This window comes from Triticum urartu, chromosome 6 (assembly GCF_003073215.2).
Source record: "Triticum urartu cultivar G1812 chromosome 6, Tu2.1, whole genome shotgun sequence".
NCBI classification, from domain to species: Eukaryota; Viridiplantae; Streptophyta; class Magnoliopsida; order Poales; family Poaceae; genus Triticum; species Triticum urartu.
Window position 1 is genome coordinate 427497303 of NC_053027.1, and position 60948 is coordinate 427558250.

Consider the following 60948-nt stretch of genomic DNA (forward strand, 5'->3'; position numbering starts at 1 on the left):
GCTGAAGGGGCAGGTGGTTCCATCCAGGTAGTGGTGGGCCTGGGTTCCCAATGGCCCCCGACTGTTACTTTGTGGCGGAGCGACGGGGCAGGTTGAGACCACCTAGGTGAGAGGTGGGCCTGGCCCTGGTCGGCGTTCGCGGTTACTTCAAAATAACACGCTTAACGAGATCTGGGTATTTGATCTGTGTCTTGCTACTGGCCTATACGCACTAACCAACCACGCGGGAACAGTTATGGGCACTCGGCGTCGTGGTATCAGCCGAAGCCTTCGTGACGTCAGCGACTGAGCGGCGCGCGCCGGGTTGGACTGGAACGCCTGCTCTTGTATAAGGGAGGCTAGGTCTGCTCACCGGCCGCGTTCGCAATGTGCAAGTGTGCAATGGGCGATGGGCCCAGACCCCTGCGCCATAGGATTTAGACCGGCGTGCTGACCTCTCTGTTGTGCCTAGGTAGGGCTGCGACGTGTTGATCTTCCGAGGCCGGGCATGACCCAGGAAAGTGTGTCTGGACAAAGGGGATCGAGCGTGTTGGGAAATGTGGTGCACCCCTGCAGGGAAGTTAATCTATTCGAATAGCCATGATCTTCGGTAACAGGACGACTTGGAGTTATACCTCGACCTTATGACAACTAGAACCGGATACTTAATAAAACACACCCTTCCAAGTGCTATATACAATCGGTGATCGCTCTCTCACAGGGCGACGAGGGGAGGATCATCGGTTAGGATTATGCTACACGATGCTACTTGGTGAACTTACCTTCTACTCTCTTCTTCTGCTGCAAGATGGAGGTTGCCAGAAGCGTAGTCTTCGATAGGACTAGCTATCCCCCTCTTATTCCAGCATTCTGCAGTTCAGTCCACACATGATGTCGCTTTTCCTTTTGATACCAGTGCATACATATGTAGTGTAGCTCCTTTCTTGCGAGTACTTTGGATGAGTACTCACGGTTGCTTTGCTCCCCCTTTTTCCCCTTCCTATACCCGATTGCTGCGACCAGACGATGGAGTCCAGGAGCCAGACGCCACCGTTGACGACGACTCCTACTACTCTGGAGGTGCCTACTACTACGTGCAGGCCGTTGACGACGACCAAGAGTAGTTTAGGAGGATCCCAGGCAGGAGGCCTACGCCTCTTTTGATATGTATCCCAGTTTGTGCTAGCCTTCTTAAGGCAAACTTGTTTAACTTATGTCTGTACTCAGATATTGTTGCTTCCGCTGACTCTTCTATGATCGAGCTCTTGTATTCGAGCCCTCGAGGCCCTGGCTTGTAATATGATGCTTGTATGACTTAATTTTTTTTATTTGTAGAGTTGTGTTGTGATATCTTCCCATGAGTCCCTGATCTTGATTGTACACGTTTGCGTGTATGATTAGTGTACGATTGAATCGGGGGCGTCATAGTTCTCAACTCCATATATTATTTCCCAATGATCTATGGTTATCCTATGATGTTTGAGTAGATCCGTTTTGTCCTGTGGGTTAATCGTGATCTTGGTTGGTATGATTCTATATTTTATTTATGGTGATGTCCTACCGTGCCCTCCATTCTCGCGCAAACGTGAGGGGCCCCGTTGTAGGGTGTTGCAATATGTTCATGGTTTGCTTACAGTGGATTGCGAGAGTGACAGAAACTTAAACCCGAGTAGGTGGGGTATGACATATGGGAATAAAGAGGACTTGATACTTAATGCTATGGTTGGGTTTCACGACCCTAATGATCTTTAGTAGTTGCGGATGCTTGCTAGAGTTCCAATCATAAGTGCATATGATCCAAGTAGAGAAAGTATGTTAGCTCATGCCTCTCCCTCATATAAAGTTACAAGAATGATTACCGGTACTTGTTATCGATTGCCTAGGGACAAATAACTTTCTTGTTGACACAAACCCTTTTACAAAACACCTAACTTTTATTATCTTGCAAAGTACTTCTAGTTTAGTTCTTGCAAAGTAGTTCTATCATCACTCCTACAAACTATTTTCATACTTGTTTCCGGTAAAGCAAACGTCAAGTGTGCGTAGAGTTGTATCGGTGGTCGATAGAACTTGAGGGAATATTTGTTCTGCCTTTAACTCCTCGTTGGGTTCGACACTATTATTTATCGAAGAAGGCTACAAACGATCCCCTATACTTGTGGGTTATCATGGTCATACACCCAATGTGAATGGTTTGTTGAATCTCGATCGTGGTGATACACATATTCATAATATTGATGCCAAAAGATGCAAAGTTGATAATGATAGTGCAACATATTTGTGGCACTGTCGTTTAGGTCATATTGGTGTAAAGCGCATGAAGAAACTCCATGTGGATGGACTTTTGGAATCACTTGATTATGAATCATTTGATGCTTGCGAACCATGCCTCACAGGCAAGATGACTAAAACTCCATTCTCCCGAACAATGGAGCGAGCCACTGACTTATTGAAAATAATACATACCGATGTATGCGGTCTGATGAGTGTTGAGGCTCGTGGTGGGTATCGTTATTTTTTGACCTTCACCGATGATTTGAGCAGATATGGGTATATCTACTTAATGAAGCACAAGTCTGAAACATTTGAAAAGTTCAAAGAATTTTAGAGTGAAGTGGAGAATCATTGTGACAAGAAAATAAAGTTTCTATGATCTTATCGCGAAGGCGAATATTTGAGTTATGAGTTTGGCCTTCATTTAATACAATGTGGAATAGTTTCACAACTCACGCCACCTGGAACACCACAGCGTAATAGTGTGTCCGAACATCGTAATTGTACTTTATTAGATATGGTGCGATCTATGATGTCTCTTACCGATTTACCACTATCGTTTTGGGGTTATGCATTAGAGACATCTACATTCACGTTAAATAGGGCACCATCTAAATCCATTGAGATGACACCGTATGAACTATGGTTTGGCAAGAAACCTAAGCTATCATTTCTTAAAGTTTGGGGTTGCGATGCTCATGTGAAAAAGCTTCAGCCTGATAAGCTCAAACCCAAATCGGAGAAGTGCGTCTTCATAAGATACCCAAAAGAAACTGTTGGGTACACCTTCTATCACAAATCCGAAGGCAAGATCTTTGTTGCCAATAATGGATCCTTTCTAGAGAAGGAGTTTCTCTCGAAAGAAGTGAGTGGGAGGAAAGTAGAACTTGATGAGGTAAATGTACCTTCTCTCAAATTGGAAAGTTGCTCATCACAGAAAAACCATTTTCGTGATGCCTACACCAACAAGAGAGGAAGCTAATGATAATGATCATGAAACTTCAGATCAAGTTACTACCGAACCTCGTAGGTCAACCAGAGCACGCTCCGCACCAGAGTGGTACGGTAATCCTATTCTAGAACTCATGTTACTAGACCATGACAAACCTACGAACTATGAGGAAGCGATGATGAGCCCAGATTCCGCAAAATGGCTTGAGGCCATGAAATCTGAGATAGGATCCATGTATGAGAACAAAGTATAGACTTTGGTTGACTTGCCCGATGATCGTCAAGCCATAGAGAATAAATGGACCTTCGAGAGGAAGACTGACGCTGATGGTAATGTTACTGTCCACAAAGCTCGACTTGTTGCAAAAAGGTTTTCGACAAGTTCAAGGAGTTGACTACGATGAGACTTTCTCACCCTTAGTGATGCTTAAGTCCATCCGAATCATGTTAGCATTTGTCACATTATGAAATCTGGCAAATGGATATCAAAACTGCATTCCTTAAATGGATATCTCAAAGAAGAGTTGTATATGATGCAACCAGTAGGTTTTGTCAATCCTAAAGGTGCTAACAAAATGTGCAAGCTCCAGTGATCCATCTATGGACTGGTGCAAGCATCTCGGAGTTGGAATATATGCTTTGATGAGTTGATCAAAGCATATAGTTTTATACAGACTTGCGGTGAAGCCTATATTTATAAGAAAGTGAGTGGGAGCACTACAACCTTTCTGATAAGTATATGTGGATGACATATTGTTGATCGGAAATTATGTAGAATTTTCTGGAAAGCATAAAGGAATGTTTGAAAGGAGTTTTACAAAGAAAGACCTTGGTGAATCTGCTTACATATTGTGCATCACTATATATAGAGATGGATCAAGACACATGATAGGATTTTTTTTAATAAGTACATACCTTGACAAGATTTTGAAGTAGTTCAAAATGGAACAGTCAAAGAAGGAGTTCTTGCTTGTGTTGCAGGGTGTGAAATTGAGTAAGACTCAAAACTCGACCATGGCAGAAAATAGAAAGAGAATGAAAGTCATTCCCTATGCCTCAGTCATAGGTTCTATAAAGTATGTTATGCTGTGTACCAGACCTATTGTGTACCTTGCCATGAGTTTGGCAAGGGGGTATGATAGTGATCTAGGAGTGGATCACTGGACAACGGTCAAAGTCATCCTTAGTTACCTCAGAGGACTAAGGAAATATTTCTCGGTTATGGAGGTGATAAAGAGTTCATCGTAGAGAGTTACGTCAAGCTTTTACACCGATCCAGATGACTGTGAGTCTCAATCTGGATACATATTGAAAGTGGGAGCAATTAGCTAGAGTAGCTCCATGCAAAGCATTGTAGACATAGAAATTTGCAAAATACATACGGATCTGAATGTGTCAGACCCGTTGACTAAACATCTCTCACAAGCAAAACATGATCACACCTTAGTACTCTTTGGGTGTTAATCACATGGCGATGTGAACTAGATTACTAACTCTAGTAAACCCTTTGGGTGTTGGTCACATGGCGATGTGAACTATGGGTGTTAACCACATGGTGATGTGAACTATTGGTGTTAAATCACATGGCGATGTGAACTAGATTATTGACTCTAGTGCAAGTGGGAGACTAAAGGAAATATGCCCTAGAGGCAATAATAAAGTTGTTATTTTATATTTCCTTATATCATGATAAATGTTTATTATCCATGCTAGAATTTTATTGACCGAAAACTTGATACATGTGTGGATACATAGACAAAACACCGTGTCCCTAGTAAGCCTCTACTAGACTAGCTCGTTAATCAAAGATGGTTAAGTTTCCTAACCATAGACATGTGTTGTCATTTGATGAACAGGATCACATCATTAGGAGAATGATGTGATGGACAAGATCCATCCGTTGGCTTAGCATGTTGATCGTTCAGTTTTATTGCTATTGCTTTCTTCATGACTTATACATATTCCTTTGACTATGAGATTATGCAACTCCCGGATACCGGAGGAATACCTTGTGTGCTATCAAACGTCACAACGTAACTGGGTGATTATAAAGATGCTCTACAGGTATCTCCGAAGGTGTTTGTTGGGTTGGCATAGATCGAGATTAGGATTTTTCACTCCGAGTATCGGAGAGGTATCTCTGGGCCCTCTAGGTAATGCACATCATAATAAGCCTTGCAAGCAATGTGACTAATGAGTTAGTTGCGGGATGATGCATTACGGAACAAGTAAAGAGACTTGCCGGTAACGAGATTGAACTAGGTATGAAGATACCGACAATCGAATCTCAGGCAAGTAACATACCGATGACAAAGGGGATAACATATGTTGTCATTGCAGTTTGACCGATAAAGATCTTCGTAGAATATGTAGGAACCAATATGAGCATCCAGGTTCAACTGTTGGTTATTGACCAGAGATGTGTCTCGGTCATGTCTACATAGTTCTCGAACCCGTAGGGTCCGCACGCTTAACATTCGATGACGATTTGTATTATGAGTTATGTGTTTTGGTGACCGAAGATTGTTCGGAGTCCCGGATGACACAGACATGATGAGGAGTCTTGAAATGGTCGAGAGGTAAAGATTGATATATTGGACGAAGGTATTCGGACACCGGAATGGTTTCAAGGCGTTTCGGATATTTATCGAAGAACCGAGGGGTTACTGGACCCCCCCCCCTAGGAAATATTGGGCCTACATGGGCCATAGGGGAGAGGGAGGCAACCCACAAGGGGTGGTCGCGCCCCCCTCCCGTAGGGAGTCTTAATTGGACTAGGGGAGGGGGCGCCCCCCTTTCCTTCTCCTCTTCCCTCTCCCTTTCCTCTTTCCCCCTCCATGAGAAGGAAAAAAAGAGGGGGGGCGAATCCTACTAGGAGTGGAGTCCTAGTAGGACCCCCCCCCTTGGCGCGCCCCTGGTGGCCGGCCTCCTCCTCTCCCTCCTTTATATACGTGGGCAGGGCACCCCTTGGAGACACACCCATTGTTCCAAGCCGTGTGCGACGTCTCTATCCACGGTTTACTTAGTGCTTAGGCGAAGCCCTGCGTGGATCACATCACCATCACTGTCACCACGCCGTCGTGCTGACGAAATTCTCCCTCGACCCTCTACTGGATCAAGAGTTCGAGGGACGTCATCGAGCTGAACGTGTGCTGAACTCGGAGGTGTCGTACGTTTGGTACTAGATCGGTTGGATCGTGAAGACGTTCAACTACATCAACCACGTTAACCTAACGCTTCCGCTTTCGGTCTACGAGGGTACGTGGACACACTCTCCCCCTCTCGTTGCTATGCACCTCCTAGGAGTTTTTTTTGAAATTGCATGATACGTTCCCCAACAGAAGTATCTCGAGTTTTACCGATGATGTTGAGTTCAACATACTGTAGTGCCGACATAACCACGAGCTTACATATCTGGTGCTTTCCATATATCACGTGATGTGTTATGAGTACCCGTCTTAACGGTATCATCGGTGTCTGTTTTCAGTCAGGTTGAAAGAATACTTAGGAAAGAAGAACCAGTCTCACCCCACATGTTTAGTTGATGAGTTGTGTCCGTTCCAGAAGGCGAGTCTCATGTGCAGGCACAACCCGACCAGCTTATAAACGGGCCTCCATGTGTCGGGCCGTGCAAGGCCCATTTATTGGGTGGGGTAACCTGTTGGCCACAAATTCCGACAAGGAGACCTCTTGTATGACATCTGTGGGTGTCAATATGCCTGCAAGCATGGCAAAATGAGTCGGCCCACCCTGGCACAATTTTTTCTCTCTTTGGTTTTCTACCTAGTTTTCTTCCAAAAAAGCGATTGTTGATTTTATGGAGCTAAATATTTGATAACCTATTTAAAAGATAAAAATATTTTACAAAATTCAGTATGTGTTTATATAAAAAGGTTCAGTGTATATATAAAAAGTTCACCGTATATTTCAAAATGTTTAGTGTGTATTAAAAAATGTCATCATATAATTAAAAAGTTCATCATATACTGAAAATGTTCAATGCATATAAAAATGTTAATTGTATATAAAAAGGTTCAGTGTGTATTTGATAATGTTTACTGTGTACTAATGAAATTTCAGTGTGTATTTGAGAAAGAAACGATAAAAAATAAGGAAAAACAAATATGAAAAGGAAAAAGGTAAAATCCAAAGAAAACACACAGAAAAATAACAAATGAAAACCAGCTTCTGGTCACGAACGAAAAAACATAACGAAGCCAGAACGCAGATCATACGCGCCGAATGGGCCGGCACATTTCGCCTCTGGCTTCAGCGAAGCGGCAGGCGTCATATAGGATCCACCACCCACGAGTAGAGCTGCTCGGACTCCCAAGGAAGTTTGCTGCTGTACCACGGTCAACACACGCCACCTGCGCCCCCGCTTCGCCGCGCAGCGCACACCAATCTGCCCACGCGCCGCCCGGCCTCTCCTCTCTCTTCTTCCTACGCGCGCCGAGAGAAGATGGGGAAGCGATGGATCCCGCTCGAGGCCAACCCCGACGTCATGAACCAGGTGAGCACGGCCTCCTCCCCCCTCCCCCCACCCCCGGTGCTAGGGTTTTGCTTCCTTTTCGTCTCGGGCGCGCTCTCGCTCACAGACGACGCTTCCGCCGCGTGTTGGCGCCGATGCCTGCAGTTCATCTGGGGACTGGGAGTCACCGAGGGGGAGGCGCAGTTCTGCGACGTCTACGGCCTCGACGACGAGCTGCTCGCCATGGTGCCCCAGCCCGTCCTCGCCGTCATCTTCCTCTACCCGCTCACCTCCCTGGTAAAATTCCCCGTGATCTCCCTCGAGAGGCCTTCTTCGCTTTCGATTATGCGATGCGGAATTGTGATGGGTTTGTTGCTTTCCGGGGCGAGCAGGATGAGAAGGTGGAGGAATACGATGCTTCTGCCACCTCGACGGCAGGGGGCAAGGTACGGCCGTGTTGTTCTGTTTACTTTTTGTTCCTCCGTAGCGCACCTTCTGTGTTCGACTGAATGCTTCAGCAACGTTGTGCTCCTTTAACCCTAGATCGGTGCCTAGGTAGAGAAGGTCTAATTTAACTGTCTTGCTAGCATACCTTCCAACTTTGAGGTAGGGTCTTTTGTTAACCAGGTGTTTTTCACAGAAAGCGGGGACATTATATTTTTGCTTTTTTTGGTTAAATATCTCTGTGGGGTTATTATACCTCTGCTGTCTGAAATAGAGTCTTGGTTCCGCGGTGCGAATGTTTCTTGTACAATGTCGTGTTACAACAACATCATGACAATGCCTTCTTCTTTTATGTTGTACTGTTGCAGAGGTCCAGAAAAATGTTGATCTTGGTAATTATTGTTTCTATTTTACCAAACAGTTGTTGTTTATGATTTTTTTTCCTTGTTGAGTTGTGATCTTTCCCTCTACCCACAGTCTGGCACATTATTCTGTTGTTGATATTACAGGTATAAGTGTATGACAATGAAATCTGTAATCTGAAATCTGGATCATGTGTGCTCAACCAAAGCATAAGTGGCCTGCTTTAGAGATTATTTTGGGTGGAACTGAGTGCTTAGTTTTTGTTACGGGTTGAATTATAAATTCTTTGAGTGCAACCATACGGACTATTGTTCTGAGTCGTATAATGTATATGTTGACTTTACAATTTAATCAAGCCATTATCCTAGTTATTCTGCAATCACATAAATTATAGGCATTTTAGGTTGAAAACACTTTGTTTGCCATACTCGAGTTAGATGTGCTACAAGCCTACAACAGATTAGGATAAGGATATTATTCTTTTGAGCCTGTGTGCATTGTGCCTTACTAATATTTGGTAACTTGCCAACTTACCACATATACGAAGTGTGGCATGACATTTATCCAAGCTACAATGATTGCTATGTTGGTCACCTGTGTGTACTGTCGCTTAGTTTTGCACCATAGCCTTCAGAGAGAGAATGCATAATCAAACACAACAGATCTTGGCCATGTTTGGCATTGTTGTGGATTACCATTATCTTTTTGTCTTGCTTTGTGGTTTTACTTATTTTAGTGTCTGTTTGACCCTCTTTTGTCTGCTTTTGTGGCTAATTTTCTACAACGGATTGTTAAATAAGCACAACACATAACAGTTCAGCAACAACAAATCAAGCCTTTATTCTGCCAATCATATTTCACGTCACCGGAGGCTTTTTGATACCCTGTCTATATTGCATTTTTCAGCGTGTTATTCAGTAAACAATGTTTCACCCTTGATTCCTCTTTATAGGGTCTTGCCTGTATTATTTTCTTGATCTATCCTGCATGTTGAGAGTGCCAGTAAACAGTAGATAGATCCAAATTCTCTTTTATTTCACTTGTGCATGATGTCAAACTGCACATTAGTTTGCAGGTCACTGGAACTTGAGCACATGTTCAAATATTGAGATCTGTTATGGCGGGAAAAATATTATCAAGTGGTGGGGTGTATGCAGATAAGGTTTACCTTTCTAATCCAATAACTTTAACTTGGTATGTAGGATTCAAGCAAGAAGGTGTACTTTACAAAACAGACTGTTGGCAACGCTTGTGGAACAGTTGGTGTTATTCATGCAATAGGGAATGCTGCATCCGACATCAAGCTGGGTAATTGTTGCGACTTTTCATTACACTTAGATAATGCGCTGCATTCTATGGGCTACTATTGCACAGAAGGAAAGCTGCCAGTTAGCAACAATCCAATAGACAGAAAAACTTTAATCAAGTTATGCTTTCTCAGTGATTCAATATTTTTTCAAGTATTCCCAAACAATATGGCAAGCATCCAACACTCTGCTTGGTTTGGTCATAATATAAATTAGTTGCACCTGGTTTTTGAACTTCAAAGCATCCCCTGTTTTGCTGCTTTTACTAAAATGGGCAAAAGGTTACATAGGATGTAGTGAAAGTGGCTTGACTGTGTTGAGAATTGAGAGTAGATGATCAGCAAATGTAAAAGAAGAAATAGTACTCCCTCCGATCCATATTACTTGTCGCTCAAACGGATGTATCTAGCACTGAAATATGTCTAGATACATCAATTTCAGCGACAAGTAATATCGATCGGAGGGAGTAATGAGTTTTATGACTATTTCACATGATTTTCAGCATATACCCAACTCAATAGTTCATATCCTGATCTAACTTTCTAGCACATTAAACGCATCTGCTAATATATATGCATTTCACAAGATTTATTGACTCCTTTCTTCTTTGCAGTTGAGGGATCTTATTTTGATAGGTTTTATAAACAAACAGCTGACATGGATCCAGTTCAGGTTAGTATCTGGAAATAGATAAATTCATTGATATCTCCGTAATGAACTTATGTATTATCCTCATGCACAACATGTTTGCTATCTTTAGCGTGCTGTCTTTCTTGAGGAGGATGATGAGATGGAGGGTGCTCATTTTGTTGCTGCTACTGCTGGTGACACTGACGTAACCACTCTCATCCCATTCTTATTGATTGTCCACTAAATATACTCGGCTTTGCAAGGAATAACCAATTACATTATGATAGTACCACACTTCAGTTATGGAAAAATAAGTTTAAATGGGCCTTTAGGGCGATTTGCCTTGTCCAAAATAGTGATGGTAGGAAATACAACCATATCAAAGCTATCCTCAAATTTGAGGTTGGAATGTGCGCCTTTTACCAATTGTCTTCCTTGTGCAGGTAAACGTTGAGGTGAATGAACATTTTGTCTGTTTCTCCTGTGTTGATGGTAGGTAGCACACTAGCCTACTTTAATACTAAAATATTATTGGCAGTAGTTATCTGTTGGCTAACAAATATGTAATTTGTTTTGGCATGCAACAGGTGAACTTTATGAGCTTGATGGACGAAAATCAAAACCGATATCTCATGGCCCTTCATCACCTGAGACCTTGCTGCAGGTCAAATATTCGTCCCCATCTTCTATTTTATACTTATATGACATAAAAGAGTGCTTATATTATTGGACTGACAAATCTGATTTCAGATTTTTAGCATTTCCGATATTGGTTTGCTTTTTCTATTGTCCTGTTAGCAGTTTGTTTTATCAAAAAGTTTGTCACTGTTTTCTTATTTCTAAATGGAAGTTGTAAATTATATCTGCACATTGGTACATCCTAAATTAGTAAAATATGCTCAGTATTGAACTTGGTTTTCAGCAAACATTTCCTCATCTTTTCTGATGCCTTCATTCTATAGTAGTTTTAATTTCTGGATTTGGTTGATTCCCTCTATATTTGAACTTAATAACCGTGGATTTTTTTTAAAATCTGTTCTCAGGATGCTGCAAAAGTCATCAAGGCCAGAATTGCGACGAACCCTAACTCGTTGAACTTCAACGTCATGGTTCTTTCAAAACAGTGAATCGGTGATGTAAGGTGGAATGGATAGGCTTGGTCTTTTCCATTCTCATGGGCTGGTGCCTGATAGTCAGCATAGCCCGTCGGAAAAACAGAGACTTGTTGCCTAAAAGTAAACTGTGCTCTTTGTGCAAAAGTTATGTCTTTGTCTTCTGGCTTTTGTATCAGAAATAAAAAAGGAGTATTAGTTGCTGGATTGAAAAATGTCTACTATATACTTTTGGTGCCTTTTATCGTTCTTATTCCTATCAAACCGACGGCAGCTTTAGACGCAAGATGAGGGAATGCATTTCTATTCAAATACACAATTTATAGTTATGCCATAAAATCCAGCTGAAACAGTCATGAAAAAGAAGTCACAACTCGGTTATCTCTGTTTTGCTCTCGCATTTCTTTCATATTTCAAAACCCTACAAGAACTAAAATCTTATACAGTGTGTAGAAAGGAAATATCTCCAAAACAAACGTAGTATGTACTGTATGCGACTACTGCACGTCGCTGCCGTGTCTGCACACCGCGTCGAGAGCGGTGGCAAGCGACGCCGAGAAGGTGGCCATGGCCTGGAACACCGCCGGCAGCGTCCTCTGCACGCCGGCGACCGCCGAGGACCTGGTGGCGTCGATGGCCATGGCGTGCCTCTTCATCTCGCCCTCGAGCTTCCTCCGGCACGCGTCGATCTCCTCCTTGCGCTGCACCACCTCGTTGTGCGCGTGGTGCACCTGCCGCATGTCGTGCTCCATCCAGTGCCGCCCCCGGTTCCACAGCGCGAGCCCCGCCGGCGCGTACGAGTCGTAGTGGCTCTTCTCCACCTGCCGCAGCATCCGGGACTTGCGGTCCAGCTCGCGGGTGCACTGCGCCACCCGGCGCGCCGCCCGGAGCTCGTCGCCCTGGTGCGCGTACAGCGCGTGGGTGGCACCGGCGAAGTTCTTGATGGACTTGAGCACCTCGGCGCAGTGCACGCCGTCCAGCGCCTGCCTCCACCGGTCGACGAAGGCGGCGAGCTCCACGGCGACGGGGGAGGCCGGGGCGCCGTCCGCGGACGGCGCCAACGTCAGCTTGAGCCAGCCGTGCAGGGCGGCGACGTAGTCGCGCTGGTGCTTGGCCAGGTGGCCCAGCGCGGCGCACCAGGCCGACATGGCGGCCTCCAGCGCCCGCGTCGCCCCGTGCTGGATCTCCGTGGTCGCGTCCATGGACGTCCGGCCGCTGAGCCCGCGCAGCTGCTGCGCTATCAGGCACTGCGCCTCGTGGTGCTGGCGCATGGCCTTCCACATGTCGCGCGTGGCGTGGCAGAGCCCCAGCACCTGGCGCGCGAGGTGGGTGTCCCGGAGCTCGGAGATGGCTTCGGAGCCGGCGTGCGCGGCCTCGGACGCCGTGGCGAGCTGCGCGCGCGCCCTGTCCCACGCGCCCTTGAGCTTCTGGATGTCCACGTTGATCTTCCTGCTGTACTCCTGGTCCCGGAGCGCCGCCAGCTTCTTGTCGTGGCGGACCTGCAGCCGCTCCCTCGCCTTCACCTCCTTGTACAGCTTCTTCTCCCAGACCATGAGCTGCTGCAGTGTGGAGCTATGCCGCTTGCCGATCCGGTCGTGCATGCCGTCGACCCCGTCGTGCGAAACTGACGGCGACGACGACGACGACATGCAGCAAAGCACGCCAAAGAAGCTGCTCGCTCCACCTGCAGAATATTTCACATGCACTCTGTTAAATGTCAGCTTCGAATGTCTCACACGTGCGACGCTGGCAAGTGGAGGTTTGCGAGACACTCAGGCAGCAGGGTGGTTCACCACTGTACTCGGCGTTGCCGGCCTCGAGGAGTTTCGACACCGGGTCGCCGGCGGCGGTAGCCCTGAGGAAGTACTCCTCCAGCCCCGCGGCGACCTCCGCGAGGCTCCGGTGCCTCACGGCCACCCGCAGGTCCTCCCCGCCAACGACGCCGCCCTCCGTCCGCGCGGCGGCGGGAGGCGCCTCGGCAGCGGCAGCGGCAGCGCCGTCCTGCTGCGCCGGCTGGATGGAGCGGAGGAGCGGCGGCGGCGTGGAGGGGGCGGGCGCCGGGCGGTGCACGAGCACGGCGGGAGGGGTGTGGTCGGACACCGGGAGCGGCTCGCCGAGCGCGAAGTGGGTGAGCGCGGACGCCACGAGGCCGAGCGAGCCGAGGTAGCCGGCGTGCGAGGCCGCGAGCTGGCGCCGCGCCCGCACCGCCTCCCGCATGAGCCGGCGCCGCTCCCTGCACCGCCTCGTGTGCTCCCGCGCCGCCGCGCGGGCCGCGTCCCCCTGCTGGCGCGACCACGCCATCCCCATTGCCCGCGTTCGCTTCGCGAGCAGGAGCTGCCGTGGAGGGGTGGATGGAGGAGGAGGCTCTCGATCGACGGGAGTGGGAGTGAGAGTGAGCCTGGCTATGAGCGGCGAGCACACACTGGAGAGGATGCGGAGCTCGGGAAGTTGAGCTAAGCTAAGTAAGGATCGCGATATATAGGTGTGGTATTGTGTGCTAGTAGAAGGCTTCCTTGAGGGACGTGATTGATTATCGGTCGGTGTCGATCGGCGGGGCGGCGCGTTGTTGTTTATGAACGATCAGTCAGTCAGCATAAGAAAGGCGAAAGGCAAAGCTGGGGGAAGAATGATACTGCTAAGGAAAGTGGTAGGAGAAAAAGGAGCGCGCGTTTCGCTTGTTCGGATGGATGTATTTCGGGGGTTTGGTTGGTACACCAGAAGCTCGCGGCCACGTACTATACCGCTGCTGCTTAATTATTTGGCGCGCTTTGGAGAGCAGGGTGAGTGAGTGTATGCAGACACGCACTATCTATCTCCCGGTCTTCGTTTTGCTGATTCAGTGTCGGTTCGGGAGCGCGAGTGCTGTGTACGTAGACGGACCAAATGCGCGCGCTTCACGTAACTTTAGATAGATAGATAGATAGATACAATCAATACCTCCCCTAGGCCTTCGGTCTAGGGTTTTCCTCCTCCTAGGCGATTTCTTGTCGCCTTTGAGTCTATACCCGCATACAATTGGATCCCGGCTGCCCTGATCATTTTACGATCTACCTCTGGCCTACGCACGACATCGGCTGCGTGGTGCGAGCGACGGGAACGGTGGCAGACGATGGCGTCTCCTTCAGATGCCAACTCAGGTACGAGCGGCGGCGACTTTGACGCGGCTGCAAGATCGGATCTCGGAGACTTCTTCGAGCAACTGGATCTCAATGATGAAGAGTTCGTCGATGTGGAGATTGATGAGGATGATCCCAAGATACAGGAAAGTGTGCGCTGGTTGGCCCTTGCTAGGGTTCATACAAACAAAGATTTCAGCCCAGCCGCTTTCTACAGAGACATGAGAGCGGCGTGGAATCTTGCGCAAAGTGTGAGATTTCGGCCGGTTGGCCCAAAGCGGTTCGTCGTCCAGGCGTCTTGTCTGGGGGATTGGGAAAGAATTATGTTGCAAGGTCCATGGTTGTTCCGCAACAACATGGCAGTGCTTATGTGTCCGTATGATGGATTCAGTAGAGCGGAGGAAGTAGAGATGGTGCATATGCCTATATGGCTGCAAATCCGCAAGCTCCCCGATCCATATTGCAAGCAGAAAATTGTGGAGAAGCTGTTGAAAGGGGCAGGAGAAATCATGGAGATGCGTCTCAATGGGAACACACAAGGTGATTACATACGGGTGAGGGTCAAACATGACATCCGTCAGGCCCTTACAAAATTTGTGAGTATTGTCCGGGGCAAAGAACGTCAAGTTTTCCCGGTCTGCTATGAAAAACTTGCTAGGTTTTGCAAGTTCTGCGGCCTTGTTGGCCATGAGCATAAAGAATGTGGATTGGGAGTTCACGATGAGAAATCGCTCAAGTTCGGGGATTGGCTTTATGCTGACAATCCTGGAAGGCCTCGTTCAGACACACGCCCGAGTAGGTCGTCAGGCCTAGATTCTAGAGGGGACGGGAGTCCTAAGATGGGGAGGCCGGTTACTGAGCAGGAACCAGTCGACCCAGAGATAGCGGACACCGCATCAAGCCCGGTGAAGATCACCGGCGGCAGAATGGAAGTGGACAAGGTTCCAAAGAAGAGATTAAATATGGATGAAGGTGCAGGCGTCCTTAGGGATGCAAAGGGGAATGCAAAACCGCTGCTTGCAATAACTGATGGCACGGATACAGATCAGCATGAGGACGCCTCGCTGTTGGAAATATGCCCTAGAGGCAATAATAAAAGGATTATTATTATATTTCCTTGTTCATGATAATTGTCTTTTATTCATGCTATAATTGTGTTATCCGGAAATCGTAATACATGTGTGAATACTTAGACACCAACATGTCCCTAGTAAGCCTCTAGTTGACTAGCTCGTTAATCAACAGATAGTCATGATTTCCTGACTATGGACATTGGTTGTCATTGATAACGAGATCACATCATTAGGAGAATGATGTGATGGACAAGACCCAATCCTAAACATAGCACAAGATCGTATAGTTCGTTTGCTAGAGTTTTCCAATGTCAAGTATCTTTTCCTTAGACCATGAGATCGTGTAACTCCCGGATACCGTAGGAGTGCTTTGGGTGTACCAAACGTCACAACGTAACTGGGTGACTATAAAGGTATACTACGGGTATCTCCGAAAGTGTCTGTTGGGTTGACACGGATCAAGACTGGGATTTGTCACTCCGTATGATGGAGAGGTATCACTGGGCCCACTCGGTAATGCATCATCATAATGAGCTCAAAGTGACCAAGTGTCTGGTCACGGGATCATGCATTACGGTACGAGTAAAGTGACTTGCCGGTAACGAGATTGAACGAGGTATTGGGATACCGACGATCGAATCTCGGGCAAGTAACATACCGATTCGATTGACAAAGGGAATTGTATACGGGGTTGCTTGAATCCTCGACATCGTGGTTCATCCGATGAGATCATCGAGGAGCATGTGGGAGCCAACATGGGTATCCAGATCCCGCTGTTGGTTATTGACCGGAGAGCGATCTCGGTCATGTCTACATGTCTCCCGAACCCGTAGGGTCTACACACTTAAGGTTCGGTGACGCTAGGGTTGTAGGGATATGTATATGCAGTAACCCGAAATGTTGTTCGGAGTCCCGGATGAGATCCCGGACGTCACGAGGAGTTCCGGAATGGTCCGGAGGTAAAGAATTATATATAGGAAGTGCTATTTCGGCCATCGGGACAAGTTTCGGGGTCACCGGTATTGTACCGGGACCACCGGAAGGGTCCCGGGGGTCCACCGGGTGGGGCCACCTATCCCGGAGGGCCCCATGGGCTGAAGTGGGAAGGGATCCAGCCCAAATGGGCTGGGGCGCCACTTCCCCTAGGGCCCATGCGCCTAGGGTGGGGGAAACCCTAAAGGGGGGCGCCCCCTTGCTTGGGGGGCAAGCCCCCCACCCCTTGGCCGCCGCCCCCCTAGGAGATTGCATCTCCTAGGGCCGGCGCCCCCCCCCTAGGCCCCCCTATATATAGTGGGGGGGATGGAGGACCTCTTACCTTTGCCTTTGGTGCCTCCCTCTCCCTCTCCAACACCTCCTCCTCCTCCGTAGAGCTTGGCGAAGCCCTGACGGAGTACTGCAGCTCCACCACCACCACGCCGTCGTGCTGCTGCTGGAGCCATCTTCCTCAACCTCTCCTTCCCCTTGCTGGATCAAGAAGGAGGAGACGTCACGCTGACCGTACGTGTGTTGAACACGGAGGTGCCGTCCGTTCGGCGCTAGGATCTCCGGTGATTTGGATCACGTCGAGTACGCCTTCCTCATCCCCGTTCTTTGAACGCTTCCGCGCGTGATCTACAAAGGTATGTAGATGCAATCCGATCACTCGTTGCTAGATGAACTCCTAAATAGATTTTGATGAAACCGTAGGAAAATTTTTGTTTTCTGCAACGTTCCCCAACAGTGGCATCATGAGCTAGGTCTATGCGTAGTTCTCTTTGCACGAGTAGAACACAATTTGTTGTGGGCGTAGATGTTGTCAACTTTCTTGCCGCTACTAGTCTTATTTGCTTCAGCGGTATTGTGGGATGAAGCGGCCCGGACCAACCTTACACGTACGCTTACGTGAGACCGGTTCCACCGACTAACATGCACTAGTTGCATAAGGTGGCTGGCGGGTGTCTGTCTCTCCCACTTTAGTTGGAGCGGATTCGATGAAAAGGGTCCTTATGAAGGGTAAATAGAAGTTGACAAATCACGTTGTGGCTTTCACGTAGGTAAGAAAACGTTCTTGCTAGAACCCTATTGCAGCCACGTAAAACTTGCAACAACAATTAGAGGACGTCTAACTTGTTTTTGCAGCAAGTGTTCTGTGATGTGATATGGCCAAAGTTGTGATGAATGATGAATGATATATATGTGATGTATGAGATGTTCATGCTATTGTAATAGGAATCACGACTTGCATGTCGATGAGTATGACAACCGGCAGGAGCCATAGGAGTTGTCTTTATTTTTTTGTATGACCTGCGTGTCATTGAGAAACGCCATGTAAATTACTTTACTTTATTGCTAAACGTGTTAGCCATAGTAGTAGAAGTAATAGTTGGCGAGCAACTTCATGGAGACACGATGATGGAGATCATGGTGTCATGCCGGTGACAAGATGATCATGGAGCCCCAAGATGGAGATCAAAGGAGCTATGTGATATTGGCCATATCATGTCACTATTATTATTTGATTGCATGTGATGTTTATCATGTTTTTGCATCTTGTTTACTTAGAACGACGGTAGTAAATAAGATGATCCCTCATAATAATTTCAAGAAAGTGTTCCCCCTAACTGTGCACCGTTGCGACAGTTCGTTGTTTCGAAGCACCACGTGATGATCGGGTGTGATAGATTCTAACGTTCACATACAACGGGTGTAAGACAGATTTACACATGCAAACACTTAGGTTGACTTGACGAGCCTAGCATGTACAGACATGGCCTCGGAACACAGAAGACCGAAAGGTCGAGCATGAGTCGTATAGAAGATACGATCAACATGAAGATGTTCACCGATGTTGACTAGTCCGTCTCACGTGATGATCGGACACGGCCTAGTTAACTCGGATCATGTTATACTTAGATTACTGGAGGGATGTCTATCTAAGTGGGAGTTCATTGAATAATTTGATTAGATGAACTTAATTATCATGAACTTAGTCTAAAATTTTACAATATGTCTTGTAGATCAAATGGCCAACGTAGTCCTCAACTTCAACGCGTTCCTAGAGAAAACCAAGCTGAAAGACGATGGCAGCAACTACACGGACTGGGTCCGAACCTGAGGATCATCCTCATAGCTGCCAAGAAAGATTATGTCCTACAAGCACCGCTAGGTGACGCACCTGTTCTCCCTGCAGAACAAGACGTTATGAACGCTTGGCAGGCACGTACTGATGACTACTCCCTCGTTCAGTGCGGCATGCTTTACAGCTTAGAGCCGGGGCTCCAAAAGCGTTTTGAGAGACACGGAGCATATGAGATGTTCGAAGAGCTGAAAATGGTTTTCCAAGCTCATGCCCGGGTCGAGAGATATCAAGTCTCCGACAAGTTCTTCAGCTGTAAGATGGAGGAAAACAGTTCTGTCAGTGAGCACATACTCACTATGTCTGGGTTGCATAACCGCTTGACTCAGCTGGGAGTTAATCTCCCGGATGACGCGGTCATTGACAGAATCCTTCAGTCGCTTCCACCGAGCTACAAGAGCTTTGTGATGAACTTCAATATGCAGGGGATGGAAAAGACCATTCCTGAAGTATTTGCAATGCTGAAATCAGCAGAGGTAGAAGTCAAAAAGGAACATCAAGTGTTGATGGTGAATAAAACCACTAAGTTCAAGAAGGGCAAGGGTAAGAAAGCCTTCAAGAAGGACGGCAAGGGAGTTGCCGCGCCCGGAAGCAAGCTGCCGGGAAGAAGCCAAAGAATGGACCCAAGCCCGAGACTGAGTGCTTTTATTGCAAGGGAAGTGGTCACTGGAAGCGGAACTGCCCCAAATACTTAGCGGACAAGAAGGCCGGCATCACGAAAGGTATATGTGATATACATGTAATTGATGTGTACCTTACCAGTACTCGTAGTAGCTCCTGGGTATTTGATACCGGTGCAGTTGCTCACATTTGTAACTCAAAGCAGGAGCTGCGGAATAAGCGGAGACTGGCGAAGGACGAGGTGACGATGCGCGTCGGGAATGGTTCCAAGGTCAATGTGATCGCCGTCGGCACGCTACCTCTACATTTACCTTCGGGATTAGTTTTAAACCTTAATAATTGTTATTTAGTGCCAGCTTTGAGCATGAACATTGTATCAGGATCTCGTTTAATTCGAGATGGCTACTCATTTAAATCCGAGAATAATGGTTGTTCTATTTATATGAGAGATATGTTTTATGGTCATGCTCCGATGGTGAATGGTTTATTCTTAATGAATCTCGAGCGTAATGCTACACATGTTCATAGTGTGAGTACCAAAAGATGTAAGATTGATAATGATAGTCCCACATACTTGTGGCACTGCCGCCTTGGTCACATAGGTGTCAAACGCATGAAGAAGCTCCATGCAGATGGACTTTTAGAGTCTCTTGATTACGAATCATTTGACACGTGCGAACCATGCCTCATGGGTAAAATGACCAAGACTCCGTTCTCAGGAACAATGGAGCGAGCAACCAACTTATTGGAAATCATACATACTGATGTGTGCGGTCCAATGAGTGTTGAGGCTCGCGGTGGCTATCGTTATGTTCTCACCCTCACTGATGACTTGAGTAGATATGGGTATGTCTACTTAATGAAACACAAGTCTGAGAACCTTTGAAAAGTTCAAGGAATTTCAGAGTGAGGTTGAGAATCAACGTGACAGGAAAATCAAGTTTCTACGATCAGATCGTGGAGGAGAATACTTGAGTCACGAATTTGGCACACACTTAAGAAAATATGGAATAGTTTCACAACTCACGCCGCCTGGAACACCTCAGCGTAATGGTGTGTCCGAACGTCGTAATCGCACTCTATTAGATATGGTGCGATCTATGATGTCTCTTACCGATTTACCGCTATCTTTTTGGGGCTATGCTTTAGAGACTGCCGCATTCACTTTAAATAGGGCTCCGTCGAAATCCGTTGAGACGACACCGTTGAATTATGGTTTGGGAAGAAACCTAAGCTGTCGTTTCTAAAAGTTTGGGGATGCGATGCTTATGTCAAGAAACTTCAACCTGAAAAGCTCGAACCCAAGTCGGAAAAATGCGTCTTCATAGGATACCCTAAAGAAACTATTGGGTATACCTTCTACCTCAGATCCGAAGGCAAGATCTTTGTTGCCAAGAATGGATCCTTTCTAGAGAAAGAGTTTCTCTCGAAAGAAGTAAGTGGGAGGAAAGTAGAACTTGATGAAGTATTACCTCTTGAACCGGAAAATGGCGCAACTCAAGAAAATGTTCCTGAGGTGCCTGCACCGACTAGAGAGGAAGTTAATGATGATGATCAAGATACTTCTGATCAAGCTCCTACTGAAATTCGAAGGTCCACAAGGACACGTTCCGCACCAGAGTGGTACGGCAACCCTGTCTTGGAAATCATGTTGTTAGACAACGGTGAACCTTCGAACTATGAAGAAGCGATGGCGGGCCCGGATTCCGACAAATGGCTGGAAGCCATGAAATCCGAGATAGGATCCATGTATGAAAACGAAGTATGGACTTTGACTGACTTGCCCGATGATCGGCGAGCCATAGAAAATAAATGGATCTTTAAGAAGAAGACAGACGCGGATGGTAATGTGACCATCTATAAAGCTCGGCTTGTCGCTAAGGGTTATCGACAAGTTCAAGGGGTTGACTACGATGAGACTTTCTCACCGGTAGCGAAGCTGAAGTCCGTCCGAATCATGTTAGCAATTGCCGCATTCTATGATTATGAAATATGGCAAATGGACGTCAAAACGGCATTCCTTAATGGTTTCCTTAAGGAAGAATTGTATATGATGCAGCCGGAAGGTTTTGTCGATCCTAAGTATGCTGACAAGGTGTGCAAGCTCCAACGCTCGATTTATGGGCTGGTGCAAGCATCTCGGAGTTGGAACATTCGCTTTGATGAGATGATCAAAGCGTTTGGGTTTACGCAGACTTATGGAGAAGCCTGCGTTTACAAGAAAGTGAGTGGGAGCTCTGTAGCATTTCTCATATTATATGTAGATGACATACTTTTGATGGGAAATGATATAGAACTCTTGGACAGCATTAAGGCCTACTTGAATAAGAGTTTTTCAATGAAGGACCTTGGAGAAGCTGCTTATATATTAGGCATCAAGATCTATAGAGATAGATCAAGACGCCTCATAGGTCTTTCACAAAGCACATACCTTGATAAGATATTGAAGAAGTTCAATATGGATCAGTCTAAGAAGGGGTTCTTGCCTGTGTTGCAAGGTGTGAAATTGAGCTCAGCTCAATGTCCGACCACGGCAGAAGATATAGAAGAGATGAGTGTCATCCCCTATGCCTCAGCCATAGGTTCTATTATGTATGCCATGCTGTGTACCAGACCTGATGTAAACCTTGCCGTAAGTTTGGTAGGTAGGTACCAAAGTAATCCCGGCAAGGAACACTGGACAGCGGTCAAGAATATCCTGAAGTACCTGAAAAGGACTAAGGAAATGTTTCTCGTTTATGGAGGTGACGAAGAGCTCGTCGTAAAGGGTTACGTCGATGCTAGCTTCGACACAGATCTGGATGACTCTAAGTCACAAACCGGATACGTGTATATTTTGAATGGTGGGGCAGTAAGCTGGTGCAGTTGCAAGCAGAGCGTCGTGGCGGGATCTACATGTGAAGCGGAGTACATGGCAGCCTCGGAGGCAGCGCATGAAGCAATTTGGGTGAAGGAGTTCATCACCGACCTAGGAGTCATACCCAATGCGTCGGGGCCGATCAAGCTCTTCTGTGACAACACTGGAGCTATTGCTCTTGCCAAGGAGCCCAGGTTTCACAAGAAGACAAGGCACATCAAGCGTCGCTTCAACTCCATTCGTGAAAATGTTCAAGATGGAGACATAGATATTTGTAAAGTACATACGGACCTGAATGTAGCAGATCCGTTGACTAAACCTCTCCCTAGAGCAAAACATGATCAACACCAGAATTCCATGGGTGTTCGATTCATCACAATGTAACTAGATTATTGACTCTAGTGCAAGTGGGAGACTGTTGGAAATATGCCCTAGAGGCAATAATAAAAGGATTATTATTATATTTCCTTGTTCATGATAATTGTCTTTTATTCATGCTATAATTGTGTTATCCGGAAATCGTAATACATGTGTGAATAAGACACCAACATGTCCCTAGTAAGCCTCTAGTTGACTAGCTCGTTGATCAACAGATAGTCATGGTTTCCTGACTATGGACATTGGATGTCATTGATAACGAGATCACATCATTAGGAGAATGATGTGATGGACAAGACCCAATCCTAAACATAGCACAAGATCGTATAGTTCGTTTGCTAGAGTTTTCCAATGTCAAGTATCTTTTCCTTAGACCATGAGATCGTGTAACTCCCGGATACCGTAGGAGTGCTTTGGGTGTACCAAACGTCACAACGTAACTGGGTGACTATAAAGGTATACTACGGGTATCTCCGAAAGTGTCTGTTGGGTTGACACGGATCAAGACTGGGATTTGTCACTCCGTATGACGGAGAGGTATCACTGGGCCCACTCGGTAATGCATCATCATAATGAGCTCAAAGTGACCAAGTGTCTGGTCACGGGATCATGCATTACGGTACGAGTAAAGTGACTTGCCGGTAACGAGATTGAACGAGGTATTGGGATACCGACGATCGAATCTCGGGCAAGTAACATACCGATTGACGAAGGGAATTGTATACGGGGTTGCTTGAATCCTCGACATCGTGGTTCATCCGATGAGATCATCGAGGAGCATGTGGGAGCCAATATGGGTATCCAGATCCCGCTGTTGGTTATTGACCGGAGAGCGATCTCGGTCATGTCTACATGTCTCCCGAACCCGTAGGGTCTACACACTTAAGGTTCGGTGACGCTAGGGTTGTAGGGATATGTATATGCAGTAACCCGAATGTTGTTCGGAGTCCCGGATGAGATCCCGGACGTCACGAGGAGTTCCGGAATGGTCCGTCCAGAGGTAAAGAATTATATATAGGAAGTGCTATTTCGGCCGTCGGGACAAGTTTCGGGGTCACCGGTATTGTACCGGGACCACCGAAAGGGTCCCGGGGGTCCATCGGGTGGGGCCACCTATCCCGGAGGGCCCCATGGGCTGAAGTGGGAAGGGATCCAGCCCAAAGTGGGCTGGGGCGCCACTTCCCCTAGGGCCCATGCGCCTAGGGTGGGGGAAACCCTAAAGGGGGGGCGCCCCCTTGCTTGGGGGGCAAGCCCCCCACCCCTTGGCCGCCGCCTCCCTAGGAGATTGCATCTCCTAGGGCCGGCGCCCCCCCTAGGCCCCCCTATATATAGTGGGGGGATGGAGGACCTCTTACCTTTGCCTTTGGTGCCTCCCTCTCCCTCTCCAACACCTCCTCCTCCTCCTCCATAGAGCTTAGCGAAGCCCTGCCGGAGTATTGCAGCTCCATCACCACCACGCCGTCGTGCTGCTGCTGGAGCCATCTTCCTCAACCTCTCCTTTCCCCTTGCTGGATCAAGGAGGAGACGTTACGCTGACCGTACGTGTGTTGAACGCGGAGGTGCCGTCCGTTCGGCGCTAGGATCTTCGGTGATTTGGATCACGTCGAGTACGACTTCCTCATCCCCGTTCTTTGAACGCTTCCGCGCGTGATCTACAAAGGTATGTAGATGCAATCCGATCACTCGTTGCTAGATGAACTCATAGATGGATCTTGGTGAAACCGTAGGAAATTTTTTGTTTTCTGCAACGTTCCCCAACACTCGCCCACAAGCAGTAACTCAAGCAGCAAAAGGATGAAAATAGCCATTGAGAGTGACAAAAATGAGATATCGGCGGCCTCCCTAGAGGAGGACCGCCGGATGCAATGAATATATTATCTTGGAACTGCCGGGAGGCGGTGAACCGCCGGACAGTTCGCGAGGTGTTGGCCCTCTCTAAAGCCAATAACCCCAAGCTTGTTTTCCTTTGTGAAACAAGGCAAGATTCAGTTAAGGTACAGAAACTCAAGTGGAGACTTGGGTTGAAAGGATTTCATGGCGTCAGTAGTGATGGAAGAAGTGGAGGTTTAGCATTGTTTTGGGACGAGTCTCTAACAGTGACAGTCATGGACTCGTGCAATCGTTACATAGATGTCCAGATTGTAGATGGTGGCACTGGGGTCTCTTGGCGAGGGACTTTCGTCTACGGTGAGCCGAGAGTCGAGAACAGATACTTAATGTGGGATCACTTGTCTAGTTTACGAGCTGTTTTGCAGGATCCTTGGTTCGTTTGTGGAGACTACAACGAGGCGCTATGGCAACATGAACATTTGTCTAGGGTTATGCGATCAGAGTCACAAATGTCTGCTTTCAGAGATTGTTTACTTGTATGCGAACTGGAGGATTTGGGTTTTTCTGGCATTCTGTTCACATACAATAACGGACAGATAGGTGAGCGTAATGTGCAGGTGCGACTCGACCGTGCTTGTGCAGATGAGGTATGGAGGGAGTTATTTCCGGCGGCAAAGGTCCTGCATTTAGCCACGTCATGCTCTGATCATGCACCGCTTTTAGTGCAATTACAGGACGTACCAGATCGTCGTCAGAGATTTCAACACCCAAAGTATGAAATCATGTGGGAACGTCATCCAGCTTTCTCGGAGGTGATCGCTAAAGCATGGGCAAAGAACAAGCCAGCCGAGGGGCTGGGTTCGATCGCGGAATCGTTGGCTGGGATGATGAAAGAATTAAAAGGATGGAGTAAAGAAAATTTTGGTAACGTGCTAAAGGAGATAGAGACTCTCCGTTCACAATTTTCTGAACTTCAGCTCGGCGGGGCTGAACATTCGCAGATACGACGTAAAATGTATCAGCTAGATGAATTGTTATACAGAGAGGAAATGATGTGGTTGCAACGCTCACGCATTGAGTGGTTAAAAGAGGGTGAAAGGAATACTAGCTATCTCCATAGAAGGGCGGTCTGGCGAGCTAGAAGGAATTATATACAGCGACTGTTAAAGGCTGATGGATCCTGGTGCACAGCCCCGACTGAAATGGAACGAATGGCAAAGTCGTACTTTCAGGAAGTATATACTAAAGACCCAACCCTTGTTCCCGGGGAGGTTTTAGACTGTATCACCGCTAAAGTTACAGAGGAAATGAATGAATCACTCTGTCAGCCATATACTGAAAAGGAAATTTCGGACACTCTCTTTCAGATCGGGCCGTTGAAGGCCCCGGGCACGGATGGTTTCCCAACACGTTTTTATCAACGAAATTGGGCTGTGTTCAAGGAACAAATTATTGCAGCAGTGCAGGAGTTCTTCATTACGGGAGACATGCCGGATGGGATTAATGACACGTCCATTGTGTTGATTCCAAAGGTTCCCCATCCAAAGGAACTGAAGGACTTCCGACCCATTAGTCTCTGTAATGTCGTGTATAAGATAGTGTCCAAGTGTATGGTAAACAGGCTTCGGCCTTTGCTCTCAGAACTTATCTCGGAGAATCAAAGTGCCTTCATCCCGGGAAGGCTGATCACAGATAACTCCATTATAGCCTTCGAATGTATCCATCATATTCAGACTTTATCAGAAAATTCGGAGGCTTATTGTGATTACAAGCTTGACCTGTCGAAGGCATACGACCGTGTTGATTGGGAGTTTTTGGAGAAGGCACTTCTTAAGTGGGGGTTCTCCCAGCACTGGATTTCTCGTGTCATGGCATGCGTCTCTTCAGTTAAGTACTCTGTGAAGATCAATGGCAAGTTGACGGAGATATTCACCCCTTCGAGGGGCCTGCGCCAAGGTGACCCCTTATCCCCCTTTCTATTCCTTTTTGTAGCAGATGCCTTGTCAGCCCTCTTAAACAAGTCAATGCTAGAGGATGGTTTGAAAGGGGTAAGAATCTGTAGAGGTGCTCCCGAGATATCTCACATTTTATTTGCAGATGACTCTCTGTTATTTTTCCAAGCGTCTCAGCAGCAGGCAGGATTGGTGAAGGGTTTGTTGAACACTTACGCGGTGGCCACGGGCCAATTAATTAACCCATCAAAGTGCTCCATCCTTTTCGCCGATCATTGCCCGCCGGAAGTCGTTACGGAAGTAAAGAGTGTTCTCGAAATTACTCAGGAATGTTTTGAGCCTAAGTATCTTGGTCTCCCAGTGCGAGGGGAGAATGCATCAAGGTAAATTTGAAACTGTCCAAGACAGGCTCCGAAAGAGATTGGTAGATTGGGGGGAGCAGTATATGTCCTCAGGCAATAAAGAGATACTTATTAAGTCAATGGCCCAAGCGATTCCGACTTATGTAATGAGTGTCTTTAAGCTCCCCATGTCTGTATGTGATGAACTCACACGTATGATTCGTCAGTACTAGTGGGGAGTGGAAAAAGGAAAAAGGAAAATGGTGTGGCTTAGTTGGGAGAAGATGAGACTTCCGAAAGCCATGGGCGGCATGGGCTTCAGAGATATGAGAGCTTTCAACCAGGCTCTTCTTGCTAAACAAGCTTGGAGGCTTATTGAAACACCTGATAGTTTGTGTGCTAGACTGCTGAAAGCCAAGTACTTTGCTGCGGGCCATCTTCTTGATACAGTATTCATAGGTAATGGCTCGGCGGTGTGGAAGGGAATTTTGCATGGGCTTGAGCTGTTAAAGAAGGGTATAATTTGGCGCGTCGGGAACGGAACGCTTATCAGGACTTGGAGAGATCCTTGGATCCCACGGCCGTACTCTTACAGACCTATCACCCCGAAGCGCAATTGCCGTTTTAATAGAGTTTCTGATTTCTTGGATATGAATGGTGCTTGGAGGATGGACAGACTAAGAGATCATTTCTGGGCAATGGATATAGAGCATATATTAAAGATACGGACTTCTCCGAGGTTGCGGACTGATTTTGTCGTGTGGGCGCCGGAGAAAAGTGGGCTGTTCACGGTGAGGAGCGCTTACAAAGTGGCTACATGTGATCATGATGTCGCCCTTGCAGGAGGGTCTTCCAGCTCCGAACCGTGTGGCCGACGCACGCTATGGAACTGCATATGGAATTCTTCGGTTCCCCAACGAATGAAAATATCAGCGTGGAAAGTAGCTACGGGGCCCCTCCCAACACAAAAATGTAAAAGGTTCAGACATCTCTCAACTAGGTCCACGTGCCCCTTATGTGGTATTGAGGAGGAAGGTTCCTATCATGCCCTGGTAGCGTGTCCTCATGCCAGAAATATTTGGATCAGCATGAGGACAAGATGGCCACTACCGGGAGATGAAATGCTTATTGACAATGGAAAGGAATGGCTGCTACATCTTCTGTCTAGGTGTTCAGAGAATACACGGGATATGATCATTATGCTTTGTTGGCGTATATGGCAGCTGCGGTCAGACCAAACCCATGGGAAAGAAGTTCCTCCAGCTCATGTAACGGTAGACTTCCTGGATAGCTACTACCAGTCGGTCAGGTTAGCTGGGAGGTTTTCAACGAATGAAATCATCAAAGGGAAGATGCCATCTTCGGCTATCCCTCTTATGGCTGAGAAAACAGTGCCGTCAGTTGAGCCATGGCCGAATCCAGTACCAGGGCAAGTTGCACTCTTTGTGGATGGTTCCTTTAGTGCTTCGGACGGCTCGGCGGCTGCTGGGATGGTACTGCGAGACAGCACCGGTCACATCATCTTCTCGGCTTACCGTGTGATATTCAACTGCAACGACTCTCTGGAAGCCGAGATTCATGCGATCATGCAGGGTATGGCATTGGCAATCCAACACTCGTCTTTACCGGTGGTTGTTCAGTCAGATTCAACAGAAGCGCTTGCTTGCTTGTTGAACCGGGGACTCGAGCGCTCAGCTTATGGGCATTTGGTTAGTAAGATCAAAGAGTTAATGTCTGGTAGGGAGTTTTATCCGCAGAAAATTTCTCGTAGTCAAAATAGAGTTGCAGATAGTTTGGCCAATTATAGCCGCACCGAGAGCACAACTGCTGTGTGGTTGACCTCGGCTCCACCATGTATCGAGGAAATATGGCCTCTTGATTGTAACACTGTTACTCATTAATAAAACTCCCTTATCCTCGCAAAAAAAAGATAGATAGATAGATGCGTGGAGGTGGAGCGTATTGCTCTCCACTCTCGGCTAATGTATTCTTGTCTAGCTAGTGTAATCTACTCCGTGGAGTACTATACTTAATTAGTTAAATGCCTATACGTTGCCACGGGCCAATATGAGATTTATCGCAAGGCCATTCAGCTTCAACGCTTCAGTCATTGAGTCATTTGTTACCGTGCTATATAAATCCTCCTATGTTTTCTTCAAGCTTGTAAAATTGTCGTAGTCATTCGCATCATCCCTAACCTACACACTGATTTCTATCATCCCTGACCTACGAACAAACAAATGAATATATCATGAGTCGCTCTGCTTCAGCTATTACATTTTCACCTTGCTCCAAATCCACATGCCTTTTGTCTAAGTCACCAAATTGCCATAGTCATTCCCATCGTCCCTAACTTCTAATGGCTTGCAGCATTGTCGTCCACTCCCTCTAAGTTATGAAAAATTCAACAATCCCTAAAACAATTTAGCAATGCCATGGATCAGAAATCACAAAGTCCTCTCATTTTTTTAGCATTGCATTAGAGCTCACAGTTCCACTTGTATGAATCATCCTACCTCAAGTTTAGAATAAAGACTTTGATGATGAGAATTATGTATTTATTCATAACACAATTAATTAAAATATAAGAACTGTGATTGCCTTTTACTGAAAAAGGGTTCCCGCCTGCTTTCTATTCCAAAGCAACCAACAACGAACACATAGCATTGCTGGCGAGTAGCACATGAAGCCCAAAAGAGAAAGAAGAAGAAACAAATGTCAACAACGGCGGATCGACAAAGCGTGGATGACCCACCACCGCTGCGCCCTCCGGAACCAAACTACCACAGCCCGCGGCCCCGATCCGCCACGTACCAAGCAACACCTCCAAGAAGGCACGCGACGCCGACGACGCTGCTGCCTAGACGAGTCCCAGGGTTTCCCCCAGCACGCGGAGGGAAGTGGGGTATGGCTACCACCGATACCCTCCAAGAAGGAATGGTGGCACCCGCATCAGAGCCGGACGAACCGGCAAGGATTTCTCCCGCACTCCAAACCGCACCACCCAACCGGAGCCGACCAGGCAAACCACCGCCCAACACCATGCGCCATCGTGGTTGCGTCGCGACCCACACTGTCTCATGGCGAGCACCACCACGAGGCCAAGAAAGACCGGAGAGCAGTGCTAAGCGACGGGAGCAGCAGCACCGAAGCCGAGCGGGAGGGAACCACCTCCACCGCAGTTGTGCGAGAGGCTCGCGCCCCCGGCACCGTCGTGGTCGCGGTCCAGACACGGCAGCAGGGCATACCAGGCCACCCCTGGCCCAGCCAGGCCCAAAACGGGCCCGTTAAGCCCCGCCAGCTACGCTGCAGCAGGCCGGGGTCGTCGCGGCCAGAACCCAGCACCCAACCGTTTGTTGCGAAAAAGTTTGGTATGTTTTGACTTTTTCTGAATTTTTTAAAAATAAAATACGTAACCAGGTGTAATTACCACCTTGTTCCAAAGGGTATTTTCCCTTGAAGCTGCCGATATAAACCTCAGAGTCCATAGATACAAACCTCACGTCAACATAGATATCTGATGTCTTAGACACACCTTGATCCAAAAGTTTGCACCCACCCATGGGCAGTGAATGCAAAACCAGTGAGCTGCTCGCCGAAATACTCCTTTGGTTTATAGGAATTTTATAGGATAGGATTTTTGTAGAAAAAATTCCTATGGAGCCCTTTGATTTGTAGGAATGAAATCATATTCCTATGGAGGAATTCTTCATATCCTTCACATTTCATAGGAAAATAAACATTAGCCTAGACTCAATGGAAAAAATCCTATGATGTGAAACAAAGGACATCTTCTTTCCTATTCCTACTCATAGGATTTGAGATGCATGTCATCTCATTTCCTATGACTTTCCTATTCCTATAATTTTCCTATCCTATGAACTAAAGGAGGCCTCAACCATATCGTTCCTCTATCGAATACATATCAACCCACTTTAAATGTGAAATCAAACATTGTCAATTATAAGAAAATAACATTGATTTTCTCAAGCATGGCACAAAGTCTTGTTAACACTAAACATTATTAATAGAAGGATGTTGACCTCAGGCTGTCCATGAAGATGCACATCAATGTCAAGCTATTCTCCGATCTTAGCAACTTTGCTAATTTCCTACTTAATGGCACTGGTGTGCTCCTCCTCGGAGTTCATGAACTCTTTTTTTTCAGTGTTAGAAAAAATATAACTACCAACAAAACAGCCAGCCTCTTCTTCCCGACACAAGAGCTACACAAATCTGACAAGAACTAAAACTGTTGCATTGATCAGTAATGGCGGTTACAGCCTAATGGGTTTTTATACATGACTTAAGACAATTGCAATTTCATTTAATTTGAAAAAAGAATCACATATAAAATAATTACTTTTCTATGGACCGCTCAGAATATAATGGCGATAGTCTGATGCTACCACTCGCACGCCGCTTGCCCCGCTCAGAATCTGGACTGGCTGGTAGACTGGTATCTGAATGGTTTTCGCTCCACGCTCGCCATGCACAAATGATATATATATATATATATATATATATATATATATATATATATATGTTTCCATCCTGTAATACATGATGGGTGGTCGATACACTGTTCAGTTTTGACATGTCCAATGTTCATGCAATTGACTCTGGCAAGAAACATATTTGACTTACGGTTTTAACTTTTAATAGAAACGAACACCAAAAATAGAATCGTACGGCTAACTGAATTTTCTTGGCACAAACCACATATTTACGTAGCAATAGAGATTCAGATCCAAGTTGTTGCCTTGAACATAATCTTTGATGGGCCCGCACCTCCTGACCATCTACATCTTGACAGAACTTGTTCATAAGGTGGAAGGCTGCAGCTACTTCTGGAATTGAACACTGAACACCTAATAATTTGTGCAATATGAGTCCAGTATTTTATTGTTTTGTCAGAAGCACAACTTGTGGAATTGCTAAGTTGAACGACTGGCAACATACCTGACTTGTCATTTCAAAATTCTTGTGATCTTGATCGAAAGGGTAGGTACCAACAAACATCGCGTAAAGGAAGGCCCCACATCCACACATTATCTATTGGCATACAAAGACAAATTAGTAGTGCTTCAGCAAATAAAACATAAAATATATAAACCGTTGCGCTTAAATGCTATGCACCACTCATGACAACAAAAGGTGGATGTAAGATTCAGAAAGCAAGTAAAGCTTTTATGGCCTAGCAAAATGAAATAATCAGGCAACATATGGCAGAGTATGCACAACACAGTTTAAAGCACAAAGAGAATGGATTATACCTTGCGACCATATTGATGAGAAATACATGCTAGAGTCCCAACAGTTGATGTTGGTTCGGAATGATGAACCCATGTGGAAGCCCATTAACATACAGTTACAACATATACACTTTTCAGTTAACCTTCGGTAATTATTTTGTTGATAGTGGAACCCAGTCCATTGATTGGATCACAAGGAAAAAAGAAAAATAAATAAATTATTTTCCTGGGTTCATTCTTGCTCACGATAGTCACGATTCTTCAAAACAAACGTTTGCATTCACATGAGAGCTAAACACTAAAACCTTGTGTGTACGCAAATATTTATTTTCTTCTCACGTTCGGCCCAGCTAACCATGTCATACCAATGCATATATCCATGGTGGCAAGAAGAAACGATATTTCATATTAGCAAGGTCATAAATAGACATGCATGTGGTGTCCTTCAACATCTTTAGCCATGTTTCCATCAGAACAGGAAATAGAAACATCACCTCTGACAGAAACAAGATAGTCCAGGGTTGCCATTTGGGTCGAGTGTTTTTTTGGAAGAGGCGTAGTTCACCGTCAGATAAAAAGCATCCTTATGCACATACACTATGTTAGGAAACTTTGTATTCAACGCAGTTAATTTTTTTCACCATCATAGATTTCACCTGTAGCAATATATAACCGAGTGTGCCTGGGGAAACAAGAGCTTTCTTCAATATAAAGCGAATCTACGTACTCATCCATCTAGGAGCTCTATACTTGTTAAAATTATCGTGTATGCATCCTTGCTAATGTGGCTTTCTCTCCTTGGTTGATAGCGAGAACTACGCTCTACGTCTACGTACGTGTCGGCGTCACCGATGCCCACTATGCATGTGAAAACCTAGTACGCTGCGCACTTGAGACGAGGAAGAGTCCAAATGCTGGTTGCACATGCATATAACATTATTATAAAGGCTATCCACAGTACTACGACGACTCATATCGGCCTTTCTTGACCACTTTCACCGATTAGAAAACATAATCGTGGGCTGTCGGCTGGAAAGAAAGGTCGGATGATCTCAACCGAAGGACCGATGGAAGCATGCATACACGGCTAAGGAAACGGAACCGATCGACGCCAGACTGAGACCAGCACATACATATGCTTATCTCGGCGCCTCCGGATCACGCATCGTGTCACGGCGTCACCTCGCACCGCTGGCCGGCCCGGCCTTCTTTCGCGCTCGGTGCGCCTGCTTTTGCGCGAGCCCGCTCTCAAAGGCGTCTGAATCTCAGACGATGAACGATGTACTGGTAGAAGCTCGTCCGAAAGCGCATTTCGCCCTTGTTTCTCTGTCCCACAGCCGGCTTTTGGGTTCATCGGGTGACAAAGAGAAGATAGGGCTCCTTTCTTTTGGCGACGAGAAGCCGTCGAGCCGAAGGGGGGCATTGGAATTTGGAATGGAAAGGGGTGAAAGTGATGAGACTTGTGACGGGGATGCATGGTGGTTGGTGTTTGCCGAGACACGAAGCAGCTAGGTGAACAGGGATTGGTCCGAGGAAATTAAGAGCATCTACACCCGCAACCTGTAAATCCTGCGGTCGGGCGCATCCGCGAACACTCACCGTCACCTCTTAATTTTTCACTTTCACAGCTATGTCTCTCATTTTATCCTTATACGGAGTGCCGGACCACTGACCGGACGTCCGAACACACCTCATACTCATCCCATATTTGAGGGGAATTTAATGAGTGCCGGACAACCCAGGCATTTAAAGAGGCTATGAAGGGTTCGATTGGGTCAACTTTTTCCTTCACTCTCCTGTCCGCCTGCCCGGTCAATATGAGAAGTCCGATTATAGATGCTCTAAGAGCATCTTCAACATCCGCCCAATGCACTGCGTGCTAAAAACTAGTTTGCAGCGCGTCCATCACCTGGTTTGGCGCGGCGGGAAGCGCTGGCTCCAGCAGCCGCGCTAAAATGCAGCCCGCGCGTAGCTCCAGCAGTGCGTAAAAATACAGCGCACGCGACTTGCCGGCGCATGCCATATGTTGCATTTTGGACACAAAAATGAATTTCAAACATCACAAAACAAAGGCATGGCACAATAATTTCACACAAACAAGTTGATAACTAAAGGTTCATCCAACCAAGTTCAAAATGCAAACCAATTTCATGACACAAACGAAAGACACATCAACAATCAAGCCTCGTCCTCGTCTTCATCCTCATCTTCCTCCGATTCATCCGACTCCTCCGAAGACGGCTTCGAGGAGCCGGAGCCGTCCGCCGCCTTATTTTTCTTCGCGGATGCCTTGTCCTTCTTCGGCCGTGCTGCATTTGGGAGCTTCGAGAAGGGGGGGGGGGCACGTGGCTGCACGGCAGGCGCCGGCGCGATGCCACCCGCCGCCGAGGTCATCCGTGGTGGCATGAAGAGGCTGCGCGCAATGCCGGTGCTCGGAGGAGTTCCGGCGGAGGCGAAGCCAAAGCTCCCCGCGCTAGTGTTTGCGGCGGCGGTGGAGGGGTCGCGGCTGTAGAAAGGGGTGAAGGGGGTGCTGGCGCGGGTGTCCATCAGATCAATTCACCGACGGCGGCGCGTGCGGGACGAAGGTGGCGCGGTGGAGAGAGTGCGGCGCGAGCGCTCGATTGTGCCGCGCTGGAAGCAGGCGCACCAAATACACAGCGCGTGATGACGATTCAGACCGTGCGCCCAACTCTATATACCGTGCGTGCGGTTATTACGTGTCCGTTGAAGCCTCTCTACCAATTGCACGCGCGTTAAAAATGCAAATTTACGGCACGACGCTTATTTAGCGCGGCTGTTGGAGATGTTCTGATAGGGCGAGGGAGTCGATCGAGCTGTGTGGGATCGAGATTCCAGGACTGGCCAGTGTGGGAGGTGCGGAAGAATCTCTAATCAATGCATAGAAAGGGATGATCAGAAAGAGCTTGGTGCGCTGGTGTGTTAGGATCATCGGTGCAAGTACAAGCATACCCAGGAAAGAGGTCCAACAGGTGTTGCAGAAAAACCGTGCATTTCACATCACTACAATTTATGATTGATTCACAGGCGCGTTGGATGATCAACTAGAAGAAATTTGGGGTGGGCGTGGCTGGGTTTTGGTGCGCAATCTGTTCTTTTAAACGAATCCACAAGGACGTTCGGCTTAATAAAATTAATAAATCAACCTTTCAAAGAAAATGTGATCCTCTCTGCTCATAATCAGACTATACCTAGATTCTTTCTCCTCCCATAACTTAAGTCTTCTATTTAATCTTCATTAAAAACGTAAAAGGTGAATGTCTTCTAAATGTAAGTAGATAACTAAAGTAAGACCAATTTTGAATATATTTATCGATAACAAAAATATTCACTTTTGAGATGAGATTGACATTAAACTCTTTGGAAGCATGACATGTGTTTTATGAGGTTTCGTTGTGGGTCGAGTCCTGCGTGTGAGATATGTGTAAGGAGGTTTGTGGCATCCTCTTTCATTGTGTTTCTGTGCTCTCAAATTTAATCACTTAGATTGAATTAAGCCACATACAATATCTGGAGGATTGCCACAATCATTTTTTTGTTCCAATACAAAAATTTGTTCCCAAATCACATTGCCTGTTTGAAAGTGCTGCACCTTTAGTGTTGCGTGCCAGCTTTCAGGGAGAAGCCGCACCTCGTTAACAGCCAAAACGTCTTACATTAAGAAACAGAGGTAGTATATCACCACTATCATTACTCAATATTGAAATTCAGACTTAAAATGTGTACTTACTAAATTATTAGCTGCAACTAGCAGCACTTAACATTGCAGTTCAGACTTAGCAGTAGTAGTACTCAAGAGCAGATCATAGACTGCAAAAAAAAAAAAGACTGCATCCATTTGAAACCAAAAAATAATTCAGAGTACACAATCATTCAAGTACTAAAAAAATGTGCATAGTATATTTAAAAAATGTTCACAATGTATTAAAAAGGCACCGCCATATATTTAAAAATATTTTATCTCATATTAATAAATTTTTATTGGGTATTTTATGAATGTTCATCGTGTACTAAGAAAATGCTTGCTGCGTATTTTAAAAGTGTTCAATGTGTATTAGAAAAGGTTCTTCGCGCATTAAAAAATATATTCAGAATGTATTTAGAAATATTCGTTGTTTATTAAAAATAGTTCATCTTGTATATAAAAATAGATATTGTGTTTTAGAAAAATTAAACTTTTTTTGGAAAATGTTCATCATGTATAAAAAGTATATTAATCGTGTATATGAATATGTTTACCATGTATTAACAAAATTTTTGTCATGTACTAAAATATATATTCAGTGTATTTATTGTTCAATCGTATGAACATTTCTTCAAATCGTGTGAGCATTTTGTAAAATGGCATGAACAGTTTTAGAAAACAATTTTTTTTGCGGGGGGTTTTAGAAAACAATTTATACGCACATTAGTATTTTTTGTATATAGATAGAGATCTCACACACATCGCTATATAGTTCTTCTTTACGAAAATGATCTGGATCTATCTATTTAAAAGTTCATCAAAAGTATAAAGCACCGCAAACATAAAGAAAATTACACTGAGGTCTCTGGGCCACCGAACGACCATTGTCGCTGCCATAGCAAGCCGCTGCGCTCTAAAGACCAGCTGCCTGGAGCCAGTCATTGAACCCTTAAACCGATTTGAAAAACCCGACACGAAATCTCGTTGTTGCTTATGCACGAAGAGAATCAGAATCCAGAAGACCGCTCGAAGATGAAGAACTAAAGCGTGCTTATCTAGAAAGCCGCCAAACTAAAGCATGCTAGTGATTTTGACTCATGTCATAAGCTAGTACAGGTCTACTACCCCGAAATATGTCAAAGGTGGTCGACCAACATGGTTGACGATTTCAAAATACAAATCTCCATAGCCTGATTTTTTTTTTCAAAATTTCACGTGAACACACATATAGATATATATACCACGTGTATGCAAAATTACATAACACTATACTTCCACGCGTGGCGTACACAAAAAAAGACAAATACATATTTCCAAAATGGGCCGGCCTTTTTTGTTCTTGGGCCGGATTTCTTTCTGCACAGCCTACAAATCACGATTCTTTTAAAAAATAAATTCTTACATGGTGGTGCGGAACACATATTTTTTTCCACGGTTTTTTTTTTTGAATATTTTCGGAACTTTTAAAAGGGCCTTTTGATTTTTCGAAGAAACCCATCCTCCGTGGTGGGCGTCCGGCAAAAGTGCGCACTCTCTCGTAACATAGGCAGGGCATATTACGGCGCTTAATGAGCGAGCGATGACGCGATAATGCTCGCAATTAGCGGGGAGACAGGCTACATCTGCCATCCTCAACCTTGAGCTGGCCACCCCTTTCATCACTGAAGCAGCCTGTGCTGTATTGCTAGTAGTACAAGCTAGCCGTGACGCTTGCACAGACCACGGCCTGATTGTTGACGTGGTTTCCCCTCCTAGCTACGACGCTATGAGATGAGAGAATCCTCGACTAACTTTTGTGTAGCCGAGTCGAGTCAGCCAGTGGGCGTGCGCCCTAGACAGCCCTGTACGGGGCTGATTCGGATAGCGCTCGCTTATCCGATCCGATCCCAAGGCACAGGTGACGATTGACGATCCGGCCCCCACGCCACGCATGGGCATGACAGGATCGGCCACTTTGCTGAGTCGGAACGACCAGCTTCATACCGGCCGCCCGCTCGCTTTTTCTCTTCTAGATCGTCTCGCCTTTGCCCGTGCGCATCATCTGGACTGGACTGGTCGTCCTTTTGTCTTGGGTTCATACGCAGATCACCGTCGCGCCGAGTCAGCGGCAAGACCGCTCGTCCGGGGTCGACGCCGATGCTTATCATGCGGAGCAAGTGATAGAATCGCAGCAGCGCATCACTCCTTAAACCGGCGGCAATGACGACCACGAATTCCATTGTTTCATACCAAATTCATACGGATTACCACTGCAAATGTACTTGGTATATACTACTCCTTCTGTCCCATAATATAAGAACGTTTTTGACACTACACTAATGTCAAAAACGTTCTTATATTATGGGACGGAAGGAGTACTATGCTTGTTCGGCCTGTCGTGGCACTGTCTATGTTGTAACACAAACTAAACCCTATTTCTTGCATTTTCTTAATTACCTCACCCGTCCTAACATGTAAGATCATAATGTAGAAATGCATGCTTTAGCCAATGCAACATAAAGATCGATTGGATGAAAGAGAACAAGCAATAGGCTCCGATATAATGTAAAAGTACATTATCTAACCGATGCAACCAAAAGACCAATCTGATGGAAGAGACTAAGCAATACAATACATAAGACCATCTTGATCTTACATAAATAAGCAATCTTTTGTTTCTTGTTAAAGAAAAAACTAGAAAGGCCAAGAAAGAGAAGCTAGCAAACGGGATGCGTCCTCTCGCGACGTTGTTCAAGTTGAAAACGTCTCACCCGGTGCGACCCAAGGCCAGCTCTGCTGACAAGCAAGTGCCGGGCAGCTGATTTTGACGGCGACCAAAACGAAGGAATCCTTCGTCATACCACCAACGGCACCTCTTAATAAAATCTTAAACACGGATAAGCACGAGGTTATCTTCTTTCCTAGTCGTTTGTTTATATTATATTATATCCAGGCGTGATCGAAAGGATATCTTGACTCCTTTGTTCCCTCGCCTCTCAAAGTTGATGATGCACCAACCTTTCCATCCATCACCGCCGCACCAATCCATCGCCTCGACGGCCCAAAGCAATGCTTGTTTTGTTTAGTTCGCGAGTGCGTGCCAGCCTCGCCCCTCCCGCATATTTCACGTTTGTTTAATTTGGCATTTTGGATTCGCGTTCAGGTCTCAGTCCGTTGACAAAACCTACAGGCTAATCGTGCCGTGCATCACCTCTCATCCCATATTTTATAAAAGTCAGAAACATGTGCTCCTTCCCGGTCACAACGCAGACATTTCATCCTTTCTCGATGTATTCCTCACTAAACAACTGTGATGCACGCCCATGTTGTATTATTAAAACTATCATTTCAGTGGGAAACCTGCAAATTTGAAAGGAATCACTCACTGATACTAGTACCAAACAACGGTTGAACAAAGAAGATTCTCCATTGGAGAAGAGAAGGTCTGTGCAAGTTTTGCACCTGCACCCTCACCGCCTCTTACAAACCGGCTTCCAGAACTCCACTGCACCCACTTGCTACTGTGCCAACGCCACTAACCCTAGCGACAGGTTTCACACGGAACCACACAAATTTCACAACGGCATGGCGGCGTAATCGCCTCCAGCTGATCAAGGTTTCTTCGAGCCACGCATTACGCGCCATTCATCTCATCTTGATGCTCTGTTCCTCACGTCGCTCAACACATCAAGCAACTAATCACTCGTGAGAAGTGAGAACGATCACTTGTCGCTTCGCCGCTTCAGCTCACCAGCTGCTGGACGGCGCCGGTGGCGAGCCACGGCTGGGCTGGGAGGGTCAGCTGGACGGGAGCCTGCACCGGCGGGGGCGGCACCAGAGCCATGGCCATGGACGCTGCCGCGGCCTCGCCTCTCTTTCTCCTCTTCGACGACCCGGGCGCGCTGCAGGAGGGAGATGAAGAGTCGGGGCTCGCCGGCTGGGGAGACGGACGCTTCTGGCCCGCGGCTGCGGCGGCGGCGGCGATCTCGGAGCCGATGCGGAGCGGGAAGTTGAGGAGCGCGCGGGAGCCGCGCATGCGGTAGGCGGCGCGGTCGTAGGCCACCGCGGCGTCCTCGGCGCTGTCGAAGGTGCCGAGCCACACGCGCGCGCCGTTCTTGGCCGGGTCCCGGATCTCCGCCGCGAACTTGCCCCACGGCCGCTGCCTCACGCCTCGGAAGTGCTTCCCCCTCGACGCCGCCGCCGCGACCTCGGCCTCCTCCTCCGCCCACGGCGCGTCCGGCCCGGGCGCCGGCGGCGCGAGGAAGCTGCCGAGGCAGGAGCCGTCGTAGGAGGCGGGGGAGGGCATGGGCTCGGGCTTGACGGCCGCGAAGGAGCCGTCGGGGAGCCAGCCGCAGGAAAAGGCGTCGCGGAGGGCGCCGTAGACGACCATGTCGTCGGCGTCGTTGGGCCGGAACGGGAGCGACCCGCTCCACTGGTCCGCCACCAGGCTGCCGAAGCTCGCGCTCCGGCAGTAGGCCGGCCGCGCCGGCTCCTCCAGGAGCTGCTGCCGGATGCTGTCCAGCGCCGCCGCCGCCGCCGCCGCCTCGGACGCCGGATTAAGCAGCAGCATCTTGTCCTGTGTGGTCGCGTCTGGTCGTAGGATGATCTGAGTTCGCTCTTGGGATTCGCCGAGCGTTTGTCAGTGGATTTTGTGGAGGGGCTGGTTTCGGTCTCCCGGTTTATATACAGAGAGCGCGGAAGGGCGTCACGTGCTTCTAGCTTCGCCGAACGTTCCTGCGTTAGCCCCACGTGATTCCATTGTTTTTCTTATCGTTTTGGAAGGTAATGATGATGAATTGATGATGATGGTGTAGTGAATTAGTGGAGCACTCAAACTAACATAAGTATCAACGATTTTGCTCAGCACTCCTTCATGTTTTTTGTTAGGTCCCTTTTAAAAACCACTAAGCATGGATGATCAAATTAAATGCAGATCATGTGTTGACCTGGCTCTGCTGGCCAAACAGGCATGGCGTCTCCTTGATAATCCCGACTCATTGTGTGCTACTATTCTAAGGGCCAAGTATTACCCTGATGGTGATTTGCTGAACTCCAAGCCAAAACATGGTGCTTCCTTCACCTGGCAAAGCATTATGGCAGGCGTTACTACTCTCAAGCTTGGTTATATTTGGCGAGTGAGGGATGGACATAATATCAATATTTGGGAAGATGGATGGATGCCAAATTGTGCCACTAGGCAGATTATGACCCCTAAGGGGGGACATTTGTTATCAAAAGTGGTTGGTTTGATTGACCCGGCCTTCAACAATTGGAATGAGGACCTGATTAGACAAATTATGTGGCCCATTGACGCACAACGGATTCTTTCAATCCCAATTTCGCAACATAATATGACAGATTTTATTGCATGGAGTTATACGAAAAATGGTATGTTCTCGGTACGGTCTGCTTATCATGTGAAGTGGAATTATCAGTGTGGGAGTAAAGTAAAACATTCCAACGGGATGGGGCGAACGACACCTAACCCTATATGGTGTCAGATATGGAAGTTATCTTGTCTGGCAAAAGTCAAAATCTTTTTATGACGGACATTACATATGGCACCCTCCCATGTCGGGCAACACTCACTATTAGACACATGAAGGTCTTGCCTCTTTGTCCTTCCTGCTCTCGGGGTGTTGAAGATATGAAACACATGCTTTTCCTATGTACAAGAGCAAAGAAGATTTGGAAAAGGCTAGGGATGGATATGATTATTGATAAATCTTGTGAGATTGATCGTGCTGAAGAAAATCTAGCTAATATAGCAAATGTACGAGAAATGGGGTGCCAAAATGTACGAGAAATGATAGCTATCTCGGCTTGGTATCTATGATGGAAAAGACGGAAATTAGTGCACAAGGAATTAACTCAGAATGTGACTCAGATATCAATGGGGATCATGGCTCTCACATATAATTTTGTAAATGCGTCATCTTCAAAGGCTTCCATGAAAAAGGAAGGGGTTGGCACTGTCCTCCTAGGGGCTTCGTGAAACTAAATGTTGACATCTCCTTTGACCATGACATGCTGAAGGGTACGATGGGGGCGATCTTGAGAGACGACAAAGGTAGGTTTACTGCAAAAGGAAATGGAAAGATCGACTACTGCACGGATGCTCCGATGGCAGAAGCATTAGCTCTCAAATTTGGCCTAACATTAGCATAAAGGGCGGGATGTAACCGCCTAATCATCAATTTGGAGATGATTGAGACCATGCAGGACGGAGGACGGTCAGCGGGTGCGGCGACGGTGATTTTCGATGACTGTTATCACTATGCATGCGATTTTATTATGACTAGATTCGAACATTGTAATAGAGAGACAAATAAAGTAGCTGTAACGCCCTCGATGCGGCTATAGCTCCCACGTGTCGAGGCACGACTTAGAGACATAACCGCATTGAAAGCAATGTCGCAAGTCAGGCAATCATTACAACATCCCATGTAATACATAATAAAAGGGGGAGATAACATAGTTGGCTTACACTCGCCACGTCACATCAGAGTACATAAATAACATCCATCAAACAATCACTCATGGCCCGACTACGACGCCAAAATGGAAAAGAACCCAACATGCGACAAGGCCCTGAATCAAACCCCAACTAGGCACCACTACTGATCATCGGGAAAGGAAACATAATAACGCTGAGAGTCCTCGTCGAACTCCTACTTGAGCTCGTACTCGTCACCTGGAGCGGAATCACCTGGACCTGCATCTGGAGTTTTAGTATCTGTGAGCCACAGGGACTCAGCAATCTCGCACCCTCGCGATCAAGACTATTTAAGCTTATAGGAATGGATAAGGCAAGTATAAGTGGAGCTGCAGCAAGCGACTAGCATATGTGGTGGCTAACTTATCCGCAAAAGAGAGCGAGAAGAGGAGGCAAGGCGCGATCGAGAATCTAGAAGAGCAACCTGCGCAAGCATAACTCCAACACCGTGTCCACTTCCCGGACTCCGCCGAGAAGAGGCCATCACGGCAACACACTCAGTTGATTCATTTTAATTAATTAAGGTTTAAGTTATCTACAACCGGGCATTAACAAATTCCCATCTGCCCATAACCGCGGGCACGGCTTTCGAAAGTTCAATCCCTGCAGGGGGTTCCAACTTAGCCCATGATAAGCTCTCACGGTCAACGAAGGAATAGACCTCCACCCGAGACACACCGATCAGACTCGGTAACCCGGTACAACAAGACGATTCGACAGGTTAAAACAAGACCGGCAACACCGCCCGAATGTGCCGACAAATCCCGATAGGAGCTGCACATATCTCTTTCTCAGGGCACACTCAGATGAGCAAGACGACGGGTAGGCCAGCCCAGAGTTGCCCCTGGTAGCCCCGGACATCGCTCGGTTGGACCAACACTCAGAGGAGCACTGGCCCGGGGGGGGGTGTTAAAATAAGATGACCCTTGAGTCTGCAGAACCCAAGGGAAAGAAAAGGCTAGGTGGCAAATGGTAAAACCAAGGTTGGGCATTGCTGGACAAGCTTTAATCAAGGCGAAATATCAAGGGGTTCCCATTATAACCCAACCGCGTAAGGAACGCAAAAATCCGGGAACATAACACCGATATGACGGAAACTATGGCGGCAAGAGTGGAACAAAACACTAGGCGAGAGGCCGAGCCTTCCACCCTTTACCAAGTATATAGATGCATTAAGATAACATGGCAATATAATGATATCCCCAACAAGTAAATAAATGATGTTCCAACAAGGAACGGCTCCAATCTTCACCTGCAACTAGCAACGCTATAAGAAGGGCTGAGCAAAGCGGTAACATAGCCAATCAACGGTTTGCTAGGACAAGGTGGGTTAGAGGTTTGACATGGCAATTGGGAGGCTGACAAGCAAAAGGTAGGCATCGTAGCATTGGCAAAGCAAGAGCGAGCAAACTAGCATAGCAAAGATAGTAGTGATTTCGAGGGTATGATCATCTTGCCTGCACAGTTGTCAGAGTTGACTGGATCCTCACAAGCAAACTCAACGGGCTCCTAGGTAGCGAACTCGTCTCCCAGCTCTACCCAACAAGACAAACAAGCAACAAGGATACAATCAACCACGTGCAAGATCAAGCAATATGATGAAATGATGATATGCTATGCGGGATGCGATGCGGGATGCAAAATGCAAGATATAACAGGAAATGCATGAACCTGGCCTCAACTTGGAATTCCAAGGGTGCCACTGGATAGAGGGGATGAAATCGCTTGAAAATGATATAAAGATCATTGGAATCGGAGTTACGGTTTGGAAATGGCAAGCGTTTTAAGATATGACACCGGTCTGCGATTTACAGCAAATAGGCATGTAAATGCAACGAAATGAACATGCTACAGCCACCAAACATGACAACAAAATATATGGCAGGGATGCCCACAAGATGCTTAACAAAAGACTAGCACTGAGCCGCGTCCAAATCATCCATTAAGAGGTTCAAACAAGCATGGCAAAAACGCAAATGCAAAACAGATTCCAGACTTAGTGAAATTAACACTTGTCTGAAATTTCAGATCACGATGCTCTCTTCGGAGCAGCAAAGCAACATGATACGTGACCTGAACATGACAAGTAAGAATATGGCATGGAGCTACTCAACAAGCTTAACAAAAGTCCCAAAGTGACCTGGGGTCAAAAGGGATCACAAAATATATTAACGGGCACACGAACATAGCTAAAACACAATCAGTTTTCAGACTTAGTGAAAACTGAGACATGCTGAAATATAACCCACGAAGGCATGTAAACGAGCTCGATGCACTCACCATGGTGCAAGTCACAGCAAGGCAAGCATTCATCCATTAAGAAGGCACAAAATACAAGCTAGACATGGCAAGAACAATGGCATAGCATGCACGGATCAACTACAACAACGCCGGCAAAATCGCAAACGAGTTGACGATCTGCCCAGATTCACCACGAAGCAAAAGTAGAGCTCGATTGAGTCAACCTAGAGCACTCCACATATGTAAACAAAGACATGGATAGATAGAGAATAACATAAATATCAAAACTCCCTTAATGATCATCCTCAAAAGAGGCACGAATCACTAGGAAACAAGCTGGACATATAGCATCATGAACTAAAATATCCCAGACTTAGTGAAAATCACTAAGTCCCTGAAATCAGCAATCTCAGGTACCTCTCTTCGCAAGCTTGCACAAGACAACACACACATCCTAAAAATGCATGGGTGGCACCTCTGGAAATAAGACAAAATGCTTAACAATTAATCCCAAAGGGGCACAGGCATATCATGCACGAATTAAACATGGCAAAAATGACAAAAGTGCATGATGAACTAACGGATCTGCAATTTAACTCATGAAGCCTCCTTCTAACAACATTTTGGGCAACAAGATGACCTCAAATGCAAATGATGCAATGGAATTAAATGATGTACATGTCGAGACGAAGATTTTGATATAACATACGCCCAAAACGAAGCTACGGTTGCAAAGTTACGGAACCTCGAACAGGGCAACTTGGATCAAAATTTTCAGGACTTGGAAAAAAAATCGGGGGTTAGGGTTTACTGTTCACGCGACCGGATTTGGATCGGGCGAGGCTCTCAGAGCCCGAGGATCGCCGGGGCCTCGCCGGCGTTGAGGCCCGTGGTGGCCGGCGACGAGGGAGGAGGCGGTGGCCGGCGACGTGAGGAGGAGGCGGTGGCCGGGGGCGACGGCGCCCGGGCGGCGGACGGCGGCGGGGAGCGGCCGGGCGGCGGGCGGCGAGGTGCCCGCGGCGGCGGCGACCTCCGGCTGGGGCGGCGGCGGCGGCCGGCCGGGAAGAAGACGGCAGCGGGGCGCGGGACAAGGCGCGGCGGCGGATCGGGCCGCGGGGGCCCCGCACGGGCCTCGCGGGCCCGCGGGCGGCGGCGAACTGGGGACCGGGCGGCGGCCACTAGGAGGCCGACACGTGGCGGCGGACGGGGAGGCCGGACATGTCCGTCGGCGGCAGTTGTGTCCGGCGGCGGCGGGAGGAGTTGGATCTCTTTTTTTTTCGGAGGAGGACGGGGAGGAATCTGAGATCCGAATGGGGGTGTTTAAATAGGCATAAGTGGAGCTAGGAGAGTCCAAATGAGGTGCGGTTTTCGGCCACGCGATCGTGATCGAACGCTCTAGGACATGGAGCAGAGTTTGGTGGGTTTTGGGCCAAATTTGGGGGATGTTGGGCTGCAACACACACGAGGCCTTTTCGGTCCCTCGGTTAACCGTTGGAGCATCAAACGAAGTCCAATTGATACGAAACTTGACAGGCGGTCTACCGGTAGTAAACCAAGGCCGCATGGCAAGTCTCGGTCCAATCCGGAAATGTTTAATCCCCACACACGAAAGAAAGTTAGAAATGACCACCGGAGGAGAAGGAAGCGCCGGAATGCAAAACGGACAACGGGGAAAATGTTCGAATGCATGAGACGAACACGTATGCGAATGCAATGCACATGATGACATGATATGAGATGCATGAAAACAAAAACAACACACGGAGACAGAACCCGAACCCGAGGAAATAAATATAACTTAACGCCGGAAACGGCAAGAGTTGGAGTACAAATAGGGAAAGTTACATCTGGGGCGTTACAGTAGCACATGAACTTGCTAGATTAGCTAGATTTTCTTCGACTACCCCTTATTGAAATTGTAATGATCCTCACAAACGATGTACTGGTTATTTCTAATGAATAAAGTTTCGCTTTAACTCAAAAAAAAATGCAGATCATGTGTTAGTGAAGCATGCATGGCCGCCTCTCTGCTTCATGCATTCGTTCATTCCATGTTCTGGGAGATAACAATGGATAATTTTGTGCTTGCAGGACTCACACATGACTAACAAATTAATAATCATAAAGATAATGAGCTAACATAGGACATTGCATGACACTAAGCAATAATATATGTAGATTAAACTATTGCTTTGATGTGTCAGCGGACGTTTGGTATTTCTGATTTGATAGAGGGCGTTGGAGATGCCCTTAATTGCCCGTGGCAACGCAGCGGTACTACGCTAGTCCTGCAATGATATTTGTTAATGAATAAAGAGTGACATTTTATGCAAAAAAAACCGCATACACACTATCGCCATCCAGCATGCGCCGTACGTTTGTGTTCGTTCGCGCCTGTGCATATGTAAAGGTTCTGTAAACAAGATAACATAAAGTTTGTTTCGTAGGTGTAGCAGCATATGCTGCCGTTCTCGCCAGGGCACGTGGTGCATTTCACCAAGCGCCCCTAGCGCTTGACCTCGTCGCCGAACCTATGTACCAGCTCGTCCTCGCCAACCAAAAAGTATTCCAACCTCATTTGATTCATGTCAGAGACATATACTCCTACAAGATACTTTGTCGTGCACAGTCACGTATGGAGCAAGTTGACGAGAAAGGGATGGGTGCATTTGGCGGTTCATTCGGCGTCAAGGCTCCACGGCACCACTCTAGAAGAAAAAGCCATAGCCATGATGGAGAGTAATGATGTTGTTGTTGGGATGGGACTCCCTTGGAAGAGACAGGTGAAACTTCAGGGTGGTTTCCTCTGTCCACGTGCAACAATGGGCTCACTATTTTATTGTGCAAGGAAGGAAAATCTAGTGATGCACTGATGCTCCATTGTTCCATTCAGAAGATACAAACTAATCCTACACTTCATCATCTAGAGGATCTGTGGAGAGGCTGAGGCTTCCAGCTGCAAATCAACCTCCAAGTAGACGACGAAATCTCCATGCAGTGTTGGAGGCATCTCTAGCAGCCGTGCTACCAAGTTCCCAGTCTACTCTCGAGTAGGTCGAAATCCAAAATGCTCTTGTGGCTCTGTCGTGCCGCAGAGTGCAGACACGATGGTGCGAGGATTTCAATCGAACAGGACGTGCTGTCTGCCCGTGTCTGGAACGGACTACCGGCTTCGGCTTGCGCCTGAGCCAACTTTTCCGAGGTGCACCCAACCTGTCGCTCGATCCGATCAGCATCAACGACTTGCGGAAGAGACGACCAGAGAAGTGGCGTGTCACTTTCCATCCGGCTTAGACTTCCGAAATGAATCCTCACGTGTTGTGCTGACCGTTCGGGACGGGGATGAGAGTGTTCATGCAGCAGCGGGTGCAAGTTGCGGCGTCTCACGCCTTCCAGGATGCTTCCCCGCGACAGAAACCACTGATCCCATTCCCATGTTGGCATGGCTGACTGAGTGACAGAGAAGGGAGGAGGTTTTGGCCCGGATGGAGGGCGGTCGCCATCGGTTCGAAAAATCCGTGCCCATTCAAGCCTTTGACGTAAGGCCAACTTTATCGCGCGACCCTATCCTGTCCGGTCTCGTCCGTTTGGGATAAAACGGATAAAGGAGGCGGCCCAGCGCGCTACGGTCTGGATCCATCTTGTTTGTTTTGTGTCCGGACCGATCCATTTCGAACGCAAACTTGCGCCGGGTTTGGGTCGCGGCGGACATTAAACGGACGCGCGCTCGTCCGCGTCGGAGCCGAGTGGCAGGCGGCCACCTACCTCCCACCCGCCCACATCAATGCGCACGAGCAGGCGGCCCCACCTGTCATCCGCACGTCGAACGGTCGCCGTCCTTCTTTAAGTGGGAAGCGTGGACGGGTCGCCGTCCACACTGTCCCACGCCACCCAGCGGCCTCCTCGAAACCCGACAGCGGCGACCACGTCCCAAACCCTAGCCAAGAACTCGCCGACCGGCCGCCCGCAGCCATGGGGCTATGGAACTACGGCCGCAAAGGCAGGCACGACCGCGAGGCTGGCTCCTCGTCGGGACGCCGCCGCGGCTCGGTGAAGAAGGAGGAGACGCCGTCGCCATCGCCACCACGCCGGGCCCCCGCGCCGCCCGCGTTCTCCATCGCGCCCACGTTCGCCGGCGCGCGCGACCGGCATTACGTCCATGTGTCAGTGTGCCGCCGTTATTGGGAGACGAGGACGCCGCTCCCCTGGAGCGACGCCCATCTTCCCAGTAACTGGCATCTGTCCGCCGACCAGGTCCCGATCCCGCCGGTCCCGACGAGCGGCCATGCGCGCGAAGAGGAGATCGAGCGCCGCCGCCGCCTCCTCCCCGACGACCTCTTCTACGACCCCAGGTACGCCCCCGACTCCGCGCTGTGGGACACCTGGTTTCGTGACGAGCACGACACCAGGCGCGCGTCCTTCTTCGCCGGCACCTCGACGGGGCCGCGGCGGCCACGACAGGGGCGCGCCCAGGAGCGCGGGCGTAGGCGGGTGCGCGGCGTCACGCCCACGCCGCCGCCATCGTCGTCTCCATCGCCCCCTCCACCTCCTCGCATGGCAGCGGAGGAGAAGGCCCGTCTCCTCAAGCGTGTCATGGACGACTCCATGTACACGCACGACGAGCGGCAGTGGGACGGCCTGGAGGAGGCCATGGCCCTCTCTGCCGCCGGGGACGTCGCCTTCCCGGACCTCCAGATGGTGGCCGTGGAGGACGAGAGGAGGGAGGACCCGCCGGCCGCGTTCCAGCAACTGCTGGGCCAGGGGTGGCGCTGGTTCTGCACTGCTCCGGAGATGTCCGCCGGCGTGGGCGTGAATTGGTGCCCCACTCTGCCGCGGTCACCGGAGCGGGAGGCCTCGCCACGGGAGGAGGTGGTGCAGGCACCTCCGGCCGTCTAGCCCGCCCCCGTCCACCACGCACCTCCGGCCCACCTGTGGACGCCGCCGGACTACGTCGACCTCGTCAGCGACGACGACGACACCGGCGGCCAGTGAAGACGGCGATGGCCACGGCACCGACGGGCGCGGCAGGAGCGCGCGGGAGGCGGAGGCGTTTTTTTACTTTGTTTTATATGTTAATTATGAAAACTGGGCCTTTTAAGTGGCCGTGCAAACTGGGCCGTTTTGTGGCCGTCCCCTATATATGGTTTATGTTTTTTTAAATGCTTTTATTTAGTTTTTTAGTTATTTCATTCTAGTTTTTATATTTGTTTTATTCACGTCCATCCGGACACGATTTGGGGTGCGGCCGCGCGGTGCGCGCACGCACGACCCATCTGACAAAGGCGGACACGGGCGAACCCATCGGCACCCCGAAGGGACAAAATCCGGCCAATCCAGACGTCTGTTTAGGGTAGTGCAGTGGAGTTGGCCTAACAGCGCGGCGACGGATGGATACAGAGACCTGTAAAAAAAAGCTACCTGTAGAGCAGCTGGTGGTCTAGTGGACACACGTTAGGATTCAGTTTTTCTTTTTTGAAAAGAACACTCTGCATTCCATATAAGGTAGTGCTGGTAGAATCTCCAGCTACATGGTTTGATACAAAAGATGGAAATTTGCCAAGCCAGATTTCCCATGTATAGGACTCATGGTTGTGCCATGTGCAGCTAAAGTTTGTGCAACATGATTACATTCCTGATTATGATTACATTGTTCGACGGATACATCAGATGAAGAAACTTAGGCCTAATTTGGCAGCAACATTTTTTTAAAACTGTGGTAATCCAAAACCTCAGTTTCTCAACGGGAGGGCGATCAATACCTCGGTTTGTCTAAACCATGGTTTTTCTCTGTTTTGTGGAAACCACCTATTCGTTTCGCAAATATTGTTTTCTCGTAATTTTTAGCTGACTACAACTAACTCAGCTAGACTTAAGGTAGCTGATCAGCATGTAAAAGCGGCCGTCCAATGCATGCAGCCATGCCATGCAAGCCAAGTCCTCTTCGTAGATGCTAGCGTGACTTAATAGATGCATTGGATCTTAGGGTAAACCTCTTACTCAGGCTTGGTTACGGTTTTCGGGAGCTCCTTCCAAACCTATGTAGGATGGTAGGGTCGTTGGTAGTTTGGGTATCATGGTGGGGAAGCCTGAGCGTGTGGATATGGCCTTTACTAGAGCTCATGGGGTTGCTCGCTTACTGGTCAGCATTTTGGACATCGAGTTTGTGCCTGATGTGGTCAAGTGGGCTTATCGAGGCCAGGTTTACAACCTTCAGATTGAGTTTGAGGATGACAGCCTGTTTGCTGAGGCACCTGCTGCCACTGATGTTGATATGCACGAGGATGATGAGGGTGCAGGAGCTAAGGAGACTCCGGCCGCTGATCTTGGACGAGAGATGTCCGAGGGACCGGGGTCTGCTGTTCAGACGACCGGAGATGGGACGGCGCCTTCTGCTTCAGTGTCGTCGACCACTCTGAGGTTTGGGTCTATTGAGCCTGCTACTGCACCTCCGAGGCTTTGGAGCGAGCGTGTGGAGTCTTTTGATGATTCTGAACACTCTCTACCCGCTTTGGACTTTGAGGGCCCGGGCGTGGAGGGTTCTAGCGCGGAGGAGACTTCGGAGATAAAGCTTTCGCCGGATGGTGTTGAGACGGGGGAGCTACAGGTGGTGTGTTGGAAATATGCCCTAGAGGCAATAATAAATTGGTTATTATTATATTATATTTCATTGTTCATGATAATCGTTTATTATCCATGCTATAATTGTATTGATAGGAAACTCAGATACATGTGTGGATACATAGACAACACCATGTCCCTAGTAAGCCTCTAGTTGACTAGCTCGTTGATCAATAGATGGTTACGATTTCCCGACCATGGACATTGGGTGTCGTTGATAACGGGATCACATCATTAGGAGAATGATGTGATGGACAAGACCCAATCCTAAGCCTAGCACAAGATCGTGTAGTTCGTTTGCTAAAACTTTTCTAATGTCAAGTATCATTTCCTCAGACCATGAGATTGTGCAACTCCCGAATACCGTAGGAATGCTTTGGGTGTACCAAACGTCACAACGTAACTGGGTGGCTATAAAGGTACACTACAGGTATCTCCGAAAGTGTCTGTTGGGTTGGCACGAATCGAGACTGGGATTTGTCACTCCGTGTAAACGGAGAGGTATCTCTGGGCCCACTCGGTAGGACATCATCATAATGTGCACAATGTGATCAAGGAGTTGATCACGGGATGATGTGTTACGGAACGAGTAAAGAGACTTGCCGGTAACGAGATTGAACAAGGTATCGGGATACCGACGATCGAATCCCGGGCAAGTATCGTACCGATGGACAAAGGGAATTGTATACGGGATTGATTGAATCCTCGACATCATGGTTCATCCGATGAGATCATCGTGGAACATGTGGGAGCCAACATGGGTATCCAGATCCCGCTGTTGGTTATTGGCCGGAGAGTTGTCTCGGTCATGTCTGCATGGTTCCCGAACCCGTAGGGTCTATACACTTAAGGTTCGGTGACGCTAGAGTTGTTATGGGAAATAGTATGTGGTTACCGAAGGTTGTTCAGAGTCCCGGATGAGATCCCGGACATGACGAGGAGCTCCGAAATGGTCCGGAGGTGAAGATCAATATATTGGACGAAGGGTATTGGAGTCCGGAATTGTTTCGGGGGTATCAGGTGATGACCAGCGTGTCCGAAAGGGGTTTCGGAGGCCCCAGCAAGCGTTGGGGGGCCTTATGGGCCAAGGGGAGAGGCACATCAGCCCACTAAGGGGCTGAGCACCCCTTCCACCCCATCTCACGTAACCAGGAGAGGTGGGGGCGCCACCCCTAGGGCAGCCGCCCCTCCCGGCTTGGAGGGCAAGTTTCCTAGGGGGTGGGGGCGCCCAAACCCATCTAGGGTTTCCCCTGTGGCCGCCGCCCCTCCCCTAGGGAACCCTAGGGCGCCTCCCCCTCCTCCCTTCCCCCTATATATAGTGAGGGAGAGAGAGGGCAGCCGCACCTCTTCCCTGGCGCAGCCCTCCCTCCTCCTACACCTCCTCCTCCTCCATAGTGCTTGGCGAAGCCCTGCTGGAGAACCACGAGCTCCATTGCCACCATGCCGTCGTGCTGCTGGAGTTCTCCCTCAACTTCTCCTCTCCCCTTGCTGGATCAAGAAGGAGGAGACGTCTCCCAACCGTACGTGTGTTGAACGCGGAGGTGCCGTCCGTTCGGCGCTAGGATCATCGGTGATTTGGATCACGACGAGTACGACTCCATCAACCCCGTTCACTTGAACGCTTCCGCTTAGCGATCTACAAGGGTATGTAGATGCACTCTCCTTCCCCTCGTTGCTAGATTACTCCATAGATTGATCTTGGTGATGCGTAGAAAATTTTGAATTTCTGCTACGATCCCCAACAGTGGCATCATGAGCTAGGTCTATGCGTAGTTTCTATGCACCGAGTAGAACACAAAGTTGTTGTGGGCGTCGATTTTGTCAATTTGCTTGCCGTTACTAGTCTTATCTTGATTCGGCGGCATCGTGGGATGAAGCGGCCCGGACCGACCTTACACGTACTCTTACATGAGATTGTTCCACCGACTGACATGCACTAGTGCATAAGGTGCTAGCGGGTGTCTGTCTCTCCCACTTTAGTCGGATCAGATTCGATGAACAGGGTCCTTATGAAGGGTAAATAGAAATTGGCATATCACGTTGTGGTTTTCGGTAGGTAAGAAACGTTCTTGCTAGACCTATAACAGCCACGTAAAAACTTGCAACAACAATTAGAGGACGTCTAACTTGTTTTTGCAGCATATGCCTTGTGATGTGATATGGCCAAAAGGATGTGATGAATGATATATGTGATGTATGAGATTGATCATGTTCTTGTAATAGGAATCACGACTTGCATGTCGATGAGTATGACAACCGGCAGGAGCCATAGGAGTTGTCTTTATTTATTTATGACCTGCGTATCAACATAAACGTCATGTAATTACTTTACTTTATTGCTAAAGCGTTAGCCATAGTAGTAGAAGTAATAGATGACGAGACAACTTTAAGAAGACACGATGATGGAGATCATGATGATGGAGATCATGGTGTCATGCCGGTGACAACGATGATCATGGAGCCCCCGAAGATGGAGATCAAAGAGCAAATGATATTGGCCATATCATGTCATTTGATTGCATGTGATGTTTATCATGTTTTACATCTTATTTGCTTAGAACGACAGTAGCTTAAATAAGATGATCCCTCATAATAATTTCAAGAAAAGTGTTTCCCCTAACTGTGCGTCGTGCGACAGTTCGTTGTTTCGAAGCACCACGTGATGATCGGGTGTGATAGATTCCAACGTTCAATACAACGGGTGTAAGACAGATACACACGCATACACTTAGGTTGACTTGACGAGCCTAGCTGTACAGACATGGCCTCAGAACACAGAAGACCGAAAGGTCGAGCATGAGTCGTATAGAGGATACGATCAACATGAAGATGTTCACCAATGTTGACTAGTCCGTCTCACGTGAATGATCGGACACGGCCTAAGTCTCGGATCATGTTATACTTAGATGACTGGAGGGATGTCTATCTAAGTGGAGGTATTGAAATAATTTGATTAGATGAACTTAATTATCATGAACTTAGTCTAAAATCTTTACAATATGTCTTGTAGATCAAATGGCCAACGTTGTCCTCAACTTCAACGCGTTCCTAGAGAAAACCAAGCTGAAAGCGACCCAGCTCCTTTGATCTCCATCTTGGGGCTCCATGATCATCTTGTCACCGGCATGACACCATGATCTCCGTCATCGTGTCTCCATGAAGTTGCTCGACAACTATTACTTCTACTACCAGGGCTAACACGTTTAGCAATAAAGTAAAGTAATTTACATGGCGTTTCTCAATGACACGCAGGTCATACAAAAAATAAAGACAACTCCTATGGCTCCTGCCGGTTGTCATACTCATCGACATGCAAGTCGTGATTCCTATTACAAGAACATGATCAATCTCATACATCACATATATCATTCATCATTCATCACAACCTTTGGCCATATCACATCACAAAACACTTCCTGCAAAAACAAGTTAGACGCCCTCTAATTGTTGTTGCAAGTTTTTACGTGGCTGCTATAGGTTTCTAGCAAGAACGTTTCTTACCTATGCCAAAACCACAACGTGAATTGCCAATTTCTATTTACCCTTCATAAGGACCCTGTTCATCGAATCTGATCCGACTAAAGTGGGAGAGATAGACACCCGCTAGCCACCTTATGCAACTAGTGCATGTCAGTCGGTGGAACCAATCTCACGTAAGAGTACGTGTAAGGTCGGTCCGGGCCGCTTCATCCCATGATGCCGCCGAATCAAGATAAGACTAGTAACGGCAAGCAAATTGACAAAATCGACGCCCACAACAACTTGTGTTCTACTCGTGCATAGAAACTACGCATAGACCTAGCTCATGATGCCACTGTTGGGGATCGTAGCAGAAATTCAAAATTTTCTACGCATCACCAAGATCAATCTATGGAGTAATCTAGCAACGAGGGGAAGGAGAGTGCATCTACATACCCTTGTAGATCGCGAGCGGAAGCGTTCAAGAGAACGGGGATGATAGAGTCATACTCGCCGTGATCCAAATCACCGATGACCAAGTGCCGAACGGACGGCACCTCTGCGTTCAACACACGTACGGAGCGGATGACGTCTCCTCCTTCTTGATCCAGCAAGGGGAGAGGAGAAGTTGAGGGAGAACTCCAGCAGCACAACGGCGTGGTGGTGGATGCAGCAATGATCGCAGCAGGGCTTCGCCGAGCTTCTACGAGAGGGAGAGGTGTAGCAGGGGAGAGGGAGGCGCCAAGACTTCAGGTGCGGCTGCCCTCCGTCCCCCCCTCCTTTATATAGGCCCCCTGGGGGGCGTCGGCCCTGGAGATGGGATCTCCCAAGGGGGGGCGGCGGCCAAGGGGGAGGTTTGCCCCCCAAGGCAAGTGGAGGCACCCCCCCACCCTAGGGTTTCCAACCCTAGGCGTAGGGGGGGCCCAAGGGGGGGCGCACCAGCCCACTAGGGGCTGGTTCCCTCCCCACTTCAGCCCACGGGCCCTCCGGGATGGGTGGCCCCACCCGGTGGACCCCCGGGACCCATCCGGTGGTCCCGGTACAATACCGGTGACTCCGAATCCTTCCCGATGGCCAAAACTGCACTTCCTATATATAATTCTTCACCTCCGGACCAATCCGGAACTCCTCGTGACGTCCAGGATCTCATCCGGGACTCCGAACAACTTTCGGATTACTGCAGACTCATATCTCTACAACCCTAGCGTCACCGAACCTTCAGTGTGTAGACCCTACGGGTTCGGGAGACACGTAGACATGACCGAGACGGCTCTCCGGCCAATAACCAACAGCGGGATCTGGATACCCATGTTGGCTCCCACATGCTCCTCGATGATCTCATCGGATGAACCACGATGTCGAGGACTTGATCAATCCCGTATTCAATTCCCTTTGTCAATCGGTACGTTACTTGCCCGAGACTCGATAGTCGGTATCCCAATACCTTGTTCAGTCTCGTTACCGGCAAGTCACTTTACTTGTACCGTAATGCATGATCCCGCGATCAACCACTTGGTCACATTGAGCTCATTATGATGATGCATTACCGAGTGGGCCCAGAGATACCTCTCCATCATACGGAGTGACAAATCCCAGTCTCGATTCGTGCCAACCCAACAGACACTTTCGGAGACACCTGTAATGTACCTTTATAGTCACCCAGTTACGTTGTGACGTTTGGCACACCCAAAGCACTCCTACGGTATCCGGGAGTTGCACAATCTCATGGTCTAAGGAAATGATACTTGACATTCAGAAAAGCTACAGCAAACGAACTACACGATCTTTGTGCTATGCTTAGGAGTTCATTAAATAATTTGATTAGATGAACTTAATTATCATGAACATAGTCTAAATTGTCTTTGCAAATATGTTGTAGATAAATAGCTCATGTTGTAGCTCCCTATTTCAATACGTTCCTAGAGAAAGACCAAGTTGAAAGATATTGTAAGCAATGATGCGGACTGGGTCCGTAGTCCGAGGAGTGTCCTCACTGCTACATAGAAGGCTTACGTCTTTGATGCACCGCTCTATGTGAAAACCCTTACAACGTCGTCTGTGGATGTTGGGAACACCTGAAAAACACGTCCTTATGACTACTTGATAGTTTAGTGCACCATACTTTACGGCTTATAATCGAGATTCCGATGACGTCTTGAACGCCATAGAACATATGAGATGTTCCAAGAGCTGAAATTGGGATTTCAGGCTCATGCCCGTGTTGAGTGGTGTGAGACCTCTGACAAGTTCTTTTGCCAACAAGATGGAGGAGAATAGCTCAGCTAGTGAGCATGTGCTCAGAATGTCTGGGTGCTACAATCACTTAAATCAAGTGGGAGTTAAACTTCCAGATAAGATAGTGATTGATAGAGTTCTCTAGCCACTATCACTAAGCTACTAGATCTTCGTGGTGAACTATGACATGCAAGGGATGGAGTTGATCCCGGAGCTGTTCGCGGTGCTTAAGACCGCAAAAGGTAGAAATCAAGAAGGAGCATCAAGTGTTGATGGTTTAACAAGACCACTGATTTCAAGAAGGGCAAGGGCTAGAAGGGAAACTTCATGGATGGCAAACCAGTTACCGCTCCAGTGTAGGAACCCAAGGTTGAACCCAAACCCGAGACTAAGTGCTTCTATTATAAGGGGAACGGTCACTGGTAGCGGAATTACCCCAAATACATGGTAGATAAGAAGGCTGGCAACTTCAACAAAGTATATACATGTTATTAATGTGTACCTCACTAGTACTCCTGGTAGCACCTGGGTATTGGATACCGGTTCAGTTACTATTATTGGTGACTTGAAGCAAAAGCTACGGACTAAACGGAGACTGGCTAAGGGCGATGTGACGATGTGTGTTGGAAGTGTTTCCAAAGTTGATGAGATCACCATCGCATGCTCCATCTGCCTTCGGGATTAGTATTGAACCTAGATAAATGTTATCAGGTGTCTACGTTGAGCATAAATATGATTAGATCATGTTCATTGCAATACGGTTATTCATTTAAGTTAGAGAATAATGGTTATTCTGTTTACATGAATAATACCTTCCATGGTCATGCACCCTATGTGAATGATTCAGTGAATCTCGCGTAGTAATACACATGTTCACGCCAAAAGATGTAGATAGTACCACTTTCTTGTGGCACTGCCGCTTAGGTCATATTGGCGTAAGATGCATGAAGAAACTCCATATCGATGGATGTTTGGAGTCACTTGATTTTGAATCGCTTGACACATGTGAGCCATGCCTCATGGGCAGGATGACTAAGACCCTGTTTTCAGGTACAATGAAACGGGCAAGTGACTTGTTGGAAATCATACATGCTGATGCGTTTGATCCAATGAGAATTGAAGCGTGTGGTGGATATCGCTATTTTCTCATCTTCACCGACGATTTGAGTAGATATAGGTATATTTACTTAATGAAGCACAAGTCTGAAATGTTTGAAAAGTTCAATCGATTTCAGAGTGAAGTTAAGAATCGTCACAACAAAGAAGATCATGTTCCTACGATCTGATCAAAAAGGGGATTTTCTGAGTTATGAGTTTGGCAATCACTTAAGACATTGTGGAATTGTTTCACAGTTGAAGCCACCTGCAACACCACAGGGTAGTGGTGTGTCCTGACATCGTAATCGAACCTTATGAGATATGGTGCGATCTATGATGTCTCTTACCGATCTACCGCTATTATTTTGAGGTTATGCATTAGAGACAGCTGCATTCACTTTAGATAGGACACCATATAAGTCTGTTGAGACGACGCCGTATGAACATTGGTTTGGCAAGAAACCAAAGTTGTCGTTTCTTAATGTTTGGGGCTGCGATGCTTAAGGCTTCAGCCGGAGAAGCTCGAACCCAAAGCGGACAAACACATCTTCATAGGATACCCAAAGGTGACAGTTGGGTATACCTTCTATCTCAGATCCGAGGGCAAATTGTTTGTCGCTAAGAATGGGTCCTTTCTCGAGAAGGAGTTTCTCTCGAAAGAATTGAGTGGGAGGAAGATAGAACTTGATGAGGTTGTCGAACCTTTACTTCAACCAGAGAGTGATGCAACATAGAAAGATGTTTTATGTGGAGCCTACATCTGTTGAATAGGAAGTTAATGATAGTGATCATGAAGCTTCGGATCAAGTTGCTATCGAACCTCGTAGGTCGACAAGGATATGTACTACTCCTGAGTGTGTTGGGGAACGTTGCAGAAAACAAAAAAAATTCCTACGTTTCACCAAGATCAATCTATGGAGTCAACTAGCAACGAGAGGAGAGTGCATCTACATACCCTTGTAGATCGCGAGCGGAAGCGTTCAAGAGAATGGGGATGATGGAGTTGTACTCGCCGTGATCCAAATCACCGATGGCCAAGTGCCGAACGGACGGCACCTCTGCGTTCAACACACGTACGGAGCGGATGACATCTCCTCCTTCTTGATCCAGCAAGGGGGAAGGAGAGGTTGATGAAGATCCAGCAGCACGACGGCGTGGTGGTGGATGCAGCAGTGATCGCAGCAGGGCTTCGCCGAGCTTCTACGAGAGGGAGAGGTGTAGCAGGGGAGAGGGAGGCGCCAAAACTTCAGGTGCGGCTGCCCTCCCTCCCCCCTCCTTTATATAGGCCCCCTGGGGGGGGGGGGCGCCGGCCCTGGAGATGGGATCTCCCAAGGGGGGGGCGGCGGCCAAGGGGGAGGCTTGCCCCCCAAGGCAAGTGGAGGCGCCCCCCACCCTAGGGTTTCCAACCCTAGGCGCAGGGGGGCCCAAGGGGGCGGCGCACCAGCCCACTAGGGGCTGGTTCCCTCCCCACTTCAGCCCACGGGGCCCTCCGGGATGGGTGGCCCCACCCGGTGGACCCCCGGGACCCATCCGGTGGTCCCGGTACAATACCGGTGACTCCGGATCCTTCCCGATGGCCGAAACTGCACTTTCTATATATAATTCTTCACCTCCAGACCAATCCGGAACTCCTCGTGACGTCCAGGATCTCATCCGGGACTCCGAACAACTTTCGGATTACTGCATACTCATATCTCTACAACCCTAGCGTCACCGAACCTTAAGTGTGTAGACCCTACGGGTTCGGGAGACACGTAGACATGACCGAGACGGCTCTCCGGCCAATAACCAACAGCGGGATATGGATACCCATGTTGGCTCCCACATGCTCCTCGATGATCTCATCGGATGAACCACGATGTCGAGGACTTAATCAATCCCGTATTCAATTCCCTTTGTCAATCGGTACGCTACTTGCCCGAGACTCGATCGTCGGTATCCCAATACCTTGTTCAGTCTCGTTACCGGCAAGTCACTTTACTTGTACCATAATGCATGATCCCACGATCAACCACTTGGTCACATTGAGCTCATTATGATGATGCATTACCGAGTGGGCCCAGAGATACCTCTCCGTCATACGGAGTGACAAATCCCAGTCTCGATTCATGCCAACCCAACAGACACTTTCGGAGACACCTGTAATGTACCTTTATAGTCACCCAGTTACGTTGTGACATTTGGCACACCCAAAGCACTCCTACGGTATCCGGGAGTTGCACAATCTCATGGTCTAAGGAAATGATACTTGACATTCAGAAAAGCTACAGCAAACGAATTACACGATCTTTGTGCTATGCTTAGGTTTGGGTCTTGTCCATCACATCATTCTCCTAATGATGTGATCCCGTTATCAATGACATCCCCATGTCCATAGCCAGGAAACCATGACTATCTGTTGATCAACGAGCTAGTCAACTAGAGGCTCACTAGGGACACATTGTGGTCTATGTATTCACACATGTATTACGATTTCCGGATAATACAATTATAGCATGAATAATAGACAATTATCATGAACAAGGAAATATAATAATCATTTTATTATTGCCTCTAGGGCATATTTCCAACAGAGTGGTACGGTGATCCTGTCTCAGATATCATGTTGTTGGACAACAATGAACCTACGAGCTATGGAGAAGCGATGGTGGGACCGTATTCCGACAAATGGTTAGAAGCCATGAAATCCGAGATAGGATCCATGTATCAAAACAAAGTATGGACTTTGGTGGACTTACCCGATGATCGGCAAGTCATTGAGATAAATGGATCTTTAAGAAGAAGACGAACGTGGGCGGTAATGTTACCGTCTATGAAGCTCGACTTGTGGGAAAGAGTCTTTTCACAAGTTCAAGGAGTTGACTACGATGAGAATTTCTCACCCGTAGCGATGCTTAAGTCCGTCGAAATCATGTTAGCATTAGCTGTATTTTTTGATTATGAAATCTTACAGATGGATGTTAAAACAAGTTTTCTTACCAGTTTTCGTAAGAAAAGTTGTATGTGATACAATAAAAGGTTTTGTCGATCCTAAGGATGCTAAAAGGTAT

The 60948-nt window shown here is 47.7% G+C and overlaps 3 protein-coding genes across 3 annotated transcripts; 1 reads left to right on the forward strand and 2 right to left on the reverse strand.

The window, feature by feature from the left end:
- The first annotated feature begins 7512 nt into the window (after positions 1-7512).
- Positions 7513-11757, forward strand: LOC125513961 (ubiquitin carboxyl-terminal hydrolase 3). The gene is made up of 9 exons (XM_048679196.1): positions 7513-7717; positions 7841-7972; positions 8068-8121; positions 9685-9790; positions 10403-10461; positions 10550-10624; positions 10863-10911; positions 11007-11083; positions 11463-11757. Exons 1-9 carry the CDS (start codon positions 7667-7669, stop codon positions 11544-11546), a joined length of 687 nt encoding a protein of 228 aa, XP_048535153.1. The 5' UTR covers positions 7513-7666; the 3' UTR covers positions 11547-11757.
- A 133-nt stretch (positions 11758-11890) lies between these two features.
- LOC125513960 (protein ROLLING AND ERECT LEAF 2-like) lies at positions 11891-14140 on the reverse strand. The gene is made up of 2 exons (XM_048679195.1): positions 13325-14140; positions 11891-13215 (listed from the first exon to the last, which is right to left on the reverse strand). The coding sequence occupies exons 1-2, from the start codon at positions 13836-13838 to the stop codon at positions 12029-12031; spliced, it is 1701 nt and encodes a 566-aa protein (XP_048535152.1). The 5' UTR covers positions 13839-14140; the 3' UTR covers positions 11891-12028.
- Positions 14141-39024: 24884 nt separating this feature from the next.
- LOC125512240 (ethylene-responsive transcription factor 1-like) lies at positions 39025-40413 on the reverse strand. Its single transcript, XM_048677334.1, has one exon. The coding sequence runs from the start codon at positions 40319-40321 to the stop codon at positions 39494-39496; it is 828 nt and encodes a 275-aa protein (XP_048533291.1). The 5' UTR covers positions 40322-40413; the 3' UTR covers positions 39025-39493.
- Positions 40414-60948: the final 20535 nt, after the last annotated feature.

What these genes read in the sequence shown, in the direction of transcription:
- LOC125513961 (XM_048679196.1), top strand. Translation starts at nt 7,667, where the DNA reads ATGGGGAAGCGATGGATCCCGCTCGAGGCCAACCCCGACGTCATGAAC. An exon ending in CTACTGCTGGTGACACTGAC is followed by an intron (nt 10,625 to 10,862) that starts GTAACCACTCTC and finishes TTCCTTGTGCAG; the next exon opens with GTAAACGTTGAGGTGAATGA. An exon ending in CTGTTTCTCCTGTGTTGATG is followed by an intron (nt 10,912 to 11,006) that starts GTAGGTAGCACA and finishes GGCATGCAACAG; the next exon opens with GTGAACTTTATGAGCTTGAT.
- LOC125513960 (XM_048679195.1), bottom strand. Translation starts at nt 13,838, where the DNA reads ATGGGGATGGCGTGGTCGCGCCAGCAGGGGGACGCGGCCCGCGCGGCG. An exon ending in CGGCAACGCCGAGTACAGTG is followed by an intron (nt 13,216 to 13,324) that starts GTGAACCACCCT and finishes AATATTCTGCAG; the next exon opens with GTGGAGCGAGCAGCTTCTTT.
- LOC125512240 (XM_048677334.1), bottom strand. Translation starts at nt 40,321, where the DNA reads ATGCTGCTGCTTAATCCGGCGTCCGAGGCGGCGGCGGCGGCGGCGGCG.